The following is a 72,089-nucleotide window of genomic DNA, read 5'->3' as shown; positions in this document are numbered from 1 at the left end:
TTATAGAACCTATGGCCGAGGCATAGGGAATGACTTTCATTCTTTTTCTATCTTCTGCCGTGGTCGGGCTTTGAGTCTTACTCAATTTCACATCTTGTAACACAGGCAAGAAACTCTTTCTTTGACTGTTCCATTTTGAACTACTTCAAAATCTTGTCAAGGTATGTACTCATTGAAAAAACTTATCAAGCGTCTTGATCTATCTCTATAGATCTTGATGCTCAATATGTAAGCAGCTTCACCGAGGTCCTTCTTTGAAAAACTCCTTTATGCTTTGTAGAATAATTCTACATTATTTCCGATCAACAATATGTCATTCACATATACTTATCAGAAATGCTGTAGTGCTCTCACTCACTTTCTTGTAAATACAGGCTTCACCGCAAGTCTGTATAAAACTATATGCTTTGATCAACTTATCAAAGCGTATATTCCAACTCCGAGATGCTTGCACCAGTCCATAGATGGATCGCTGGAGCTTGCATATTTTGTTAGCACCTTTAGGATTGACAAAACCTTTTGGTTGCATCATATACAACTCTTCTTTAAGAAATCCATTAAGGAATGTAGTTTCGACATCCATTTGCCAGATTTCATAAAATGTGGCAATTTGTTAACATGATTCGGACAGACTTAAGCATCGCTACGAGTGAGAAAATCTCATCGTAGTCAACACCTTGAACTTTGTCAAAAACCTTTTTCCGACAAGTCTAGCTTTGTAGATAGTAACACTACTATCAGCGTCCGTCTTCCTCTTGAAGATCCATTTATTTTCAATGGCTTGCCGATCACCGGGCAAGTCAACCAAAGTCCACACTTTGTTCTCATACATGGATCCCATCTCAGATTTCATGGCCTCAAGCCATTTTGCGGAATCTGGGCTCATCATCGCTTCCTCATAGTTCGTAGGTTCGTCATGGTCAAGTAACATGACCTCCAGAACTGGATTACCATACCACTCTGGTGCGGATTTCATTCTGGTTGACCTACGAGGTTCGGTAGTAACTTGATCTGAAGTTACATGATCATCATCATTAACTTCCTCACTAATTGGTGTAGGAGTCACAGGAACAGATTTCTGTGATGAACTACTTTCCAATAAGGGAGCAGGTACAATTACCTCATCAAGTTCTACTTTCCTCCCACTCACTTCTTTCGAGAGAAACTCCTTCTCTAGAAAGGATCCATTCTTAGCAACAAAAGTCTTGCCTTTGGATCTATGATAGAAGGTGTACCCAACAGTCTCCTTTGGGTATCCTATGAAGACACATTTCTCCGATTTGGGTTTGAGCTTATCAGGATGAAACTTTTTCACATAAGCATCGCAACCCCAAACTTTCAGAAACGACAACTTTGGTTTCTTGCCAAACCACAGTTCATAAGATGTCGTCTCAACGGATTTAGATGGTACCCTACTTAACGTGAATGCAGCTGTCTCTAATGCATAACCCCAAAACGATAGTGGTAGATCGGTAAGAGACATCATATATCGCACCATATTTAATAAAGTACGGTTACGATGTTCGGACACACCATTACACTGTGGTGTTCCAGGTGGCATGAGTAGTGAAACTATTTCACATTGTTTTAACTGAAGGCCAAACTCATAACTCAAATATTTTACCTCTGCGATCATATCGTAGAAATTTTTATTTTCTTGTTACGATGATTCTCCACTTCACTCTGAAATTCTTTGAACTTTTCAAATGTTTCAGACTTGTGTTTCATCAAGTAGATATACCCATATCTGCTCAAATCATCTGTGAAGGTCAGCAAATAACGATACTTGCAGTGAGCCTTAACACTCATCGGACCGCATACATCAGTATGTATTATTTCCAATAAGTCAGTTGCTCGCTCCATTGTTCCGGAGAATGGAGTCTTAGTCATCTTGCCTATGAGGCATGGTTCGCAAGCATCAAGTGATTCCAAAAGTCCATCATTATGGAGTTTCTTCATGCGCTTTACACCGATATGACCTAAACGGCAGTGCCACAAATAAGTTGCACTATTATTATTAACTTTGCATCTTTTGGCTTCATTATTATGAATATGTGTATCACTATGATCGAGATCCAACAAACCATTTTCGTTGGTGTGTATGACCATAGAAGGTTTTTTTTATTCATGTAAACAGAACAACAATTGTTCTCTAACTTAAATGAATAACCGTATTGCAATAAACATGATCAAATCATATTCATGCTCAACGCAAACACCAAATAACACTTATTTAGTTTCAACACTAATCCCGAAAGTATAGGGAGTGTGCGATGATGATCATATCAATCTTGGAACTACTTCCAACACACATTGTCACCTCGCCTTTTACTAGTCTTTGTTTATTCTGCAACTCCCGTTTCGAGTTACTATTCTTAGCAACTGAACCAGTATCAAATACCGAGGGGTTGCTACGAACACTAGTATAATACACATCAATAATCTGTATATCAAATATACCTTTGTTCACTTTGCCATCCTTCTTATCCACCAAATACTTGGGGTAGTTCCGCTTCCAGTGACCAGTCCCTTTGCAGTAGAAGCACTTAGTCTCAGGCTTAGGACCAGACTTAGGCTTCTTCACTTGAGCAGCAACTTGCTTGCCATTCTTTTTGAAGTTCCCCTTCTTCCCTTTACCCTTTTCTTGAAACTAGTGGTCTTGTCAACCATCAACACTTGATGTTTTTCTTGATTTCTACCTTCGTCGATTTCAGCATCACGAAGAGCTCGGGAATTACTTTCGTCATCCCTTGCATACTGTAGTTCATCACGAAGTTCTACTAACTTGGTGATGGTGACTAGAGAATTCTGTCAATCACTATTTTATCTGGAAGATTAACTCCCACTTGATTCAAGCGATTGTAGTACCCAGACAATCTGAGCACATGCTCACTGCTTGAGCTATTCTCCTCCATCTTTTAGCTATAGAACTTGTTGGAGACTTCATATCTCTCAACTCGGGTATTTGCTTGAAATATTAACTTCAACTCCTGGAACATCTCATATGGTCCATGACGTTCAAAACGTCTTTGAAGTCCCAATTCTAAGCCATTAAGCATGGTGCACTAAACTATCAAGTAGTCATCATATTGAGCTAGCCAAACGTTCATAACGTCTGCATCTGCTCCTGCAATAGGTCTGTCACCTAGCGGTGCATCAAGAACATAATTCTTCTGTGCAGCAATGAGGATAATCCTCATATCACGGATCCAATCCGCATCATTGCTACTAACATCTTTCAACATAATTTTTCTCTAGGAACATATCAAAATAAACATAGGGAAGCAACAACGCGAGCTATTGATCTACAACATAATTTGCAAAATACTATCAGGACTAAGTTCATGATAAATTTAAGCTCAATTAATCATATTACTTAAGAACTCCCACTTAGATAGACATCCCTCTAATCATCTAAGTGATTACGTGATCCAAATCAACTAAACCATGTCCGATCATCACGTGAGATGGAGTAGTTTCAATGGTGAACATCACTATGTTGATCATATCTACTATATGATTCACGCTCGACCTTTCGGTCTCCGTGTTCCGAGGCCATATCTGCATATGCTAGGCTCGTCAAGTTTAACCTGAGTATTCCGCGTGTGCAACTGTTTTGCACCCGTTGTATTTGAATGTAGAGCCTATCACACCCGATCATCACGTGGTGTCTCAGCACGAAGAACTTTCGCAATGGTGCATACTCAGGGAGAACACTTTTATCTTGAAATTTTAGTGAGAGATCATCTTATAATGCTACCGTCAATCAAAGCAAGATAAGATGCATAAAAGATAAACATCACGTGCAATCAATATAAGTGATATGATATGGCCATCATCATCTTGTGCTTGTGATCTCCATCTCCGAAGCACCGTCATGATCATCATCGTCACCGGTGCGACACCTTGATCTCCATCGTAGCATCGTTGTCGTCTCGCCAACTATTGCTTTTACGACTATCTCTACCGCTTAGTGATAAAGTAAAACAATTACATGGCGATTGCATTGCATACAATAAAGCGACAACCATATGGCTCCTGCCAGTTGCCGATAACTCGGTTACAAAACATGATCATCTCATACAATAAAATATAGCATCATGTCTTGACCATATCACATCACAACATGCCCTGCAAAAACAAGTTAGACGTCCTCTACTTTGTTGTTGCAAGTTTTACGTGGCTGCTACGGGCTTAGCAAGAACCGTTCTTACCTACGCATCAAAACCACAACGATAGTTTGTCAAGTTGGTGTTGTTTTAACCTTCGCAAGGACCGGGCGTAGCCATACTCGGTTCAACTAAAGTGAGAGAGACAGACACCCGCCAGTCACCTTTAAGCAACGAGTGCTCGCAACGGTGAAACCAGTCTCGCGTAAGCGTACGCGTAATGTCGGTCCGGGCCGCTTCATCTCACAATATCGCCGAACCAAAGTATGACATGCTGGTAAGCAGTATGACTTATATCACCCACAACTCACTTGTCTACTCGTGCATAACATCAACGCATAAAACCTGGCTCGGATGCCACTGTTGGGGAACGTAGTAATTTCAAAAAAATTCCTACGAACACGCAAGATCATGGTGATGCATAGCAACGAGAGGGGAGAGTGTTGTCCACGTACCCTCGTAGACCGAAAAGCGGAAGCGTTAACACAACGCGGTTGATGTAGTCGTACGTCTTCACGATCCGACCGATCAAGTACCGAACGCACGGCACCTCCGAGTTCAGCACACGTTCAGCTCGATGACGTCCCTCGAACTCCGATCCAGCCGAGTGTTGAGGGAGAGTTTCGTCAACACGACGGCGTGGTGACGATGATGATGTTCTACCGACGCAGGGCTTCGCCTAAGCATCGCTACGATATTATCGAGGTGTAATATGGTGGAGGGGGCACCGCACACAGCTAAAAGATCGTTGATCAATTGTGTGTTCAGAGGTGCCCCCTTGCCCCCATATATAAAGGTGCAAGGGGGAGGCCGCCGGCCAAGGGAGGAGAGGCGCGCCAGGAGGAGTCCTACTCCTACCGGGAGTAGGACTCCCCCCTTTCCATGTTGGACTAGGAGAGGAAGGGGGAAAAGGTGGAGGGGAGGAAGGAAGGGGGGCGCCGCCCCCCTCTCCTTGTCCTATTCGGACTGGGGGGAAGGGGCGCGCGGCCCTACCCTAGCCTCCTCTCCTCTCTTCCACCTAGGCCCACTACGGCCCATTAAGTTACCGGGGAGGTTCCCGTAACTTCCCAGTACTCCGGAAAAGTCCCGATTTCACCCGGAACACTTCCGATGTCCAAACATAGGCTTCCAATATATCAATCTTTATGTCTCGATCATTTCGAGACTCCTCGTCATGTCCGTGATCACATCCGGGACTCCGAACAACCTTCGGTACATCAAAACATATAAACTCATAATATAACTGTCATCGTAACGTTAAGCGTGCGGACCCTACGGGTTCGAGAACTATGTAGACATGACCGAGACACCTCTCCGGTCAATAACCAATAGCGGAACCTGGATGCTCATATTGGTTCCCACATATTCTACGAAGATCTTTATCGGTCAGACCACATAACAACATACGTTGTTCCCTTTGTCATCGGTATGTTACTCGCCCGAGATTCGATCGTCGGTATCTCGATACCTAGTTCAATCTCGTTACCGGCAAGTCTCTTTACTCGTTCCGTAATACATCATCTCGCAACTAACTCATTAGTCACAATGCTTGCAAGGCTTATAGTGATGTGTATTACTGAGTGGGCCCAGAGATACCTCTCCGACAATCGGAGTGACAAATCCTAATCTCGAAATATGCCAACCCAACAAGTACCTTTGGAGACACCTGTAGAGCACCTTTATAATCACCCAATTACGTTGTGACGTTTGGTAGCACACAAAGTGTTCCTCCGGTAAACGGGAGTTCATAGTCATAGGAACATGTATAAGTCATGAAGAAAGCAATAGCAACATACTAAACGATCGAGTGCTAAGCTAACGGAATGGGTCAAGTCAATCACATCATTCTCCTAATGATGTGATCCCGTTAATCAAATGACAACTCATGTCTATGGCTAGGAAACATAACCATCTTTGATCAACGAGCTAGTCAAGTAGAGGCATACTAGTGACACTCTGTTTGTCTATGTATTCACACATGTATTATGTTTCCGGTTAATACAATTCTAGCATGAATAATAAACATTTATCATGATATAAGGAAATAAATAATAACTTTATTATTGCCTCTAGGGCATATTTCCTTCATCGCTGTCGTCCACCGCCCTGGTGCTCTCGGCGCGGCGTGGTCAACGTGGTCAAGGAATGGCTTCCATCGGATGTGGACTGTACGTGGAGAGGCTGACAGCTGGGTCCACGGCCGCAACAAGGAAGTGCCTCCTTATTACGTGCAAAATAAGTATTCCTCCACCTTACAGCGGGGACCCACCGGACGGGCCACCGTATTTCGTGAAAAAAACATTTGCCCCTGACTGCTGGGACCCACCAGCTACATCTTCGCACGCAAGGAAGTGCGTCCGGGCAAAAAATCGATTCGCCCCCTGACTGCTGGGCCCCACCAGCTACATCTTCGCAGGCAAGGAAGTGCCTGACAGTCGGGACCCACCTGGTCGAAGCGTACGTAGCGTTGTCATTCTGGTCGCGAACGTGTACGTACATATATACTGGTGGATGTAGAGGCGCGCACGTGTCGTAGTATAGGCGCGTACGTGTCGTAGTAGAGGCGCGCACGTAGCATGTACACGTACGTACAGCAGCCAGGGTGCAAGAGAGAAAATACGGCCATGTATGTGTACATACGGGCGGGGTCTCGAACGCCTACTCGCGCATACGTACGGCCAGGGCTCGTGTACATGGCTGGGTCGGAATGGAGAAACAGCGTCGTCGTCGTGTTCATGGGGAGGCAACGGAATGCGTCGTGTTCATGGGGAGGCAACAGAATGCGTCGTGTTCATGGAGAGGGGTGTGGCGTACCGCAAAACGGAGGAAACGGACCTCCTACGGTCGAAACGGGGGTCCTGTTGATCGGGAGGAGTGTGGCGTACCGCAAAACGGAGGAAACGGACCTCCTACAATCGAAACGGGGGTCCTGTTGATCGGGAGGGGTGTGGCGTACCGCAAAACGGAGGAAACGGACCTCCTACGGTCGAAACGGGGGTCCTGTTGATCAGGAGGGGTGTGGCGTACCGCAAAACGGACAAAACGGACCTCCTACGGTCGAAACGGGGGTCCTGTTGATCGGGAGGGGTGTGGCGTACCCGCAAAACGGACGAAACGGACCTCCTACGGTTGAAACGGGGGTCCTGTTCATCAGGAGGGGTGTGGCGTACCGCAAAACGGGACCACGGGATACTGTTCATCTCCACCGTCGACCTCCTCTAGCCTCCACGGGCTCCTGTTCATCCAGCCTCCACCGCGCGCTACTCCACCGGCTACTGTTCAACCACCCCTCCACGGGCACCCCTCCACCGTCTACTGTTCATCCAGCCCTCCACACCACGGGGTCCTGTTCAACCACCCCTCCACGGGCACCCCTCCACCGTCTACTATTCATCCAGCCGTCCACCACACCACGGGGTCCTGTTGATCCAGAGGCAACGCCACCGCTCACTGTTCATCCAAAGCCCCCCGCAACGCTCACTGTTCATCCCAGAGGCAGCATCGATCGGCTTCAGTTAGCAGCAGTAGCGAAGGAATCGCTCGATCGGGTTCAGTTAACAGCCATCGATCGATCGCTCGGGTTCAGTAACGCGTAGCCTGCAGTGCAATCGCTCGGGTTCAGTTAGAGCCCAACGCCTCGCTCGGGTTCAGTTAGAGCCAACGCCTCGCACACACGCGCGTACGTGTATGAGAGAAACGCGCATCGCTCGGCCCCCGACCTCCCACCGTAACCGGGAACTCCCCTAAATTTTCCTCGCCCTCGCTTCTACCACGGTTTTTTCCGTCATGGACGGCCCAAAGAATGTCATGCAGCTGCGTCTCCGGCCCGCCCAGGACAAAAAGCCCATTTTCTGTCATGATTTTTTGTCATAGAAGTAGGAGCCCACCACATCTATGATGATACCGGGTTTTGTCACAATTATCGTCATAGAAGTGTCATATGTATGACAGAAAAAAAATTCGTTCGGCCCAAAATGTCACGGATGTGTCTTTTTTTTGTAGTGAATCCAATCGGAGTTACGGATCTCCATATATATACGAAACGGTGAAAGGGCAGAATACGAGAACACAGAAACAGAGAGAAACAGAGAGACAGATCCAATCTCGGAGGGGCTCTCGCCCCTCCCATGCCATGGAGGCCAAGGACCAGAGGAGAAACCCTTCTCCCATCTAGGGAGGAGGTCAAGGAAGAAGAAGAAGAAGAAGGGGCCCCTCTCCCCTTCTCTTCCCGTGGCGCCGGAACGCTGCCGTGGCAACCATCATCATCACCGCAATCTTCACCAACAACTTCACCGCCACCATCACCAACTCTTCCCCCCTCTATGCAGCGGTGTAACCTCTCTCTTACCCGCTGTAATCTCTACTTAAACATGGTGCTCAACGCTATATATTATTTCCCAATGATGTATGGCTATCCTATGATGTTTGAGTAGATCTGTTTTGTCCTATGGGTTATTTGATGATCGTGATTGGTTTGAGTTGCATGTTTTATTATTGGTGCTGTCCTATGGTGCTCTCCGTGTCGCGCAAGCGTGAGTGATCCCCGCTGTAGGGTGTTGCAATACGTTCATGATTCGCTTACAGTGGGTTGCGTGAGTGACTAAAACACAAACCTGAGTAAGGGGGTTGTTGCGTATGGGATAAAGAGGACTTGATGCTTTAATGCTATGGTTGGGTTTTACCTTAATGATCTTTAGTAGTTGCAGATGCTTGCTAGAGTTCCAATCATAAGTGCATATGATCCAAGTAGAGAAAGTATGTTAGCTTATGCCTCTCCCTCAAATAAAATTGCAATAATGATTATCGGTCTAGTTATCGATTGCCTAGGGACAAATAACTTTCTCGTGACAAAAAGCTCTCTACTAAAACTAATTTAGTTGTGTCTTTATCTAATCAGCCCCTACTTTTTATTTACGTGCTCTTTGTTATCTTGCAAACCTATCCAAAAATACCTACAAAGTACTTCTAGTTTTATACTTGTTCTAGGTAAAGCGAACGTCAAGCGTGCGTAGAGTTGTATCGGTGGTCGATAGAACTTGAGGGAATATTTGTTCTACCTTTAGCTCCTAATTGGGTTCGACACTCTTACTTATCGGAAGAGGCTACAATTGATCCCCTATACTTGTGGGTTATCAAGACCTTTTTCTGGTGTCGTTGTCGGGGAGTCATAGCGTGGGGTGAATATTCTCGTGTGTGCTTGTTTGCTTTATCACTAAGTAATTTTTATTTGTTGTTCTTAGTTGTTTTCTATCTTTAGTTATGGGTAGGAAACGCAAAATACCAAAAAAAATTAGTTGTACCTACTGAACAAATGGTTGAAGAACCACTCAAAATCTATCACACTCCTGAAGCTTATTACCTGGATCATCTTCGATCCCTATGTGCTCGTGACGAAACCCCAACTAGCTTAGTTGAGGGCAGATCTTTAGATGAGCATGCTTGTTATGTGCGACACCGTACATCTGAAAAAGGGAAACGTTTACTGGATCATATTCATCGTTTGCAATGCTATGCTTGGAATTTATGTGAAATATATGATGTTACTTGTTGTTCTCAAAACCCTAAGAAACACCTTCCCTACCAATGTGAGTTTATTGATAATGGAATCGTATCTTCGTATGCTAAGGGTGTTTAGAATTACTATGATGTTCAAGAAGAATTTGTTGCTTTTAAGGGTGCTTATGAAATTGCTTCTTTGATTGAAAAGTATGATGCTACTCTTTACAAATCTGAAAATTTTGCCATACTTAAATCGTGCTATGATAATTATGCTTCTAATGCCTATGTTGAACCATATATTGAGGACTACTCCGCTGTCCAAGAAGAGACTAATATTTTGCAGGAGTCTATGGAAGAAGAAATTGATGAAACTGTGAGCTCATTGGATGAAAAAGATGATGAGGAGAGCGAAGAACAAAAGGAGGAAGAGCGGATTAGCTATCCGTGCCCACCTTCTAATGAGAGTAACTCTTCAACTCATACATTGTTTAATTTCCCTTCGTGCTTACCGAGGGATGATTGCTATGATGACTATTATGATCCCGTTGATTCTCTTGAAATATCCCTTTTTGATGATGCTTGCTATGCTTGTGGCCAACATGCCAATATAAATTATGCTTATGGAGATGAACTTGCTATAGTTCCTTATGTTAAACAGGAAATTGTTGCTATTGCACCCACGCATGATAGTCCCATTATCTTTTTGAATTCTCCCTACTACACTATATCGGAGAAGTTTGTGCTTATTAAGGATTATATCGATGGGTTGCCTCTTACTACTACACATGATGATTTTGATAGATATAATATGCATGTGCTTGCTGCTCCTACTTGCAATGATTATGAGAGAGGAACTATATCTCCACCTCTCTATGTTTCCAATATGATAAAATTGCAAGAAACTGCTTATACTATGCATTGGCCTTTACTAGGTGCGCATGAATTGTTCTTTTATGACATGCCGATGCATAGGAAGAGAGTTAGACTTCATTGTTGCATGATATATGTTACTTTGTGCTCAATACTAAATTACAAATCATTGTTAATTAAAATTGGCTTTGATATACCTTGGGATCCGGGTGGATCCATTATTTGAGCACTATATGCCTAGCTTAATGGCTTTAAAGAAAGCGCTGCCAGGGAGACAACCCGGAAGTTTTAGAGAGTCATTTATTTCTGTTGAGTGCTTTTATAAAGTTTAAAAAAAAGAGGGGAACCTAAAACTTTTTCTAAAAGAAAAGCGAAAGTGAGAAAGACGAGCATTGTTGAAGTGGGAGCTAGCCTTGAATTTTGTTCATGCTCACGGAAACTTTGTGAATATTGATTACAGAAACTTTTCAACAAAAATAATTATCCCCTTGTACAATTCCATTGTATTATAACAATAATGTGCCAAGGTTTGCCTTTAGGATGTTTACAATGCTTGTTGGTTTGTACGGTGCAGGACAGAAACTTTGGCTGTAGTGCGCGATTATACATTTTTTACTGGAACGTCAAATGGTTCTGATTCTTTTTGCACTGTCTTTATATACAAATTTTTTATTTTTTTATAATTTTTTCAGAATTTTTCAAGTATCATAAGTATGGTGAATGTTTAGATTATTACAGACTGTTCTGTTTTAGACAGATTCTGTTTTTGATGCATAGTTTGCTTGTTTTGATGAAACTATCGATTTATATCAGTGGATTAAGCCATGAAAAAGTTATATTATAGTAGCTACAATGCCAAAACAAAATATGAATTGGTTTGCAACAGTACTTAGAGTAGTGATTTGCTTTATTATACTAACGGATCTTACCGAGTTTTCTGTTGAAGTTTTGTGTGGATGAAGTGTTCGATGATCGAGAAGGTCTCGATATGAGGAAAAGGAGGAGAGGCAAGATCTCAAGCTTGGGGATGCCCAAGGCACCCCAAGTAAATATTCAAGGAGACTCAAGCGTCTAAGCTTGGGGATGCCCCGGAAGGCATCCCCTCTTTCTTCAACAAGTATCGGTATGTTTTCGGATTCGTTTCGTTCATGCGATATGTGCAATCTTGGAGCGTCTTTTGCATTTAGTTTTCACTTTTGTTTTATGCACCATTCTGGTATGAGATAGTCCTTGGTTGATTTATAGAATGCTCATTGCACTTCACTTATATTCTTTGAGTATGGCTTTATAGAATGCTTTATGTGCTTCACTTATATCATTTGAAGTTTGGATTGCCTGTTTCTCTTCACATAGAAAATCGCTATTTGTAGAATGCTCTTTTGCTTCACTTATATTTGTTAGAGCGTGGGCATATCTTTTGTAGAAAGAATTAAACTCTCTTGCTTCACTTATATCTATTTAGAGAGATGACAGGAACTGGTCATTCACATGGTTAGTCATAAAATCCTACATAAAACTTGTAGATCACTGAATATGATACGTTTGATTCCTTGCAATAGTTTTGCGATATAAAGATGGTGATATTAGAGTCATGCTAGTGGGTAGTTGTGGATTGTAGAAATACTTGTGTTGAAGTTTGTGATTCCCGTAGCATGCACGTATGGTGAACCGTTATGTAACGAAGTCAGAGCATGAGGTATTTATTGATTGTCTTCCTTATGAGTGGCGGTCGGGGACGAGCGATGGTCTTTTTCTGCCAATCTATCCCCCTAGGGGCATGCGTAGTAGTACTTTGCTTCGAGGGCTAATAAACTTTTGCAATAAGTATATGAGTTCTTTATGACTAATGTGAGTCCATGGATTATACGCACTCTCACCCTTCCATCATTGCTAGCCCCTCCGGTACCGTGCATTGCCCTTTCTCACCTCGAGAGTTGGTGCAAACTTCGCCGGTGCATCCAAACCCCGTGATACGATACGCTCTATCACACATAAACCTCCTTATATCTTCCTCAAAACAGCCACCATACCTACCTATCATGACATTTCCATAGCCATTCCGAGATATATTGCCATGCAACTTCCATCATCATCATATACATGACTTGAGCATTTATTGTCATATTGCTTTGCATGATCGTAAGATAGCTAGCATGATGTTTTCATGGCTTGTCCTTTTTGATGTCATTGCTACGCTAGATCATTGCACATCCCGGTACACCGCCGGAGGCATTCATATAGAGTCATATCTTTGTTCTAGTATCGAGTTGTAATATTGAGTTGTAAGTAAATAAAAGTGTGATGATCATCATTATTAGAATATTGCCCCAGTGAGGAAAGGATGATGGAGACTATGATTCCCCCAAAAGTCGGGATGAGATTCCGGACGAACAAAAAAGAGAAAGGCCAAAAAAAAGAAGGCCCAAAAAAAAGAAAAAGAAAAGAGAAAAAAAGAAAAAAATGAGAGAAAAAGAGAGAAGGGGCAATGTTACTATCCTTTTACCACACTTGTGCTTCAAAGTAGCACCATGTTCTTCATATAGAGAGTCTCTTGAGTTATCACTTTCATATACTAGTGGGAATTTTCATTATAGAACTTGGCTTGTATATTCCAACGATGGGCTTCCTCAAATGCCCTAGGTCTTCATGAGCAAGCAAGTTGGATGCACGCCCACTTAGTTTCAGTTTGAGCTTTCATACACTTATAGCTCTAGTGCATCCGTTGCATGGCAATCCCTACTCCTCACATTGACATCAATTGATGGGCATCTCCATAGCCCGTTGATTAGCCGTGTCGATGTGAGACTCTCTCCTTTTTTGTCTTCTCCACATAACCCCCATCATATTATTCTATTCCACCTATAGTGCTATATCCATGGCTTGCGCTCATGTATTGCGTGAGGGTTAAAAAAGCTGAAGCGCGTTAAAAAGTATGAACCAATTGCTCGGCTTGTCATCGGGGTTGTACATGATGTGAATATTTTGTGTGATGAAGATGGAGCATAGCCAGACTATATGATTTTGTAGGGATAACTTTCTTTGGCCTTGTTATTTTGAGAAGACATGATTGCTTTATTAGTAGGCTTGAAGTATTATTATTTTTATGTCAAATGATAGACTATTGCTTTGAATCACCCGTGTCTTAATATTCATGCCATGATCAGATACATGATCAAGATTATGCTAGGTAGCATTCCACATCAAAAATTATCTTTTTTATCATTTACCTACTCAAGGACGAGCAGGAATTAAGCTTGGGGATGCTGATACGTCTCCATCATATCTATAATTTTTTATTGTTCCATGCTAATATTCTTCAACTTTCATATACTTTTGGCAACTTTTTATACTATTTTTGGGACTAACATATTGATCCAGTGCCCAGTGCCAGTTCCTGTTTGTTGCATGTTTTATGTTTTGCAGAAACCCCATATCAAACGGAATCCAAACGGGATAAAAATGGACAGAAAATATTTTTGGAATATTTGGAAAATTCCGGAAGAAGAATCAACGCGAAACGGTGCCCGAGGGGGGCACAAGGCAGGGGCGCGCCTGCCCCCCCCCCCCCGTGGCCCCCCATAAGGCGGTTGCTGCTCTACTTTGGCCGCAAGAAAGCTAATTTTCGGAGAAAAATCTGGGCGAAGGTTTCAATCCAATCGGAGTTACGGATCTCCATATATATACGAAACGGTGAAAGGGCAGAATACGAGAACGCAGAAACAGAGAGAAACAGAGAGACAGATCCAATCTCGGAGGGGCTCTCGCCCCTCCCATGCCATGGAGGCCAAGGACCAGAGGGGAAACCCTTCTCCCATCTAGGGAGGAGGTCAAGGAAGAAGAAGAAGAAGAAGAAGGGGCCCCCTCTCCCCTTCTATTCCGGTGGCGCCGGAACGCTGCCGTGGCCACCATCATCATCACCGCAATCTTCACCAACTTCACCGCCATCATCACCAACTCTTCCCCCCTCTATGCAGCGGTGTAACCTCTCTCTTACCCGCTGTAATCTCTACTTAAACATGGTGCTCAACGCTATATATTATTTCCCAATGATGTATGGCTATCCTATGATGTTTGAGTAGATCCGTTTTGTCCTATGGGTTATTTGATGATCGTGATTGGTTTGAGTTGCATGTTTTATTATTGGTGCTGTCCTATGGTGCTCTCCGTGTCGCGCAAGCGTGAGGGATCCCCGCTGTAGGGTGTTGCAATACGTTCATGATTCGCTTATAGTGGGTTGCATGAGTGACTGAAACACAAACCCGAGTAAGGGGGTTGTTGCGTATGGGATAAAGAGGACTTGATGCTTTAATGCTATGGTTGGGTTTTACCTTAATGATCTTTAGTAGTTGCGGATGCTTGCTAGAGTTCCAATCATAAGTGCATATGATCCAAGTAGAGAAAGTATGTTAGCTTATGCCTCTCCCTCAAATAAAATTGCAATAATGATTACCGGTCTAGTTATCGATTGCCTAGGGACAAATAACTTTCTCGTGACAAAAAGCTCTCTACTAAAACTAATTTAGTTGTGTCTTTATCTAAACAGCCCCTACTTTTTATTTACGCGCTCTTTATTATCTTGCAAACCTATCCAAAAACACCTACAAAGTACTTCTAGTTTTATACTTGTTCTAGGTAAAGCAAACGTCAAGCGTGCGTAGAGTTGTATCGGTGGTCGATAGAACTTGAGGGAATATTTGTTCTACCTTTAGCTCCTCGTTGGGTTTGACACTCTTACTTATCGAAAGAGGCTACAATTGATCCCTTATACTTGTGGGTTATCAGGCGGCCCTTTTCCTCCTGCTTGGAGAAGGGATACTGGGTCCTTTTCCGCCTATGTCTTCGGGCGAGGAAAGGTCGATTTCTCCGGACTCAGTGTCCGACTTACCTCCAGAACCAAGGTCATCTTGGGTCTTCTCACCCTCCCCTGCTGGTGCCTGGTACGGTGCCGAGGCCAGCATCCTTGTTAGCACAGGAGTAGCTGAGTCTTCGAAAAGGGGAGCCGGACACCTAATCCGCTCCACCTTCTTTATCCAGCCCTGGAAAAGGAGGATACTGTCGGTATCTTGCCACTGGGTGTCTAATTATAAGGTATTCGGCAAACGGGTACTTATCGGGGTATCCGGATGGTTACAGTCTAGGCGGACATCTTCGATGGTGTCTGGCCATTGCCTTCGTTTCCCGAAGAATGATCTCCACATTCCTTCGTGTGTAGTGCCGAAGAAGTGTTGAAGCGTCTGCGGCCCTTCCGGATTAAACTCCCACAGGCGGAGAGGTCGTCGCTGGCACGGCAGGGTCCGACGAACTAACATTACTTGAACGACGTTGGCTATATCGATGTCCTTCTCAATGAGGCTTCGGATGCGACTTTGCAGAGTTCGCACCTCGTCCGTTGATCCCCAATCCAACCCCTTATTAATCTACGATGCAAGTTGAGTTGGGGGGCCGGATCGAAATATAGGCGCAGTTGCCCACTTAGAGCCATGGGGCTCGGTGATATAGAACCACCCCTGCTGCCACAGATCGGAAGATTTGGCGAAGGATCCTTTCAGCCAAACAGCGCTAGCAAGCTTGCTCATTGAAGCACCACCGCACTCGGCCTGCTCCCCCTCTATCACTTGCGGCTTCACATTGAAGGTCTTGAGCCACAAGCCGAAGTGCGGGGGAGTCCGGAGGAAGGCTTCGCACGTGACGATGAACGTCGAAATAAGAAGAATAGAGTCCGGGGCCAGATCATGGAAATCTAGCCCGTAATAGAACATGAGCACCCGGACGAAGGGGTTAAGTGCAAACCCTAACCCGCGAAGGAAGTGGGACACGAACACGACCCTCTCGCCGGATCTGGGGGTGGGAATAACCTGCCCCTCGGCGGGAAGCCGATGATGGATTTCCGCGGTCAAATACCTCGCCGCCCGAAGCTTTGCAATATCTCCCTCCGTGACGGAAGAAGCTACCCACCGGCCTTGACGGCTGGATCTGGACATAATTGGGGCTTGTAGCAATCGAGACCCGGGTGGTAGAACTCGGGATATCGGGGGTTGAGGGAGAAGCAAGCGTGGAAGAAAAAGACGGGTCTGTACCCCTGTATATAAAGGCTGCGAATATCAAATGTCTCCTTTCAGGCCTCGAAAACTTGCTTGTTTCCAAGGAGTTGTACCCAAGCGACGGTTGGGTTACCCATGTCCGGGTTGACAGGAATCCCTTAAAAAAGGGAGGCACAATCTCCGCTTGGATAAGACATGCCAATAAAACCGCATCTTGAGACGTGGGGCGATGGGCCAGCTAAAGCGGTTCGCAAATAATGGCCGAAGTAGGCGTGATGTCACATTACCCAAAAGTTGTCGAGGGATTAAACTCGTAAAAATATTATATCCTCTGCAGTTGTGTACACAAGTCCGGATACAATCAATACATCTGAAGACTATCTTGGAGTTCGGAAAAAGGGGAACCCGCCTTGCAATGCCGAAGACAATCTGCGCGCTAGACTCCTCGTCATTGAAGTCAGGTTCAGGGGCTACTGAGGGAGTCCTGGACTAAGGGGTCCTCTGGCGTCCAGCCTATTATCCATTGGGCCGGACTGATGGGCTGTGAAGACATGAAGGCCGAAGACTGTACCCGTGTCCGGATTGGACTCTACTTGGCGTGGAAGGCAAGCTTGGCGACCAATTATGAAGATTCCTTCTTATGTAACCGACTCTATGTAAACCCTAGATTCCCCCGGTGTCTATATAAACCGGAGGGGTTAGTCCGGAAAGGACACATTCATTACCATAGTCATATAAGCTAGACTTCTAGGGTTTAGCCATTACGATCTCATGGTAGATCAACTCTTGTAATACTCATATTCATCAAGATCAATCAAGCAGGAAGTAGGGTATTACCTCCATAGAGAGGGCCCAAACCTGGGTAAACATCGTGTCCCCCGTATCCTGTTACCATCGATCCTAGACGCATAGTTCGGGACCCCCTACCCGAGATCCACCGGTTTGGACACCGACAACGGGATCACATCATTAGGAGAATGATGTGATTGACTTGACCCATTCCGTTAGCTTACCACTTGATCGTTTTAGTTTACTGTTGTTGCTTTCTCCATGACTTATACATGTTCCTATAAATATAAGATTATGCAACTCCCAATTACCGGAGGAACACTTTGTGTGCTACCAAACGTCACAACGTAACTGGGTGATTATAAAGGTGCTCTACTGGTGTCTCTGATGGTACTTGTTGAGTTGGCATAGATCGAGACTAGGATTTGTCACTCCGATTGTCGGAGAGGTATCTCTGGGACCTCTCGGTAATGCACATCACTACAAGCCTTGCAAGCAATGTGACTAATGAGTTAGTTGCGGGATGATGCATTATGAACGAGTAAAGAGACTTGCCGGTAATGAGATTGAGCTAGGTATTGAGATACCGACGATCGAATCTCGGGCAAGTAACATACCGATGACAAAGGGAACAACGTATGTAGTTATGCGGTTTGACCGATAAAGATCTTCGTAGAATATGTAGGAACCAATATGAGCATCCAGGTTCCTCTATTGGTTATTGGCCGGAGGCATGTCTCGGTCATGTCTACATAGTTCTCGAACCCGTAGGGTCCGCACGCTTAACGTTCAATGACGATCGGTATTATGAGTTTATGTGTTTTGATGTACCGAAGATAGTTCGGAGTCCCGGATGTGATCACGGACATGACGAGGAGTCTCGAAATGGTCGAGACATAAAGATTGATATATTGGACGGCTATATTCGGACACCGGAAGTGTTCCGAGTGATTTCGGAGAAAACCGGAGTGCCGAAGGGGTTACCGGAACCCCCCCCCCCCCCGGTAAGTATTGGGCCTTAGTGGGCTTTAGGGGAGAAAGAAGGCAGCAGCCCAGGAGGTGGCGCGCCCCCTCCCATGGGGAGTCCGAATTGGACTAGGGGAGGGGGGCGCGGCCCCTCTTTCCCTCTCCCTCTCCCTCTCTTTCCTTCCCCCTTCCCCCTTCCTAGTAGGACTAGGAAAGGATGAGTCCTACTCCTACTAGGAGGAGGATTCCTCCTCTCCTTGGGGCGCACCAAGGCCGTCTGGCCTCCCCTTTGCTCCTTTATATACGGGGGCGGGGGGCACCCTATGACACACAAGTTGATTGTTCCAAGCCGTGTGCGGTGCCCCCCTCCACCATATTCCACCTCGGTCATATCGTAGCAGTGCTTAGGCGAAGCCCTGCGTCGGTAGCAACATCATCACCGTCACCACGCCATCGTACTGGCAAAACTCTCCCTCGAAGCTCTACTGGATCGTGAGTTCGTGGGACGTCATCGAGTTGAACATGTGCAGTCCGCGGAGGTGTCGTACCTTCGGTGCTAGGAGCGGTCGATCGTGAAGACGTACGACTACATCAACTGCGTTGTCATAACGCTTCCGCTTTCGGTCTACAAGGGTACATGGACAACACTCTCCCCTCTCGTTGCTATGCATCACCATGATCTTGTGTGTGCGTAGGAATTTTTTTGAAATTACTACGTTCCCAACAAATGCCCAAAGCGGTATCTGAAGGAAATATGCCCTAGAGGCAATAATAAAGTTATTATTTATTTCCTTATATCATGATAAATGTTTATTATTCATGCTAGAATTGTATTAACCGGAAACATGATACATGTGTGAATACATAGACAAACAGAGTGTCACTAGTATGCCTCTACTTGACTAGCTCGTTGATCAAAGATGGTTATGTTTCCTAGCCATAGACATGAGTTGTCATTTTTTTAACGGGATCACATCATTAGGAGAATGATGTGATTGACTTGACCCATTCCGTTAGCTTAGCAGTCGATCGTTTAGTATGTTGCTATTGCTTTCTTCATGACTTATACATGTTCCTATGACTATGAGATTATGCAACTCCCGTTTACCGGAGGAACACTTTGTGTGCTACCAAACGTCACAACGTAACTAGGTGATTATGAAGGTGCTCTACAGGTGTCTCCAAAGGTACTTATTGGGTTGGCGTATTTCGAGATTAGGATTTGTCACTCTGATTGTCGAAGAGGTATCTCTGGGCCCTCTCGGTAATGCACATCACTTAAGCCTTGCAAGCATTGCAACTAATGAGTTAGTTGTGGGATGATGTATTACGGAACGAGTAAAGAGACTTGCCGGTAACGAGATTGAACTAGGTATTGAGATACCGATGATCGAATCTCGGGCAAGTAACATACCGATGACAAAGGGAACAACGTATGTTGTTATGTGGTCTGACCGATAAAGATCTTCGTAGAATATGTGGGAGCCAATATGAGCATCCAGGTTCCGCTATTGGTTATTGACTGGAGATGTGTCTCGGTCATGTCTACATAGTTCTCGAACCCGTAGGGTCCGCACGCTTAACGTTTCGATGACAGTTATATTATGAGTTTATATGTTTTGATGTACCGAAGGTTGTTCGGAGTCCCGGATGTGATCACGGACATGACGAGGAGTCTCGAAATGGTCGAGACATGAAGATTGATATATTGGATGACTATATTCGGACACCGGAATGGTTCCGGGGGTTATCGGATATATACCGGAGTACCAGGGGGTTACCGGAACCCCCCGGAGGCTATTGGGCCTCATGGGCACAATTGGTGGAAGAGGAGAGGTGGCCAAGGGGCAGCCGCGCGCCCCTCCCCCCAAGTCTGAATTGGACAAGGAGGGGGCGGCGCCCCCCTTTCCTTTCCCCCTCTCTCCTTCCCTCTCCTCTCCTAGTCCAACAAGGAAGGGAGGGAGTCCTACTCCCGGTGGGAGTAGGACTCCTCCTGGCGCGCCTCCTCCTGGCCGGCCGCACCTCCCCCCTTGCTCCTTTATATACGGGGGCAGGGGCACCCTAGACACAACAATTGATCGTTTGATCTTTTAGCCGTGTGCGGTGCCCCCCTCCACCATAGTCTACCTCGGTAATACTGTAGCGGTGCTTAGGCGAAGCCCTGCGTCGGTAGAACATCATCATCGTCACCACGCCGTCGTGCTGACGAAACTCTCCATCAACACTCGGCTGGATCAGAGTTCGAGGGACGTCATCGGGCTGAACGTGTGCTGAACTCGGAGGTGCCGTGCGTTCGGTACTTGATCGGTCGGATCGTGAAGACGTATGACTACATCAACCGCGTTGTGCTAACGCTTCCGCTTTCGGTCTACGAGGGTACGTGGACAACATTCTCCCCTCTCGTTGCTATGCATCACCATGATCTTGCGTGTGCGTAGGAATTTTTTTGAAATTACTACGTTCCCCAACAGTATCAGTCTTGCCAAGGCTTGAGCCGGTGTTTGCCGAGGTACCAATCCCTGTTACAGGACCAACCGCATGGAGTTCTAGGCCGCCGTGGTCCCTACAGTGTTTTCATTGCCTGCCATATAGACAATCGCGTGGCGAGGCGGCTCGGGAAACTCTGGATCAATCTCGTCGTCGGAGTAGCCCTGAGCCTGTCATCGAAGAGCGGAAGGATTGACTCGATGTCCCCAACCGAGGATTCTCCGTCCGAATTGACAGCGTGTCTCCGCAGGACGCGGAACAGCCCGAAAGGTCGACCCCATGGATGAAGACGACGAAGGTGCTAGTCCGGCCGACTTGCGGCTGGCCGGGTCTAGCGCGATGAGCCGGCTCGACGATGTCGGAGCGGATGTCCGGCTCGGGACCAGAGTCACCGATTACGCCGATGAAGACATGGATCTTGCCGAAGGGGACCCGGCACATGTACTCGATTGAGTCGGCCTCGGGGCCCCAGCCCGAGTCGTCGATGTAGAGCTTGCCTCGGTGACTCTTTGTCATTCGACCGATCACATATCCCTCAATCCCTGGGAGAGCGCCCTTCAAGAGCTCAACACCACCATGCGCAGGCCCCACGGTGGGCGCCAACTGTCGTGGTTTTGTCACGACAGATGTCCTCGTGAAAGGACTAAGTCTGGAGGCCATCGCAACTAGGTGGTTGCTTGAACGGGGTTGGTCGGGAACGAAGGACACAAGTTTACCCAGGTTCGGCCCCTCATTGTGGAGGTAAAGACCTACTTCCTGCTTGATTGATATTGCTGGAGATCTCGATTACAAGGATGCGAATTCACTAACCTAGCTCTCGTGAGATTGCAACTTAGTCTTTTCGTTCCTAGGAACTCCCCTTTATATAATAGGCCGAGTCCCTAGATTTACATGACATTTCGCGTCGTACTCTCAACACGGATCCTAGTCTAACTCTATATTCATCTTTCCTCCCAAGTTGAGGAATCTTTCATCTGAGTCTTCTTCGTAAGCCGGCCCACCAGGCCTCTTCATGAGCCGGCCTCCTGGCGAATATCTTGTCAGTCCTTGGGCCTTCTTGTTTCCTCCATGACCCGACAAAGGCTCTGGCCCATGGAGCCTCTTGGCTCTCTGGCCGGGTTAAGACATTAGCCGGGTCTTGGTGCTAGGGAACATCCCCAACAACACCCTACATGGATATCTCTATAAACGATGGCTTCTTTGATTGGAGGATTCTTAAAATGCATATAAAATACAAGATTGAATTGCCATGTCTATTTGAGTCCTATGAGTTTTAATTTGCACGGTTGAATCACAAAGAAAGATTATTTTCAAGAGATTTGAGTGGATGCTATTTTTTTATGAAATACAGTACAGTCAAATAACCAATACATCAACAAATTCTTAAGGATCCACTTCTCCAAAGTTTTTTTGCGAGAGAAATTTCCAACCTATTCATCAATCATGGTAGTACAGAGAACGCAAGAGGTAATAAAAATTACAACCAGGTCTATGGACCACCTAGCAACGACTACAAGCACTGGAGCGAGCCAAAGGCGCGCCGCCGTCATCGCCCCTCCAGCATCGGAGCCGGGCAAACCTTGTTGTAGTAGACAGTCGGGAAGTCGTCGTGCTAAGGCCCCAAAGGACCAGCACACCAGAGTAGCAACCATCGCCGATGAAGAGAGTTGTAGATCGGAAAGATCAAACCTGGAATCACACAAACGAAGGCGAACAAAAACTGGATCCAAATAGATCCACCGAAGACCAGCACCGACCGAATCCCATGAAATCCGACGGAGACACACCTCCACACATCCTCCGACAACGCTATTCGCACCATCGGGACGGGGATAGAACGTCGGAGACATTATTGCTACCGAGGGACACCGCCGCCGCCACACAACCCCAACCAAGACGTTCAACCTAGCAAAAACGAGAACGGGTCCCCTCCCGCCGGCGGGGGGCCGAGATTCTCCGCACCTCCACAGGCCAAAGGCCATTGGAGGCGGGGCGGATCCGCGGCGGCGCCGACGGGAGGAGGAAGGGGACTTTTCTTGGGGAGGAGGAAAGCAGTAACGCCCACTTCTCCAAAGTTCATATGAAAAACCTTTGAATCCAAGATACCGTAAACATCTCAAGAAAAAGTAGCATCGAAAGTTGAACTAGATTAAGTTCACATGTCTATAGGTTTAACTAGCCCCAAGAGTTCAGAAGAAAAACATGGAATAGGATTTCTTTTCATGGAAGCTGGAAGTGTGCACTTTTCTCCAAGGGAAACTGCGGCTGACTTTATTGAATAAGAGATGGCATCATGACTTTCAAAAAAATGTTTGCGTTCTCATTTTTTTGTAATTTTGAAAATGTTCGCGTTCCTGTTTTAGAAAATGTCAGCTTTTAAAAATATCTATAATTTTTTTAAAAATTCATGTTTTCAAAAAATATTTCATTTTTTCAAAATATGTCCGAAACTGAAAAAAAAAACGACTAAAAAACCGCGTTACAATACCGAACGATGCAGCAGATCGAACCGCTACAGTGCCCGCTGCTACATGGGCTGGGTCAGCACGAAGCGCCCTGTGCGTCACTCTCCTATTGGACGCAGCGAGCGTCCCCTGCTTGAATCCCTTTCCCCACGATAATAAACAGAGCTGCACGAATCATAAAGCGCACACAAATCGCACACGCTGCTGATGATAAAGGCAAGAAAGACGGAAGATCTGCTCCTCCTCTTTCCTTCGTATCGGAGAGAGAGGGAGGAAAACACAATGGCCGCCTCTTCTGCTCTCAGAGTAAGCAAAGCACCCAGTGATTTTTTCCAGGCCCCCCAAAGACCCCCAATCTCGTTTCTCTAACCTGGATTGCGCTTGTGCGTTTGCTTTGGTTGGCGATGCAGCTGATTCTCGGCTCCTCGTCGGCGTCGCGCCGCCAGATTCTGGCCGAGATGGGGTACCAATTCAAATTACTTGTAGGTGACTCCCCCCCTCGTCTTATGGGGATGGTGAACTCTAGCAGTTTGCTTGTGATTTGTCCTCTTTCTTTTCTTATTTTTCTCCGCTTGGGTTTTAGAGCGCGGACATTGACGAGAAGGAGATCAGAAAGGAGAAGCCAGAGGAGCTGGTGGTCGCCTTGGCTCACGCGAAAGTAATTTCCTTTCCCTTTTATTTTATTCAAGAACTAGGTTCTGCTATCCTTGTAGATTTGTTCTAGCTGTTTGGTTTAGGTATTAGGGTAAGGGCCACATAAGTATTTTCTTAAGAGAGCAAAATCAATTTATTTCTCTGCTAGGAGTGGAGTTTGCTTTGCGGGAGTGAGTGAGTTTATTATTTATGGTTATAGAATGAATATTTAGCAAGCTGGCACATTATAGGTTTGTCTTTTCTTTGTATGTGTGTGTGTGTTTGTGTCAAGACAATGGTCTTTGGTAGTACTATATAAGTTACTACCTCTGCCCCCAAATAGATGGCATATAAATTCAGTCAAAAATTCAGTGATTTCTAAGTTTGACCAAGTATATATACAAATATATTAAGATAAACAATATCAAATCATTATAAATATATCCACCATTAGATATGTTTTCATAATCTATTTATTCAATATTGCAGTTGTCGATATTTTGTTCTATATATTTGGTCAAACTCAGAAAGAATTGACCTTTTCACTGGATTTATATGCCATGTATTTGGGGACAGAGGGAGTACTACCCTTTTAAAGGGATTAATGCTATTTTCTTGGAATAAAGGACCTCATTTGTATATTTCTTGTCAGCAGAAAAATAAGAGATGTTTTTTTTTTTTTACGGTGCTACGGCGGGCTTACGCCGGCCTGAACCATTTTCATTATAGATAAGAGTAGGATACAACACAACAGGTGCAACAGATTGCACACAACACACACCAGAGAGTTACAGGGAACAACAGAGACACAAGAGGAAGAACCAGAAGTGAGTGAGACACACAGCCAACATCAAGAACTGAGCACCTAGGCAGACCGAGAAGAGCAGGAGCTAGCTTTGTTGGATCAGTCGAAAGGAGATCCGCCACCGAGAAGACGTAGAGAAGAAGTCACCAGCTGCTTTGCGATCACTCAGCACCTTGAAGAGCTAGGAGAGTCGCAGCCACCATCGAAGGGCCTCCCACTGCCTAGGCACGTCACGACAAAGAGAGTCATAGACCGTGCCGAAGGGCACTGATCCGCCGAGACAGCCCTGCACCTCCTCTAGGCCACACCATGGCCACCATCACAAATAGAGGGATCCAAAGCACAACAAGGCAACAAAACCTCATGCGCCGTCGAAGGGCACCGAAACCCGAGACCTCACCGCCGCCACGAGCCCCAAGAGAAAGGTCCACCCTCAGAACGACCAAGGCGCCGGTCGCTACCATAGCTCACTTCCACCGCCACCACCAAACAACCCCATCACCCAACAACCGCTTCATCCCAGACATTAGGCAGCCAACCGCGGATCCGTGACTCCAAAACAACGCCCCCAAGGGGGAAAACGCCATCAAAGATGCCATCGTCGCCTGATCCAGAGAAGGATCATAGGCTTTCACCCGGAGCACAGAAAGAGTGAGAATAGGAGCTCCCCAATGACGCCTTCATGAAGGGAAGCGGCGCCAAAAGGCGTCGCCATCATTGTTGCCGACAAGGTCGACAATAGGCTTTCGCCTGGAGCATCCCATCCCGCTCTTCTCCGCGTGGCCAGCCGCCGAGTCCGGCAACGCAGTCCTGCTTTGGTTTTTAAGTTTGCTACTATATTTGTAGGCAGATGCAATATTGGATAAGATGCGGAACAATGGGATGATGAAAGAGATTGTTGACTCTCAAGAGACTACCTTGTTGATCACTGCTGACCAAGTATGTATCTTACAACATCCCCTCTAACAAGCTTTTTGTGGAGTGATTTTTGCTTATAATTACGATGTTAGTTTCATGTGGTGATCTGGATATAGCAGAATATTAGTCACTTTACACTGTGATTTTCTAGAATCTGGATGGAGTGATCCTGGAAACTGTTATTATCATTTGACAGTAGTTACATGATTATGTCACCGCTGTATTTCAAGATTTATTGCCTTACCAGTTTTGGTTCTAGTGTTTCTGGAAATATGGCCCAATCTCTGTAAAAGTAGATATTTTCTTGATCACCGTTTAGTTTAGGACCTAGACATATATGCAATATGTCTGTTGTATCCCAACATTGCATGTTGAATGTTGAGAGGGTGCTCAGACAATAATTCATATCAATAAGCATAAATTGGTGTCTGCATAAGTTACTCCCTAGATAATCCATATATCATACACACTAGGATAGCAGTTAGGCCAAAGGAGTCCGCATAATATCTGGGTCCAAGCCAAGAGGCATAAATTGGGTATTTGCTTGGTCCATATCCATATCTCAGTCATTTTTATATGTGTTTTAATCATGTTTGGGTCTTTGGGTATGAAAGATAGATAATTATAATTACAAGTATGTTTGGATCATTGACTAGAAGCTTTTTTTTGTGTGCTCATTACTACTGTACTTACTTTTGTTAAAATTGCTCAGATAAACTAGTGTTTGTAGGGCACATTATGACATCCAAAAAATGGACTCTCGATAATATTCATAGTGGAATGTTTACTTAGTTTCTTGAAAAATAGTGAATGTTTATACTCTGTGTCGCATGCTTGTGCATGTACCATGTGTGTGCACACATTTTAGTGCTTATTTGACTCTCCCCCTTGTTCTGGTATTTTGTTTTCGTTTGCAGGTTGTGATTCATGATGGAGTTATTCGAGAAAAACCTACCACTCCAGAGGAGGCACGTAAATTCATCCAAGGTTTGTCTTATCGACTGTTGTGTGTCGGCGCATGAGGTCAAATTATTTTAGATCACTTGGTAGACTTGTCCGTTTAACCACATACTGGTTACAGGATATTCCCAAAGCCATGCTGCGACAATTGGATCTGTGCTTGTTACAAATGTGAAGACCGGTACTAGAAGGGAAGGATGGGATAAATCTGAAGTAATAACCAATTATTTCTGATGTTCCATTGAGAAAAGAGTACCAAAGTCGTTCGTTCACATAGACATCAGTATTGATTTTAAATTATCGACATTTTGTGAAGGACCAACCTAATCATTGAATTTTGGTCTTTGATTCAGATCAGTTATAAAGTAACATGATCTGGTGTAATGCTAGCTTTGTGTTAAAAATCTGGTTCAGCTTTCAGTCCCAGTAAACTGATAAATAACAGTGCCCTAACTTGAGCACGGCCTTCTGAAAAACGGAACCTCTGCGCGCACGACACTATTGTGTCCGATTCCTGTACGACAACCAATCCAGTGGTTTGCCATGATTTTTTTCAAAGTGTGAATGGTTTGGTGTGCACCATCGTACAGGAATCGGACGAAGAAGATCGTATGCATATCAGCGTTCTCTGAAAAATTGATGGGCTAACATTAATTCAGCCTTAGTGTTCAGATGCTCTTGTGCTCTTTCATAAAGCAGAAACCCATCTTAAAGTTTTGAGACTAATTTGGCACTTTAATTTATCATAACATGGTTTAGTTCAGAATCCTTATGTGATTTTAGGTGCATGCATCAGATAATTAACTCTTGGTGAGTCTGATGTTTAACGTTTCATTGGCACAAAATATCAAATGAATCCTAACGAATAATTGTCCCTGTGCAGGTTTATTTCCACAAGATACCCAATGAAGTTGTTGAGAGCTTGGTAAGTCCGAAAAACAAGCATTTTAATTTTGGCATGTCCTGTGGTGCTCCTGCCTGGTTTATGAAGAAATGAAGTGCTAATTTCGAACCATATCCTTCCATTATCGAGTTACACCCACTGAAACTTTTCACTTGTGTGTATTTCAGATTGAGGAGGGCAATGTCTTCTACGTTGCTGGAGGCCTTCTAGTAGAGCATCCACTGACTTCACCTCTCGTGGAAGCCATTGTGAGTCACATCCTGACATGTTCTCGTTCTAGGCTGGACTATATATTTCCATGTCTGAGACAAATGAAACAGTGAAACAGCATCTCAACATAGCAATCTGTGCAGGTCGGTACAATTGATAGCGTAATGGGTCTTCCTAAAGCTCTCACGGAGCAGCTCATCAAGGATTCCCTTCAAGAGCCGTAGCTGCAAATTTCCGAACTAAGCTGGCTGGTGACGGGAGATCTCTTGTTGGAAAATCACTATTCTTGTGCCGAACAAAACTAAGCACTCATCCTTTTTGGCAAATGGAGTGGACTCTAATCAGCGTCGCCAGCCTCGCTATACCAACTTTATTAGGCTGAATTTTAGCAGGCACTGAATTCCTCTTGGTGGCTAAGTGAACTGGGTAGTAGCCAGTAACATTTTTGGAGACCTTTTCTGTGACTAACACCGCATCAATGGGCTTCATTCTTCCATGTGATGTTAAGGGTCTGACGGACCAAACATATGTGCGTCATCTGTTCTACCGCATGCTATCAGGAGACCAGCGGGTTGCGAATTGTTTTGGGCTATGAATTTATATTCTGAAAAGGAGGATAGGCCCAACTTTTCTGGGGGAGAATTTATTTCTCCCGGTCTTCGCACCAAGCAACTAGGTTTAAATCTTGGTTGATGGAGCAGTGCACACCTTCTTTCACTGCGTTCCAAGCTTGGGCTCCATGAAATAAATGTGGAAAGAGCCCTGTGTAGCAGGGGTCAATCCTGGCTTCTGGGGTTCTGTTTGCTTGATCTATGAATACTCCATGCTAATCTTCAAACCTGCGTGTGTTTGGTCTGGTCTTAACATGCTACAGCGTGTGCATCTGGTAGAAAGGTTGCTGAGTCTGTTTGACAGACAGGTTGTTGAGTCTGACGAAATTACCGATAATACTCCATCCGTCCCAAGTGGAACGAAATTACAAAGTTGAGACACTTATTCAGTGACGGAGGGAGTATTTAGTATCGTAGTAATACCCTGAATGTATATTTTTATTTCTGGTGTTCTTTGTACTACCTTGACAGTTGATGAATAGATCGGAAATTTTCATGCAAAAATAATAATAATATTCCCTCCGATCCAAAATAAGTGTGTGGAGTACTATTATGGTGTCAAAAACTTACTCCCTCCGTCCCATAATATAAGAGCGTTTTTGACACGTAAAAAACGCTCTTATATCATGGGACAGAGGGGGTATTATATTTGGACTGGTCGTTAGCGACAGATTTGCACGACTAGTTCCTTCGATCCACTTCTCTCGCTTCGTTTCCCTCCCCTTCTTTCGTTATTTCTTTCTGGCGCTCCGCACGATCGACTCTTCCGTTATTTTTTTTGGCGATCCGCACGATCGAGTCAATCTCCTTCGATCCACTTCTCCCGCTTCGTTCCCCCCCCCTTCTCCCGTTTTTTCCTGGCGTGGTAAAAAAAGTAAAAAAAAAGACGTACGAGGTGGGACTCAAACCCACTACCTATGGTTCACCATAGTTGTTCGTAACCAGCTGACCTAGCTTAAATTCCAGCTATAATGAGGTTGGATAATATTTATACATGTACGTGACGCGACCATGAGAAACCATTTTCTTTCTTTTCCTTTTTACAGATTTTTTCTTCCTTTTTTGTACTGTCTTTTGTTTTGTTTTTCTAGATAGTCAGCTGCTTTGTTAGTATATACAACATAGTGGTAACTTTTTTTTTCTAAAGTACATTATGGCAACTTTAACCTAAAAAAAGTTGTTGACATACCTCGGTAATTTATGCATAATAACATGATAATTTTTGCACCATAGACCTGGTAATTATGTGCAACACATACCTGACAACTCAAGCACAAACACCGAGGTAAAATTTAACCCCAGGGAAAAAATTGTTGTAACACACTTCCATAACTTTCTCCGTAAAGAGCATGGTAATTTATAAGCTCCGAACCTGATAACTCATACACAAACATCACGGTAACTTTTCACATAGAGAAAAAAATTGTTGCAACACACTTCAATAACTTTTTCGTAAAAAGCATGGTAATTTATACGCCACGAACCTGATAACTCGTGGACAAAAGACCACATAAGTTATCGAGGGTATGTTTTCAAACAACTTCCTCCGCACGGTCAAAGTTATCACGGTGTTTGTACATGAGTTATCAAGTCCACGGTGCGTACAGAGTTATTGGGGGGGGGGGGTATGTTTTCGAACAACTTCCTCCACTCCCACCACCCCCGGACCAACGTTGCCATGGTATTTACGCGTAAGTTATCACGTATACGTTGCATACAATACCACACTATTTACACGGTAGTTATCAGTGATGTTTTTAAACAGCTCCTCCGCGGGTCAAAGTTATCACGGTGTCTGCGCATCAGTTATCAGGGTTGTGGTGTGTTAAAAATCATGCTATTTACACAGAAGGTGTAGGGGGATGTCTTCAACTTTTTATCCTGGGTCAAAGTTATCACCGTGTTTGTGCATGAGTTATCAGGTTTATGGTGTGTAAAATTATCATGCTATTTATGCATAAATTATTGAAGGGTGTATTATCCCACATGTAGCCCGATAACTACAAAAATTAACCATGTTGATAACTATATTACATCTAGCCCGATAACTGCATAGTAACCAGGTTGGTAACTATAATACATCTAGTCCCATAACTACAAAATAACCTTATTGGTTACTATTGCACATAGTAACTATGTTGTGAGATGGTGCATCTTGGCAATCTTCAAAATTTGGTCCAGGAGAGGACGGCCGATGGACACTCCCAATCTACTCAACTCCTCCCAAATCAAGTACAAGCTGAAGCATTGTTTTCAGAATTGATTGAACATTGTTTTGCTTGATCTAAGATTATTTCTTACGAATCCTCATCATTGCATGATTACATAAAATAAAAAAATAAAAAATCTCCCGAGTCAAAGTAACCGTGGTATTTGTACGTAGTTTCTTATGACTACGTCAATTAAATTACCATGCGATTTACATCTAAATTACCGGGGGTATGTTTCAACAATTTTGCCCCCTCGCCAAAGTTATGAGGATCGAGGCACATAAGTTATTAGATCCGCGGTGTGTGAGTTATCATGCTAATCACACAACAGTTACTGGGGAATACTTCATCACCCCCGCCCCCACATCGCCAAAGTTATCAGGATCGAGGCACATAAGTTATTAGATCCGCGGTGTGTGAGTTATCATGCTAATCACACAACAGTTACTGGGGAATACTTCATCACCTCCCCACATCGGCAAAGTTATCAGGGCCGAGGCACATAAGTTATTAGATCTGTGGTGTGTGAGTTATCATGCTATTCACACAATAGTTACCGGGGGATACTTCATCACCCCCCCCCCCCCCCCGCCGCGCCGCCAAAATTATCAACACCGAGGTACATAAGTGTTCTCAGGGTGTCTCAAACTATAACATACAAAAAAGACTGAAATCAATTTATAAGTATACACTAATAGAAAACAAGGCATTAATCCCGGTTCCTAAGGACTAAACAATCGGGACTAAGGGCCCCACTTTTAGTCCCGGTTGTGTTACGAACCGGGACTAAAGGAGCTTCACGTGGCCGCTGTGGGGCGCCCAGGTAGGAGGACCTTTAGTCTCGGTTGGTAACACCGACCGGGACTAAAAGGCAGCCACGCGTCAGCAGCTGCCAGCCACTGGGTTTTTTTTTTGTTTTTTTAAGGAGGGGTTTAGGGGTTTCATACCGAACGTTTGGAAATTAGTTGATGTTATCGTGTTGTTTGTATGTAAGTTATTAGCTCTCTTGTGTATGTATTATCATGCTACTTACACACAAGCTATCATGGTATGTTGTCCAACAAGTTTTTTTTCATTAAAAATTATCAAGGTGTTTGTATGTGAGTTATCAGCTCTGTTATTTATATATTACCATGCATGCTACATACACACAAGTTATCACCATATATTTTTAACAACTTTTTTTCCTTTTCAAAAGGTTATCATGATATTTGTATGTGAGTTATCAGCTCTATTATGCGTTTATAGAAATTGTCAGGGTATGTTTTTAAATAATTTTCATCCTAGGGTGAAAAGTTACCGGGTGTGTTTCAAAAACTTTTCCCTGGGTAAAAATTACCATTGATTTTTTTGTGGGTGTAAAATTACCTCATAGAAATCTCCACCATGAGTGAAAAAAATACCTCATAAAAATCCCCACTTGTAAATGGCATGGCTCGGAGAAAGTAGAAATTTTCTTTGATCATTACATAAGTACAAAAATAACCTAGCCCATACCTAATCAAAACATGGAGTCGGTCCAGATGGTTACTAGTGGAATCTTAAAACATGCATCCTCCTAGGTCAAAGGAACGAATCCTACCAGCAGCTGTCTTTTTGGTGACAATGTTGCGATTTTAATCTCTATCTCTACTACTTATAAAAAAGCAAACATGATCTTCTTTAATTCCACATACAAAATGTACACGGAGCAATTACCACCGCATGATCAGATCCACTAAACTCGATCCAACAGCTAACCTAAACACATAATCTGTTTTCTGTGTGCACTTAATTTATGTTGACTGATCGTACTCCACCGCGGAGGAAAACTTCACGCCCTACAATCACGCAAGGCCAAAAAATACTGATTGCAATCGGATCCTAATCTAACTACCCGTGCGATCCTAATCCTAATCTAATTACCCGAGCACACGACGCACCACGCTGCCCGTTTACAGACGCGAGAAGCCGCCGCACGGACGAGACGGGAGTGACGAGCCGCCGCCGCTCCTCCTCTGACGCACGCGACAGCAGGCTGCCGCCCCCGCCACTCCTCCTCTGATCGACACGAGAGCGGGCCGCCAACGCCGCCGCCTCCGGTCGATGTGCCACAACGCCAAGGTCTCACCTGCATCTGCGCGGCCACCGTGGCCTGCCGCTCGGCGGCCTTCTACTCCATGCCCTCCGTCGGCCGCTCCACCGCCCGCCACGCCCCGTACATCTCCACGTAAACAAATGGTGATGCAGTTGATAGCCTTATCCATGTAGGTGCCTGATCTGTGAAATGTTTGTGGTGTCCAGGGCGCCGCTGGAGCTGGGGTGCTGCGCGGGAATGTCATTGTTGCTGCTGCAGAACACGGTGACCGCGGCGAGGCTGACTTCGTTTCTTAGCACGGTGTCCCGGAGCTCCTGCCCTCTCTCTCAGGGTATCTGTCTTTTCGGTTTGGGCGAGAACTGCGCCCGTGCATACCTTCCTTTTTTTTTCTCGCGTCAATGGTTTAGTTGCCTGCTTTAGCATGTTGAAGACTCTGATGATGCTTGTTTGATCCATATCATCCTCTGGTACTTATCTGTCGATCGTCATGTGTAGTGTTTATCCAAATATGTGTGATGTCACCGAAATGCCAGTGTTCTAAGAATTTTCATTTGGTGTTTATTTTCTATTATTTCTGTTCCAAAGGGAAATGTCCAGCTCTCTGTAGACGGATTGATCAATGAAAATGGAGATTTAGATATCCATGTGCATAAACTTTAAATTCTTCTAATGTTTACCAGAATAATGTCGTATATAACAACATTTGGCTGGGTTCCAATGAGAGAACGGACATGATCAACCCACCTCCTTGATCAATCCATTTGTTAACAAAACAGCAGTGTTCAGGAGACGCTAGCAAATCATTGTATAGTCTGAGTTATACTTCTCTTCATATATAATGCTACTATCTTTGGGAAAGGCAGAATATTCATTTCTCTTCAGTTGACATGAATGCCTAATTTCGATATAAGTCTTTAGGTTTGCAAGGTTTGTAATCTGCGGCATTATGAATATTGCATAGATTTCCAAAGAAATGGTTGGAATATAATTTTTTATCATTTGCCATATCAGTGTTAAATAATTACATATCTACAATGTGTCCATCATCATTTCAAATTTAATTTGCAGCATGGACTACAATGTAAGTATGATAACTGGATTCCTGATTATGTACATTACTTCAATTTAAGCCATCTAGAGAATTGGGAATGATTTCTTAAATTTGTCATAGATGTACATTCTATTGAATACACTTTCAGTCATCCACTCTTATGTGGCAGTAGTGTTGTAAGCATGTATATTATAATGGTTCTACAGAACTTTTTTTACAGCCCAATAAATTGCCCTGGCCTTTTGGTGTTTGGTTGTTGATGTCTTGGTGAGATGCCGCATCGTAGGGAATTTAGGTGGGATCAAATCTTGCATTATGTGAGCGATGACACTCCTGGAGAAAATAGCAGATCTAGAGATTAATGGTTTTGTGTTTGCTTCTCGCCGTCGATAATAATCAAAGGATCCAGCTTGCTATTCTTAGGGATCAATCCATTTAGAAAGATTGTAGTTTAAAGATGATTGCAAGCAAAGTTGATGGTTGTATATTTTTTTCGTTGCCCTTGAATTGAACATAATGTTCCTTCTAATGAAATACTTTCGTCCTCACACATGGTTTAAAACATATTTTTGCAGCTGAGAATAGGTCGTTGTCTTGAGTGTCACTATTACTTATGAAATAATTTCTCAAAGAAAGCAAAGTTTGACTTTTGAAATAAAAAGTAGTACACCTGTAAAAATTAATGGAGGGAGAGTATCAAATTATTTTCCTATTCATTTGAATTCTTGCATCCTGTATTAATTTTGTCAAATGTGCATTGCACATGCACGTTTACTAGTGCAACTAAATTAGTGCCGGCAGATCGTAATCAATCATGATTTAATGCGAGCGAAATTGAAGCCTGCGATTTTAATGCCAGGAAATTAGCGCCGCGAGGTCCGGATCTGACCGAAATTGAAGCCGCGGGATTCAATCAGTTGTGATTTTAATGCCAGCGAAATTAGGGCCGCAAGATCGGGATCGGACGAAGATCAGATCGTTCGGATCTGTTGTAAAATTACAGTCTGCAGGAGAATAGCTTTCTCGATTATATTTTGATACAGAGGGAGTACTATATAAGTTCTCACTCACAAACTCAAAACATAGCTCTTTCTTTTTTTAGGTAAAACTCAAAACAGAGCTGGGGAAGTAATAAAAAACAGTTCTCTCTTCTCTGTGTAAACAGTTGACTGGGCTGCGAACCCGGCCCTGGAGCAACCAGCGCCACTCCGTCCGCCGTCGAAGGCCACGGGTTGAATTTCCCTTTTACCCCGAGTCTGCACTGCGCCGTCCCGTTGGTGGTTCGGTTCAACGCAGTAGAAGAATTTAGAGCACAGCGACACGAGCGCGCAGATGGGCGAGGAGCAGAGTCTGGCCCTGAGCGGGGGTTGCGGTTGCCGGCGAAGCCGAGAAGCTCCAGTCGCGGCGTCCTTATCCGCAGCGCGGGTGGCCGCTGGCCGGCGGAGGTCCAGTAGTCCAGTACCCCAAGTTGCTGCACTCGCTAGGTATGATATAGCTCCTCCAGGTAAGGGAGCAAAACTGCAATCAACGAGGGCTAGGAACTGAAATTCTGGTCAATTAGCAGTGGAATTGGGTGGTCTAGGTTAATACTCCTTAGGTTGGATTTCTTCCCAGTCGGGTCGGGTCATCTATAGTCATCCATCACTCGTTATTGTGGAGGATTACAACGGTTACTGAATCTTTTGTATGGCCGCGGTCAAACTACGAGCAAATGGAAGAGTTTGGGTTTGATTTGGGGATCAAAATTGATAACACTTATCTGCATTTTGAATGATTGGTTTTTACACAATCTGATTAGGTGAACTTCAAGCCCTTTTAGCAGGTTACTTACAATTGTGAGACCACTGGCTATGGATCTGTACCAATGTACGTCCGTGTGCACTACTATGCTGTTTGTGTATTCTGACCAAATGAACACCAATCGTCCGACATGTCTGTGCATCCATAACCATAAGCACTACACAAATGTCAATACTGTATCCATTACACTCATGGTCTCTTCCCTGTGGCAACTATGGCAGCCACCACCTTCCAATGGCCAACTGACCACATGAGGAATTAATGTGTTAGGCTTTTAGCAGTGCTTGTCCCATGGGAAAATTGGAAGCTGATGCGTCAGGAAAATGGATAATGTCTAGGGTGAAACCATAAAAGCGTGCTGAGGTTACTTGTGTCAACATACTTCATACTCCAGCCACATGATAATAAACTATGCTGGCAGGGTCCAGATTTGCACTTTCGGATATAAGTATATTTGATCCAGAGTTTACAATCTATTCACATTAGTATCATCTAGTTCCTTCGTGTTGCCTTGTTGGACTAATGTTGTATCATTTCTAGGCATAGATTTCAAATTACAGTATAAGCATACTTTTGCCTCGATTTCAGTTTATATTGGCCTGTCAAAACCGAATTCCAGTTGCTTCTTTATTCCCCTCTAATCTCAGTCCGTTCTTTGTACCTAATTTTGTTTCATAATTATATATGAAAAGTATGCTGCAGAAAATACTTACTAATCTTGATGCTTATACCTATCTACCCCACTCGTAGTAAATCTTCTTGAGAAGTTGAGGTCACATTCTTGTATGAAGTTTTGGTGGCAGGTGGATATCCACAATTATCCCTGTTTGGTTCTCTTGTTGTCATGCCTTCTTGTTCTTACAAATTTCCGCTGTCTAATTTTGGTCTTAGGAGTCACTGAAAGATGAAATGGAATCCGTTTCACGAGCTCCAGCCTTGATACAATAATCAATACTCATTGATGTTATCTACTTTGTCTTGTTGTCTATGTATCTAAAAATTAACGGGACGTGATTATGAGGTGCAAAGTGTGAACTAACTGTGTATTCGATGCAATAGGGGTCTTTGAGTCAGATTAGGATGGGGAACTTGTAGTTGAATCAGTAAAGAACAATGTTACAATTTTGTTATTTCTCTTTATCTTGGTCCATTGTACATGCCTATAAAAGCTTAAAATACCTAGGGATAACAAGCTTGGTTCTATGGATCTTGTACCATGTTAACCAAGCGATTTTCCTCGCAAAGAAACGAACTACTCCCTCCGATCCATATTACTTGCCGCAGCTTTAGTACAACTTTATACTAAAATTGTACTAAAGCTGCGACTAATAATATGGATCGGAGGGAGTAATTGATTCCAAAAATGAAATGTTGTTGAAATGTTCATTACATTGTTTTGACGGAAATAAAGTGTTACATCTTCTGCAGCGAAGAATCTATTACCTATTTCAGTGGTATGATTCGAGGCAACATAATGTAATATTAAATGTGCCCACTAGTGCACAAAGTACATGGGTTGAAGAATTAACGCATTAGATTCATTTGTTGAAAGGATCTCACCGTTGTTGTTTATCGTATTTTTGTAGTGTGGCTAACTGGCTGTTATTCTACCACCAAAGACCACTGTCTGCTTGGCCTAACTTTGAGCTTTGTCCCTGATGAGCTTAAGCTGAAGTCAGATCACATGTTTTCTGTTAGGGGTTTAGCCGCTTACATGGATAACCTGCAGCTATCCAGATTCTACTCTTTCTAGTGTCTAGGACATTGTTGCGATGTTAAGACTTTTTGACTTTATAACTCTTTTAGGGCCTGAGCTATGTGGAGTGCAATTTAGAATTAATCTAAACTGGATAAATGTTCCAGCTAGCAATCATGCCATCTGTGTACCTCTTTTGGTGCAAGTGAACTCTACTATTTGCAATAGTTGTGACTGAGACAACCAGTGACATCACTGGTAAAACTTAGCCGAGCTAAGGTGTTACGCTTTAGTTGGGCATTAGATATAAGCAAGGAACTCACTATGTATCAGTTTCTGCTGGTTGCCTGGTTGTAAGCACTCTGAAGCTGATTCAAAATGCTGTAAACTTTTATTTTCTTTTTTGTGATTGCCTTTAGCCTGTGCATTGCTAGACCAGAAACATGTTTCGCCCTTTCATGTCCAGAGAGGTCGGGGTAGCCCGAACTTGACATGGGACGGAGTCCATAAAGAGAGATCTAAAAGATTGGAGTATCACCAAAGAATTAGCCATGGACAGGGGTGCGTGGAAGCTAGCTATCCATGTGCTATAACCATGAGTAGGTTGCGAGATCTTATGGGTTTCAGCTCTAGTGTACCCCAACTTGTTTGGGACTAAAGGCTTTGTTGTCAACATGTTTGACCCTTTCGCTAATTTGCTTAGGTTTTTCTCAGCAGAATGGTTTTAGTTGTTTCAAATCAAATCAACCTGGATTCCAAATCAAGAATGATCTATACTTGGTTTCATCTTTCTAGTTCGTATTACTCAGTCGCTGCACAAATTGTCCTTCATAATCTGTCATATGGTTTGTATGGAAACATTGGTGGCACCAAATTTACTCAAGTGCTAATGTATTCTTGTGATAGTTTAATGGCCATCATTTTCTTTCTTATCTTAGGAGAAAGGAGACTGAGCTCGAACTACTTTTATATCATTTTGAAAGCACTCGTTCCTTGTCTTTGATGAATACATTTTCAATGTTTTAGAATAAATAGGTAAAACTCTATTCAGACAGTTTATTGGGGGATGTGGGGTGGATGTGAACGTAAGACAATCCAAGCAAGTTTGTCGTATCATAATTAATTAACTTCTTACTGCGTTGTTACTGCAGTCTGACGTATGACTCGTACTTGACCAGGTGTTCTGCTTCCAAGTGAGGTACTGTGATCAATTATATGAATGTGCCAATATTGCCAGCCTTTTTTTTGCAGCAGCAGATTTGCAGCTTTTTTGGTGTGTTTGGTGGCAATTATCAGGGTCACTAACTCCTATGGTGCTAGGATGGGGCCAAAGGACATATTGCTAAGCTGCTAGTTCGTGAAAGTTTTTGAAATATCCAGTAAGTAGGTGGCTGCTGATTCCCCTGTGGTCGTCCATATCTGGCTCTATGCTGCATCTCCTTAGCTATATTCTAGTTGGCTAGAGGTCATCCTGTATACTTTGTAGATGCATCGCAAAAAGAGTTCCATGTTATTGATTTCTATGCTATCATGGAGGAAACTTGCTGAGTTAGGTCTTCTTTGTAACTGTTTGCTGAAACCCTGTAACTGATTATTTATTTTCCAGCTTTCTATACTCTGAATCTTTTCATGCATGTGCCTCCAATGTTGCCATGAATAACTTTAGAAGGAACCACTCTAGGAAGTAGAAAGGGGGGCTGTTTCTGGGAAAGCATCTCTCTCATAAGTTTGTTCTTCAACTTAGGCACTTGAGCACAAACTCTGTGTGTCTGGACTTGTAATGCTGAGTTGTGTGATATATACCACAAGATGAGCATCTAAAACTACAATGTATGCAGTATTAAAAATCACCACCATCTCAACTGTTCTTCAGGATTCTGTTCGATGTGATATGCTAATTCTTGGTGATTATGCCTGCTATTGATGTACAAACCAATTACCCAAGTGGCTGAGAACCGAGATGAGGATATGGTGATATGCTGGCTGTCATGGCTGACGGAGACAGGTGGTGCTTCTGTTTCTGTGGACTTTAAATTTTGGCCTTTTCCTTTTAAATGTTGGTCCATCATTATCCAGAATAAATTCCTGCATTACAGCATTAGGAGTCAGAATAAGGTTCTGAAGACACCTGATTGCTTTCAATTCCATACCACAGTGAATTAAATGTTCTGAATATGGTTGCAAGCCAAGACCCTTGTGCTGTTGCTATTAGAGTAGATCTTCATTCCATGTGCAATAACTTCTGCTATTATGCCAACTAGTAGAATCACAATATATTTCTGGACAACTACTCCCTCTGTAAACCAATGTAAGAGCGTTCAGATCACTAAAGTAGTGATCTAAACGCTCTTATATTAGTTTACGGAGGGAGTGCTTTTATTTTTACCATAGTGCAATATTTTACTTATTTTTTCTTCCTCTGTTGATTGATTAGGCTGAGATAGGTTTCTGAAACATTTTAGAGAGAGTGAAGAGGAAAAATAGGAAATGCACAGCAACTTGAAGTGATGGTGCTCACCCAACAATTTCTCGATCACGGATTCTCTACAAATAATTCATCAAAATTATGCAGCCTTGACTGAAACTGAAAGAGTGGAAATGAGGCGAGCCCCCGTGTGCCCATGGCACAAAGTGCCAGCTATAGGATCAAATGATAGAGGCAATTGTGGTCACCCATAGCAGGTTTTAGGAGCACCGAATCCAGCTGGCGGTGGGGGGAGATGGCGGGACAAGCATTGCACACATATAGCCACACCAGGCAGAATTGCCATATAAGTCCCAGCAGATGCATTTGCTGTTAGAACATATTCTGTTCACGCCTTGTCTTGTTTCAAAAGTTCTTATTGATTCTGCCAGATATTTGCAACTTGATTTGATTTTAGTGCGCCCACACCAACCCGTTTCTGATATTCAGGTACACTGCACATTTCCCCCATGATCATGAACTGATCATGTGTTATTTTTCTTGTGTATAAATACACACCTACTAAATGCGATATGTGATCTAATCGGTACACCGTTGCATCAGGAATAGCCAGATGGACCAGTGATCAGGTTTCAGATCACCGATTACAAATGTTGAGTCTTTTTTTTCTCTCTTCAGATGACTGGTTACAACGGTGCGTCACTAGTGCGTTTTAGCAGGAAAGGGAGAGAAATTCTTCACTGGAAATGGGGTTAAAGCAGGCTTATCCTAAGGTGCATCCGATACCTTTCTCATTCTGCAATGTTCCCATTCTGTCACTTTATCTGCCCAATAAGAATAACCAAGCTTGGCTGTAGAAAAATCTGCAGCATGGAGGGGCTCCCAGGGGGTCTGGTAAATAAGTTGGCCCGGCTTCGGCCTGTTTGGGGCTAGACATACCTATGTCACAGTCGATATGTCACACGAAGACTGCAGCTGTTTCGATCTGAACCAATCAAGTTACTAGTTCAGATTGTGGCCCTGGGAAACGCTTGACGTCTTTTTTTTAATCTGACAAGCGCATGAATCCTGTCGGTAAAAATATATCCTTGTCGCTACTTGTTAGTTTCGCCATGTTTGATGCAAAAAGATAAATAGATGGAAAGGTGATTACTGATTACACATACGTAGTACTCCCTCCGTCCCAAAATTCTTGTCTTAGATTAGTCTAGATACGGATGTATCTATTTAGACAAATATAAGGCACGAATTTTGGGACGAAGGGAGTACATGATTGTCCGGGAGGATGGAGACCATGTTTGTGTCTGCAGAAATGGGCCAATGCGCAGTGTTGGTGGGCCATGCGCGTGCGTGAGATGGTCCTGCGATTTGGTTTAGGCCGCGTTAATTGCGATGGCCCAGTTGCACGCCGGTGATCAATTGCAACCTAACAAATTTGTGGAGTTTACCTAAAAAAACAAATTTATGGAGTTGGGCACATGAAGACAGACCCGCATTTTTGTACTAGCTGTTGCACAGGGCTAGCTTAGCCGCCGCGCAGGACCGATCGACACCTCACCAATCGATCAGGATTACCCACTAGCTAGGGCTACGTACTAGCTTGATAATTGGCAGGCGACGTACAAGTGGGTATGTGAAATTGCATCCCATGTCCCTTTTCCCCGAGAACTTTCATGACTGCCTGGTGATCTTTCGGAGGATGTACTACGAGCCAAGTACATTTTACTGTCACTGCGCCACCAATGCATGGCGAGCACTGTGTACGTGCCGCACCGTGCATGCACGTACGTCCTCCTTCCGATCGAGGAGCAGTGGGGGCTGGAGAGTCGACTCCCATCAGATTACTGTCGCGCGTGCCCGTCGCGTCCCGTCTCGTCTCCGTGTCGCCCGACGAGCCATGTTTTTTTTAGTAACATATAAGTTTTTCCCGCGTGTCGGCATGGAGCCAACACGGCTACCCCCCTCCCGTCTCCGTCGTGTCAGAGTGAGTCAGACAGGGTCAGGCCAACTCCACCGCGCGACACCATCCAGTCCGGTCCCGTCCGTTTGGCGTAAAAGGCACAAACGAGACGGCCCAGCGCGCGACGGCCCGGACCCATTTTGTCCGTTTTGTGTCCGGGCCGACCCATTTCGAGCGCAAACTTGCGCCGGGTTTGGGTCGCGGCGGATACCAAACGGACGCGCGTCTCGTCCGCGTCGGGGCTGCGTGGCAGGCGGCCACCTACCTTCCACCCGCCCACATCAATGCGCACGAGCGGGCGGCCCCACCTGTCATCCGCACATCGGAAGGTCGCCGTCCTTCTTTAAGTGGGAAGCGTGGACCGGTCGTCGTCCACACTGCCCCACGCCACCCCGCGGCCTCCTCGAAACCCGACAGCGCCGAACCCTAGCCGAAACCCTCCATTGTCCTCGAGCTCGCCGGCCGGCCACCTCGAAGCCATGGGCTTCTGGAACCGCAAGGGGAAGCACGACCGTGGGGTCGGCTCCTCCTCGGGGTGCCGCCGCGGCTCCGTGAAGAAGGAGGAGCCCGCGTCTCCGCCGCGCTCCTCCCGTTGAGCCCCCTCGCCGGCCCCCTTCACCATCAACCCTAGGCCCGCCGGCGAGCGCGACCGGCAGTACCTCGCAGCGGACGTGTGCTGGCGGTACTGGGATACGAAGACGCCGGTCCCGTGGAGCGATGTCCACCTCCCGAACGGCTGGCACCTCAGCGCCGACCGGGTCCCGATCCCGCCTGTGCCGGCGAGCGGCCGCGCGCGCCGCGATGAGATCAAGCGCCGCCGCCGCCTCCTCCCCGACGACCTGTTCTATGACGACAGGTACGCCCCAGATTCCGACCTCTGGGACACGTGGCTCCGAGACGAGCACGACACGCGCCGCGCGTCATACTTCGCCGGCATGGTGTCGGGGCCGCGGCGGCCACGTCGAGAGGTGCGCGGGCGTACGCGCGTGCGCGGCCTCACGCCCACGCCGTCGCCTTCCCCGTCTCCGTCACCACCTCCACCTCCTCGCATGACAGCGGAGGAGGAGGCCCGGCTCGTGCAGCGTGTCATGGACGACTCCATGTACACCCACGACGAGCGCCAATGGGACGGCTTGGAGGAGGCGATGGCACTCTCTGCCGCCGGCGACGTCGCCTTCCCCGAGCTGCAAATGGTGGCCGTCAAGGAGGATGAGAGGAGGGAGGAGGCGATGGAGGAGGAGCCGGTGGCCGCGTTCCACCCGGGCCTGGTGGGCCAGGGGTGGGGCTGGTCCTGCACTGCTCCGGAGATGGCCGCCGCCGTGGGCGTGAACTGGTGCGCCACTCCGCCGCGGTCACCGTTGCGGGAGGCGTCGCCACGGGAGGAGGTCGTGCAGGCACCTCCCGCCGTCCAGCCCGCCCCCGTCTACCACGCACCGCCGGCCCACCTCTGGACGCCGCCGGCCTACGTGGACCTCGTCAGCGATGACGACGACGCCGACGGCCACTGAAGACGGCAACGGCATCGACGGGCACGGGCAGAAGCGCGCTGGTGGCGGCCGCTTTTTTTATGTTTAATTATGTCAAGTTGGACGTGAAACTGGGCCGTTTTGTGGCCATGGACCCTAACTTAAGTTTTAAGTTTTTTAAACTGCGTTTATTTACTGTTTTAAGTCATTTTGTTTATGTTTTTATTTTTTTTAAACACGTCCAACACAGATAAGATTTGGGGTGCGGCCGCGCGGTGGGCGCACGCACGACCCAACGGACAGAGACGAACATGGGCGAACCCATCGGCGCCCCAAAGGGACAAAATCCGGACGTCCGTTTGGGGTCACGCGCGGTGGAGATGCCTCATCCGCCGATAAGCCAATATGCGTGGCGACACATGCATGTCGCTTCCACCACAGTGTCATCTCCCCACATCACGTCTCCTCGTAGCTGGAATAATAATCGGGGCAGGAGGAGGCCTGGAGCTGCAGGGGTAACATGCAATGCAATGCAATGCATCCATCTAACTAGAACTCACTCCACTCCACTCCACCGCCTGATCACCAATCAAGGCAGGCCAGGCGGCACCGTCGAGTGCATGGCATTCCGTGCAGCGCCAACCAACCAACCGCCGTCCGCTCCGGCGAGGCGACGGATCGACCGGGCGGCCGGTGGACGGCGACGTGACACGGGGCGGGCTTGGCTGCCTGCCGCGCGAGAGACAGGGCCCGATAATGCTTGTGCTGGCGGTGGTACGCGACGCGCTGCTACTGGGTAACGAGCGACATGATCCCCCGAGACCTGCCTGCCCAGCCACCACATGCATGGGCGCGATCGCCCCCACCCCTTTCGCGGTGCCAGCCACTGTGCCGGCGTATATCCGTCCATGCCGGCCACTGTGCACGTACTAGCAGATACTCCTACCACGGCCGATTCGCCCCCGTTCCCGTGCACGCCGAGGCCGAGGGACCACCCTGGCAGCGGCGTCGCTGGCTGGCTGGCTCGTGTCGTGCGCTAAGAGGCAAAGCCGGCCTTCGAGTACCAGGCCATTGTACCGGTAGCTAGCTAGCTCGATCGCGGACTGGATCGCATCGCAGCCACTGTAGCGGGGCACGATCCGATTCGACTCGAGTCATGTCGAGCGGTTCAATCAGCACGGACGGGCGGTGCGCGCGTATATGTATCGACATCTTACTGGATTGGAGGCCACATGCGTGTCCGTGTATGTGCCTGCTGCACGCAAAAGGAGGAGGGAGTGAAACGGCCGGTACGACCGACGGGCGACGCTTTCTGATGCAGCCGCGCGCGTGGTACGTATGGGCCGTATACCGTACTGATACGTGCGTATACGCGCCCCACGCCGAACGTGCCTGTCTCCTGAGTATTGTGAACGCGCGTGCAGGTCCTGCTACCACGCACGCCGCGCGTAACCACCACCAGACGGACGACATGCAACCGTACGTACGTAGTAGTACGTGTCAAACTGTGGTGTGTGTGTGTGATTATATGATGGGTTTATATCCCTCGTCCTGATGTGATTTAATTAGCTGCCTTGTGTCTTGATGATGGTCGCTCGGCATCGCAGCTGGGGGAGTAAATTGCATAGAAGTACCACAATTGGGGCATTGGAAGCAGATTGGTACCAAAATTGGTAATTTTTACGTGTCAGTACCAACTTTGGGGCGAGGCGTTGCAAAAGAGGCTAAAACAGCTGTTTATACGTATTGACACGGAAACTGACCGGTTGGGCCCGCCTGTCGGGTGCTGACATGGCATGTTTTTTGCAAAAAACTCCCTGGAATCTCCTCTCTCTCCCCCGAACGCTCTCCCCCTCCTCTGTCTCGATCTCTCACACACACCCGACGCCACGTCAGCAGTTGACGCCGGCGAGCCCGAGCGGCGCGGAGGGCGTCGTCATCTTCGGGGCCTCGGGCTTCACCGGCAAGTACGTCATCCGCGAGGCGCTCAAGTTCCTCCCCCCAACGCCTCCCCGCTGCGCTCCCTCGCGCTCGCCGACCGCAGCTGGGACCGCGTCGCCGCCGCGCCGGGGCCCGCCCCCGACGTCCCCATCCTCGTTGCCGACGCCTCCGACCCGGCCTCCCTCGCCGCGGTCGCCGCCCGGGCGCGCGTCCTGCTCTCCTGCGCGGGGCCCTTCCGCCTCCATGGCCGCCAGGTGGCCGCGGCCTGCGCCGAGGCGGGGGCCGACTGCCTCGACATCTCCGGCGAGCCCGAGTTCATGGAGCGCGTCGAGGCCGACCTCCACGAGGTCGCCGCCAAGAACGGGTCGCTGATTGTCTCCGCCTGCGGGTTTGACTCCATCCCCGCGGAGCTCGGGTTCTTGTTCAACTCCAGGCAGTGGACGCCGCCCTCCGCGCCGCTCGGGCTCGCCGGCGTCAACTGCTGACGTGGCGTCGCGTGTGTGTGAGAGATCGAGACAGAGGAGGGGGAGAGCGTTCGGGGGAGAGAGAGGAGATTCCAGGGAGTTTTTTGCAAAAAACATGCCATGTCAGCACCCGACAGGCGGGCCCAACCGGTCAGTTTCCGTGTCAATACGTATAAACAGCTGTTTTAGCCTCTTTTGCAACGCCTCGCCCCAAAGTTGGTACTGACACGTAAAAATTACCAATCTTGGTACCAATCTGTTTCCAATGCCCCAATTGTGGTACTTCTATGCAATTTACTCCAGCTGGGGCAAAGGGGACGTGTGTGTACACGTACCGTGGTTTGTTAGCGTGCATGGAAGAGGTGTTCCCCTACAGCCATCTGCTCCCTCACTGCTAACCAGCGACCACCAACCATTTAATCACCAACCTACCTACGTCTCTCTCTACGTCTCTGTATGTTCGTCTCTCTACGGCTAGTTGGTAGTAGGCTGGTACTAATCTCGTAGTGGCCCAAGATCGTAATGTGGTACCGCCAAGGGCAGCCAGTTTAAATGGGCAAGTACTCGGTCCCGCGCTCCAGTCGTTGCACATGCACTTTGTGTCCACTCGATCCAACTCTTACCGTCACTTCCATGCATCCCTCGTGTCCACGAGATGCGTGCCAACAACAGTATACAGCAACGTTTCTCTAATCTGATTCGCCCATATTATAGTTCCATATATACCATTCTGTGTGTATGTTTTTTTAGGGGTATATATCAATTATCATTTTGTGTATATAACACGGAGTGTGAAGCAAATCGGATAACGGGCCAACCTCTTGCTCAGTGGGCCTGGACCATCTATTTTCTTTTGAGTTAAGCCTAGGCCATCTATTGTTTTGGTAAAGCCCAATGTCAACCCACCGCTTTGTTGAGAGCTTCATCACCGAGTTGGATGGCCTCAACATTGCCAGGACTTCCACTTCGGCAGGGTGTGCACTTGTAATACCAACGCGAAGCTGTTGGAAACCATCTCTGAATGGACACGTTAAGAAGTATCTAGACGGGGGTTTGTCCTATGATGGGCGTGTTGGAGCTGCGGCGGTTGTATGCAGGGATGAGCATGGTCAGTACCTTGGGACCTCAGCAATTGTTCTACCCGGTGTTCTTAATTCGACAGTTTTAGAGAGCATTGCTTGCCGTGAGGCTTTAGCACTTGCGGCTGATCTATCTTTGGATCACTTGGTAATTGCTAGTGACTGCAAACCGATTGTGGGTAACATCATAAAAGGGGTAGGAGGCCCTCATATCACAGTCGTCAAGGAGATAAATAATAGAAAAACACCTTTTGCTAGCTGTGATTTTATGTTCGAAGGTCGTGCTTCGAATCAGGAGGCTCACAATCTTGTAAAATTTTCTGCCTCGCTTCGGCAGGGTCGCCACTTGTGGCTTATCTCTCCTCATGACCCTCTTTGTATCCCTTTGATTATTGTTCCAAATGAAAAAGTATGGGATCCCTAATAAAATCTATTGCTTTGGTTTGCCTCACAAAAATCTATTGTTTTGGTTTGTCACAAAAAATCTATTGTTTTGGTTAAATTTGTACCAGCGAAGAGGAAATCGGGAGACATGAACGGGCCATGGCCCGATTCGGTCTCCACTACGCTTTGCCACTGTGTGTATACAGGGAAAGGGGGTGATAAAATGAGTTTATGGTTTTTTATATGAGTCGAAAGTGTTGACTGGTCTAGATACCCTATTGGGTTCGGTCCATCACAAGGTGACCGAGGATATGAATGATCACCTGCTTTCTTTCTTTTTCGATCAAAGGAGCTCAAGCTCCTAATTTCATTTTCATGAAACTGATAAAACAACCACCAATTCAACAAGTTCCACCAGAAACGCACACCACGACTGTAGCTACAACTCAGGTGAAGGTGGCTCCACGGGCGCGATGGGTCCGTTCATTGCAACCATAGCCACTGGGCCCGCAAAGCCACCCCGTTTGACGGGGCATTGCCCTCCACATGCATCCTTGAGGCGCGACCATAAGAAGTCGCGGATGATCCGGTTAATCTATGCGAGGATGGATTTGTTTAGGGCAATCGCCATGAGAAAAGTGTAGGGGCATGGTGCAGAGAACATGCCTGACTAGCTCCAGCCGGTCCCTAAGGGATAGCATGGAGCCGAGCTAGGTAGAGAGCTTCTTCTCAAACTTCTCGACCAGCGGTAGGAGGTCCAACGTGGTCGCCTTCCTGACGAAGAGAGGTAGACCAAGGTATTTTACCGGGATGGGCGATCTGGCAAGTTAGCTCGGTGTTGATGATGGTGAGGTGCTCATCGAGCAGCGGGTAGGCGTTGCCGATCACTTGGATAGGTTGGTGTGAAGCCTAGTCGCCGTACCAAAGATGTGGAGAAAACCTCGGATCGTAGAGATGTCGTGGGCGTCCGTGTGGCAGAAGATGACGGCATCATCGGCATATAGGGAAACGCTAGATGTCGTGTGGCGGCGGGTAAGGCGGTGGAGGAGGCCTCACTCAGAAACTAGCTAATTTCTCCAACAAAAGATGCTTCCACCTATCAATACGAACTATGTTTCGAAAATAAATTTGAGTTTTCTTAACTATCTCGCCATTAATTAGTCATAGAAACCCAGTATAGACCTAAGACTGACTATACCCCTCGCACGACGAGGATCGACTGGAACTGGTTTGGCCTTGATTTTATGGTCACATGTGGTACCAACCCACAATTGTCTCTTTTTGTTCTCAGATTTGATGAACCGTTCGGGATAAGCAATCTTGGACGAGGATGTCCGTAGTGCCGTCTTTCGACCTTTTTTTTTTGGTTGTAGATATGGAATACTACGGAGCGACACCTATTTAGCAACAGAAACAAAGCGGCTAAAAGCAGCTGCACACAGATAAGCTGATGGGGGCTAAAGCGTAGACAGGCACCGGAACGAACGTTACACGCTAGACATCAAGATCCAGCATCAATTAGAGCATGCTTCTTGAACGTCCGCAATGGAGGCCACCTGGCTGACAGGGATGGTGCGTCAAGTTGCGGAAGGCACAAATTCAGTAGCACTGCCAGTGTTGGGCAACCGTGCAGCCAAGGAAGCGAATGCAAAGTCCACGCCCAGAGTGTGTGAGGATGCTCTGGGCTGCAGTGGAATGAAAGGAACGTATTGCAAGACACGAGCCATACATACAGCCTTTGGTAGAATGTAGAATGAACGGTCACTGCTTCGTACGTACTATTGCCATGTTCAGATTCAAATGGCAGTGATTTTATCAGTAACCAACGGAGGATGGCGGAGGAGCCAAAGTGGGTACAGAGGAAGAGAGCGAATAAAATCAAGTACAATAAAGCTGAGTCAGCGGACTATAAGGAATAAACAATATATTTCTGCTTAGTTGGAGGAAAGAGAAAAGGAGAGAGAAGGTAAGCGGGCTCTTCGTGAGCACGTGTTCCTAGGCACTTTGTAAGAATGAAAGATGGGTCACATAATAAAATAAATAGTACACTCTTTTGATCTACTAATATACATGTTGGCTATGGCACCGGCTTATAGCCAGCCGCTGCTATACAGGGTTTTTGCTGCACAGATACCGGCTTAATTCTGACGAATCGTCTCGCTAGATTGCAAAATCCTGCACTGCATGCCCCAGGGCCAGGGGCGAGGATAAAATGCTAGCTGCCACTCTGAAAAGGGAACAATTATTCTTTTCATTTCATTCACTCGCAGGGACCACCGCCATGCCACCAGCGCCAGTGGCCGATCGATCGCTGTGCGCAAGTAGCAGTGAACAATGCAGAGAGACAGGCAGACAGGGCAAGTGCAGGCAGATATATGCATGCATGGCATGGCACGAGCCTCTGCTCTTCTGCTTCTGGTTGATTTCAACGTGTAGCGCCATTAAGCGCGCACGGACAGGCGCGCAGAGCGACCCGATTGATCGGTTCTTATCGCCCTAGCTCCCTCAGCTAATGGTGTCATTCTCACATTCTGGTGCGGTGAGGAACTCAACGCAGTAAACTTGGTTGGTTCAGAGCGCGGAGACGCGCTGCTGCCCGGTACTTTGTGGGTGAAAATGAATGGTGCCTACCTAGCTAGCTCCTGGACACGATCGATCCAAACTTCGACAGCATGCATGGCTGATGGCTCTGTACATACGACGTCTTGGGTAGCTAGCAAAAGTAAAAAAGTTGAGGTGAGAACCGAAAAGAAGTAACCCGTCGAGAATAACCGCGCGGCGCAAGCTAGCACTGTAGGTCAAGCGGAGAGGCCAATCCCAAGCCTTACTCTACGTGCAGTTCGGCGGTGAGCCACTGATTATTCACCCGTCACGGGGCCACTTGCGTGATACAGTAGATAATTACCGGGGGAGGGCAAAAGCAACGGGGTAATTAATCTGCGTCGACGACTTCGCTGTCAGGGGCGGGGAGGGAGGCGAAGTTGTTGGGTCCGATTTTCCGACAGATGAGGCGTGCGAGATTATGCCATTCCACGTCCGAAGGGATAGGGGAATTCTGAGACAGGCGCATATATGCGGAGCCAACTTCACTCAATTCTTCCAGCCCGGAAGAAATAGTACTAGTACATATTCCATTCATTCATTCCATGATGAAAAACGCTCCGGCCGGCCCGGCCCCGCGCGCGAATTCGGACACGTACGTGCCTTCCGCTCCCTTCCCCCGCCACCGCGCGCGCGTGTATATATACGGGCCAGCCCAGCCCCCCCTCCCACATTGCGACCCGAAGCAAGCAGCAAAGAGCTCCTCCTCATCACTCGCCACTCACCAGCCAGCCTCACCTCTGTCCAGGAGACCAAAAGGCCGAACCAACAAGCACCAATCCCACGGAGAGAGAGAGAAAGCTGGGCTTTGTAAGCTAACGAGTCAAATGTACTTGTAGCTTGTACCGCCCACCAATCACCACTGGACAGCAGCCAGCGGCTAATATCTCCTCCAACAGTGGAAAGATCGATACAGATAGAGGAGGGATCGAGGGAGACGCGCGCCGCGCGCCGCCGGCCGGGGAGCACTTTCCAGCCGGCCTTGAGCCATCATGTGCAACACCGGCGCCAGCCCTCCCCCCTCGCCGCCGCACCTTCCGCCGCCCCTCGCCTGCTTCAAGAATTCCTCCCACCTGCTCCACCCCGTGGGTGACCACCACGACGACGACGACAGCCACCACCGCGCCCGCGCACTGGCGCTCTCCAAGGTACACGCGCGTGCGTGCTCTGCATGTAGATGCGCACATTCTCTAGTCTCTAGCTACCTCTACCTGCATCTGCATGTGCCTGCTGCCCGTCCGGCCGGTAAAAATTTCATTCTAGCATGCACACGTACAAGCAGGGTAGACATTCAGCTGCTAGCTACAGTACGTGAAAGGTCACTGCCTAGCTAGCTGCTTAATGTTTATTTACTGCCTGGCCAGTAACAGCAACCGGCCGGGAGGAAAAGGAAAGCTCCTCGAGCTAGTTTGCTTTTCTGAGCCGATCGACTTAATAATAATCTTACGTGCGCTCGTGTGTACGGATGGCACCAGGTGGCCGGCGAGGCGCGGGCGATCGGGCGGCTGTCGGTGCCCATGGCAGTGACGGGGCTCGTCATGTACTCGCGCAGCTTCATCTCCATGCTCTTCCTCGGCCAGCTGGGGGAGCTGGCGCTCGCCGGCGGCTCACTCGCGCTCGGCTTCGCCAACATCACGGGCTACTCCGTGCTCTCCGGGCTGGCGCTCGGCATGGAGCCCATCTGCGGCCAGGCCTTCGGCGCGCGCCGAGGCAAGCTGCTGGCGCTCGCGCTCCACCGGACCGTGCTGCTGCTCCTCGCGGTGGCGCTGCCCATCTCCCTCCTGTGGATCACCTCCACGGGCCACATACTCAAGTTGCTCGGCCAGGACGAGGGCGTGGCCAGCGCCGCGCAGACGTTCGCGGCCTACGCGTCGGCCGACCTGGCGGTGCTGGCCGTCCTGCACCCGCTGCGGGTGTACCTCCGGTCGCAGAACCTCACGCTGCCCATCACCGCGTGCTCCCTCTTCTCCGTGCTGCTCCACGGGCCAATCAACTACCTCCTCGTGGTGCGCCTCCGCATGGGCGTCGCCGGCGTCGCGCTCGCCGTTGCGCTCACCGACCTCAACCTGCTCCTGGCGCTTCTATGCTTCCTCGCCATCTCGGGGGCCCACAAGGACTCGTGGGTGGATCCGACCTCCGACTGCCTCCGCGGCTGGGGGGCGATGCTCCGTCTCGCCGTTCCCACTGCCACCGCGGTCTGCCTCGAGTGGTGGTGGTACGAGCTCATGATCGTGCTGTCTGGGCTTCTACCCAACCCGCGCGCCACCGTGGCCTCCATGGGAATCCTCATCCAGGCCACGTCGCTCGTCTACGTGTTCCCGTCTTCGCTCGGCCAGGGCGCGTCCACGCGCGTCAGCCACCAGCTCGGCGCGGGTCGCCCGGCGGGCGCCCGCCGCGCCGCTGGCGCCGCGCTCTTCATCGGCCTCGTCATTGGCGCCGTAGCTTCCACCTTCATGGTATCCGTCCGAAACCACTGGGGCCGCATGTTCACGTCGGACTCGGAAATCCTGCGGCTCACCGCGGTGGCGCTCCCAATCGCGGGGCTGTGCGAGCTCGGCAATTTCCCGCAGACCGCCGGGTGCGGGGTGCTCCGGGGGAGCGCGCGGCCCGCCAGCGGCGCTCGCATTAACCTGGCCTCCTTCTACCTCGTGGGCATGCCGGTGGGGTTGGCGCTGGCCTTCGGCGCGCGCCTTGGCTTCGCTGGCCTGTGGCTGGGCCTCCTGGCGGCGCAGGCCGCCTGCGCGGTGTGGATGGCGCGCGCCGTGGCCGCCACTGACTGGGACGTCGAGGTGGCGCGCGCCAAGGAGCTGACGAAACCCACTACCAGCTCCAACAACTCCGAATGCAACACCAACACATCAAGCGACAGTGCTGCCGCTAGCACCAAAGCAGCGGTAACTACTGGCAATGCCGGTGGAAACAAGAACAAAAACGGCTACGTGCCGATCAGCGAGAGCGGCAACGACGACGCGCTACAGAAGCTGGAGGAAGGGCTCATGTCCATGACCAGCTCTAGCAGCATCGGCAGCAGCAATGGCGACACGAATGCGGTGGATGGAGACAGCGAGAGCAGCAGCAGCAGCTTCAGCGGCAGCGGTGCTGTTTGTACGGCGGAGGAAGGAAAGGAGCAGTGCGTCTCGGAGAGGGCCCCGCTCATCAGAGTGGGGGACGTGGAGGAGGAGGCGCACGAGCACGATGGCGACGGCGATGGCCGTGGGGGCGGCCAGGTCTAGTGTGGTCGCTCCATGGATTGGTTCTGGGTTTTGATAACTCTAGGCTGTTGCTATTGACTTGTTTGATCCATCTCCACGCCATCTTCTTTTTCGGTGGCGAGGTTTTGATAAAGGGCGAGCGAGCGAGCGCGCGAGAGAGAGAGTATTGAGGAGGGAATGATTATGTATATTGGCCTTCTTATTTTTCACTTTTCTTGCTTATCATTACCCCAGATTGGTACTAAGCACAACTCCTGGAAGCCTTGTGTAAATACTAGCCACACCATAAGAGGTCCAATATATATTTATATTTATATATTCATTCACCAGAGTGCATATATTATCAATCGATGATGAGAGTTGAAAAGTGCTTCCCACGTGTGTGCGCACGCAGCCATCCACCATGGGTACGTATGGCACTGTTGGTGGCCTGATGATTTGAGACGAGTTGAGGGGGGTGCCCACTGTAGCGCTGTTCCCCGAGTGGATGCAAGCGTGCGGGGCCAATGGTGGTGCCCCGTTGCTGCCATTTCCACGCACACCGCTCCCATCTCGAACTCATTTGCCGCTCCTTTTTGTGCGTTTCCTTTTGATAAAGCGGCCGGGCCGGAGCGTACGATCCTCCGATATCTACAAAGCACTCGGTGAAAAAGCTGCCCTTGGTGTCTTGCGATTTTGCGAAGAATACACTTTATGGCGCAGCGCAAAGGAACGATGCTGCTGCATGCATGCCTCTGTTTCCCCTCTCAGATTACCCTTTTTCCTAAAAGGACCTTACGGCAAATATTTGGCACTGCTCACCGTACAAACGTCGAATAAAGCATGTGGTTTTATGGCAGCACCCAGTGTGATACTACTACTCGGATATGGAAAAGGGCCTTTTGCGCATCAGTGGATTGCTCACGACCACTTCCTCTTTCTCTATTTTGGGTTTGCCATTTGTAATCGTGTGGTTTTTGTGAACTCTTTTTACGTTGGGTTTGTCAACTTTGAGTAGTACGAAGAGATTTTTCTGTGGTACTACAAAGAATCGGCGGAAAATGCATGCCTTGTGAAGGCCAATCCTCATCACCCGCAGCAACAAAAAAAGAAAAAAAGAAGGAAAAAAAAGGCCAATCCTCATCACCAAGTTCCCACATTCCATTCCCATTTGTACAATTGCGCTTTTTCTTAAGCAGCTAAGCCAGTCACCATGACCCCGGACCAGAAAATCTTTCCCAAAAGGAGAACGAAAAGCGGGGAAAATACAATGGGTCACTGCCAGTGCCACCACTCATCAAGTGCATGGTGTACCATAGATTTCAGCGCCCGCTGTCCTGGCCACGGACACGGCAAAGGCAGGCAGGGAGGCAGGCAGAGCAGAAGCAGCAGAAGATAAAGATAGATTCCTTGACGGTTGACGGGGCTCAATCAGCCTCGCCAATTACCGGGGTCCGGCTGCTATCCGCCGTGCCCGATCGACGAGACGTTTTCCATGAGCGCGCGCATGGCGTAAGTCAAGTCTATCCATGATGTCTCTCGCGTGTATCCCTCTCGCTGCTGCATGCCTGCTTATCGGCCGGTCTCCATAGGAGAGTTAACTCGGCCGTGCAAACTTTCTACTCAGCCGTAAAAGAGTAAAATGTACTAGTGGTCATCGAACTTGTCTTGATAGCTCAGTTTGATCACTGTACTTAAGAATACGGTCAATACGATTACTATGTACGACTTATGATGATTGTATGGTCACTGGATCAACGTATAGCTTTGTATTTTATTTATTGACCGGTCAAAGAGTCCACATGCGTCACGTGAGCCCGAGGCTCTCTCCATGCAATAAAAAAAACCGAGGTTCTCTCTTTGTACCCGTTGAGGATATAGCTTCGAGGTGTGACCCGCCCAGGAGGGGCCGGGTTGCATCATTGGCGGCTTAACATGAAAAAGGTCCAGGGAGGCCGAAGGAGAGGTATGAAGTCGGCGACTCTTGGAGGCAGGCCTGCTAAAGGCCCAAGACTGGAGCTGTGAACCGCCGTAGTAGGACTTGCATTTGTATTTTATTAGTTAAATCGTACTTATAAATCAGGACGGGGTATAGTAGGTAATTAAATCGCAAACTTTTTTTGTATTAACCGTATGTGTACGTGTCCTTTCGTCCTCCTCTCGCACGTCTTGTCACCCCGCTGCCACAGACGGCTTACAACGCAAGCTTGCGCAGCGCGCGGGGGCGTTCTTTTGGCCAAACGGTGGCTCGAAGTGGCGCCAATGAATCGTCGGTGAGCCCGTTCCCGCGCAACCTCGCAGGTTCCCGCGCAAGCTTCCTGCCCAACTCGGTGAAATCCCCCAAATCCCAATGCTTACCGGCATGCTATAAATACCCTCACGGCCGGCGAGTCCTGCGTCGCATTTCCCCTCCCTCCCTATAGCTTATCTCGTGTGCTTCTCCCACAATCGCCAATGGCACTGGTCCGTTGTCGTCGCTCAGCCACTCCGCCGTCATCAGAGGACAGCTCCAGCTAGGAGGCTACACCACGGTGGCGGCGCAGTCCCCGCCGTAGTGTAGTGCGCGTGGCATCCCTGTTGGGTGTGCGCGGAACACCCACCACACGCTCCGCCACCGCTGCCTGTCGGCAGCTGTTGCCGGTCGCCGTTGCCGCCACATCATCATCGAAAGCCAGGGCCATCTCCCGCTCCGCCGCCGCGGCCCGAAGGCGGGAGGTGGCCGTCGTCGCCGCCACCCCACTGACGGCCACCGTGGTCATCACCCGCTCCGCCACCGCGGCCCGAAGGCGGGAGGTGGTGGTCGTGGCCGCCACCCCATCGTCGGCCGCCGTGGCCGCCAGCCCACCGTCGACCGCTGGGATCATCACCCGCTCCGCCACCGCCGCCCGAAGGAGGGAGACGAAGGTGGAGGCCCGCACGTGTGTCAGCGACCTTGCGCGCTACATCGAGTTCCTGCGGGAGGAGGAGCGCCTCGTCGAGCACGCAAAGAGCCTTACCGCAGCAGTGGCCGTAGCACACACCGATGCAGAGGCGAGGAATCAGGAGATCTACGAGCAGTCCGGCCGCTTCGAGAGGGATCGTTTGGAGCGGCAGTGGGCGTTCGAGCTGGCGAGCGTCACTGAACGTGCAGCAGCGGCAGGCACCGTATTGCATTTCTCCAGCTCGTCGGTAGGCTCCTCCTCCTCCTCCTCCTCTGCCTCTTACTGAGCGTGCTCGGCAGAGGAGAGGCTGCCGTAAGTAGCACAAAGCCCCTCCGTGGTAGTAGTAGTATTTAGGGGCTATTTTGTTCAGTTCATCTGACTATAGATATGTGGTCGAACTGTACAACGTACTAAAAATTAGCTAGTATATATAGTTAAACTAGCTATTTCAGTACGTGGTTGGCAACAATTGGGGAAAAGTTTGGTCGGTTCAGCTGTCGAGTTGAACTGTTTGTATAAATTAAGAACGACTGCTTAATCTATGAATGAAATCTATGCTTAATTACTGAATTTTAGTTGCAAAAATTAGATAGTGCTACTGACTTCTAGCTGCATATTTTGACAAATCGCAGTGTTACAAGGATTGACAAATGGCAACGTTACTAGATCAACGAATGTAAATCTTTCCAGTTTGACAAATGGCAACATACCCAATATGATAGATGCAAATTTTTACCAAATTGTTTGTACGTGGTTGCAGATGGGTCATCCAAAACAATAGTTTGCGTTGAAGGGATGCACAAATCCTGTGCTGCGGATTTTCCCTTGAGTTAAGGGGGAAGACCATAGCTCTCACTTTGCATACGGGTGTTCTATCTAAAACGTTTGCGATCAAGAGCTGCAGAAATCCTGCTCGGCACATTTTCTCTTCGCTTCCAGGGGAAGCTGTCGTTTGCGATGAATGTTTTATATTTAAAAACCGTATTAAACTGCGGCTTGGGCGCCATTAATGTAGAGGATGCAAGCAAGGCGGGCGGCCATGGAAGTCAAAGGGCTCGCTTCCCGGTGAGCCTGTGCGGCGTACAACTCACACGCTTCCCGGTGAGCCTCCGTATTGGAGTACAGCTCGCACGCCTTCTGTTTAGTCAAGCACTCAAGCACATGTCCGCACGGCACCTCCTAGCCATTAAAAGAGTGAGGCGTGGCGTCTTGTGAATGGTTAATAGAACGCGCACAATTTAAATTATACAAAACATTTGAGATGTTACAGTGACAGCTATTTGTTTCAAAATGCCTTTGTTGGCTGTTATTCGAGTGCGCCTTCTCTCAAAATGGACACGAAAAAAATGGTCACGAAAAATACCACAACATGTCGGGTGCCATTCCATTATAGCATTGCCAAGTTTCATGAATTTCAGACGAGTTTTGGATTTACTAGAATTTAAAAACAAAGTATCTCCACGTTTTGCCGGCAATCAACAGTGCCCTGGTGTTTGAAATTCATTCCTATTTCTTGCATGGGACCTAAGCATGCCCCGAAGGACACATATTTGATTTTTCAACCAATTTATATGCACTCGAGCTTGTGCATGTAGTTCAAATTTGAATTATGCACATGAAATGCCTAGAAACCCCAGTTAATATATAAAAATGTCCAAACGAACCCCGAAAAATTCCAAAAGTAAACACAACACTCTTGTTGTTCTATGTTGACACTAGAATTTTTTTGAAAGCAATAAGAGGCAACGGATATCGTTTCATCCCCAAAGGTGGCACATTCCCTACCGAAACCATCATGCTTGTTGTAAGAAGCTAAGATTTGTGAGAAGCTTATACCCAAACCTGCCCCAAATGGGACAAATTTTTTACCACGGCATGTTGATGCTGCTCCATGATAGCATACCAAGTTTCATGAATTTCAGACAAGTTTTGGATTTATTAGGATTTAAAAGCCAGGTATCTCAATGTTTGCGGCCGAGTGACGGTGGCAGGGTGTTTGAAATTCATTCCCATTTCTTGCATGGGACCTAAGCATGCAACCAATGACACATATTTGATTTTTCAACCAGTTTATATGCACTGGAGAATGTGCATGTAGTTCAAATTTGAATTATGCACATAAAATGCCTGGAAAACCCAGTTAATGTATAAAAATGTCCAAACGAACCCCGAAAAATTTCAAAATTGAACACAACACTCCTGTTGTTCTATGTTGATACTCAAAAAAAATTGAAAGCAATAAGAGGCAACGGATATCGTTTCGTCCCCAAAGGTGGCACGTTCCCTACCGAAACCATCACGCTTGTTTGTGAGAAGCTCTGGTTTGTGAGAAGCTTATACCCAAACCTGCCCCAAATGGCACAAATTTTTTACCATGGCATGTTGATGCTGCTCCATGATAGCATGCCAAGTTTCATGAATGTCAGACGAGTTTTGGATTTACTAGAATTTAAAAACGAGATATCTCAATGTTTGCGGCGGAGTGACGGTGGCAAGGTGTTTGAAATTCATTCTCATTTCTTGCATGGGACCAAAGCATGCAACCAAGGACACATATTTGATTTTTCAACCAGTTTATATGCACTAGAGAATGTGCATGTAGTTCAAATTTGAATTATGCGGATAAAATGTCTGGGAAACCTAGTTAATGTATAAAAATGTCCAAACAAACCGCGAAAAATTCCAAAATTGAACACAACACTCCTGTTGTTCTATGTTGACACTTGATTTTTTTTGAAAGCAATAAGAGGCAACAGATATCGTTTCGTCCCCAAAGGTGGCACGTTCCCTACCGAAACCATCACGCTTGTTGTGAGAAGCTCTGGTTTGTGAGAAGCTTATACCCAAACCTGCTCCAAATGGGACAAATTTTTTACCATGGCATTTTGATGCCGCTCCATGATAGCATGCCAAGTTTCATGAATTTCAGATGAGTTTTGGATTTACTAGAATTTAAAAACCAGGTATCTCAATGTTTGCTGCCGAGTGAGGGTGGCAGGGTGTTTGAAATTCATTCCCATTTCTTGCATGGGACCTAAGCATACAACCAAGGACACAAATTTGATTTTTCAACCAGTTTATATGCACTGGAGAATGTGCATGTAGTTCAAATTTGAATTATGCATATAAAATGCCTGGGAAACCCAGTTAATGTATAAAAATGTCCAAACGAACCCCGAAAAATTCCAAAATTAAACACAACACTCCTGTTGTTCTATGTTGACACTCAAAATATTTTGAAAGCAATAAGAGGCAATGGATATTGTTTCGTCCCCAAAGGTGGCACGTTCCCTACCGAAACCATCACGCTTGTTGTGAGAAGCTTATACCCAAACCTGCCCCAAATGGGACAAAATTTTTACCATGGCATGTTGATGCCGCTCCATGATAGCATGCCAAGTTTCATGATTTTTTTTGGATTTACTAGAATTTAAAAACCAGGTATCTCAATTTTTGTGGCCGAGTGACGGTGGCAGGGTGTGTGACATTCATTCCCATTTCTTGCATGGGACCTAAGCATGCAACCAAGGACACATATTTGATTTTTCAACCCGTTTATATGCACTAGAGCATGTGCATGTAGTTCAAATTTGAATTATGCACCTGAAATGCCTACAAAACCAAGTTAATGTATGAAAACGTCCAAACGAACCCTGAATAATTCCAATTTTTTTGACGACACACCTATAGTTGCATGTTCACTGCAGATAAAAGTTCTAGCAATTCAAACACCATCCTTTGTAGCTGTGACCCCATTACGTAATTCAAATCGAGACGATAAATCAAGTAGATCGCACACAGTTTATTATCACCAACCTTGTGAGATGCAGCACAAAATATCTTGGAGCACCGTCGGTGTATAGTACGCCTATGGCTTGGGCGAGAAGGTGCGTCGGCTACAGTCCACAGCCGACGTGTCAAGCACACTAGCTCACTCCCCAAATATCATTTTACTGTTCATTCATCGTCGGTGAAAGATGGGGACGTGGACCCACGTCGTGAGGGCAACTTCGGCGGCCCACTCCGGCGAGAGCGTGGCCGCAGCCGCCAGGCGCGTGCTAACAATCTTCGTGAGGGCGACCGCGGTCTACATCCGGACGGCCAAGGTAGCCCAAATGGCCGCTGTTTCTTCTCAGGCGGCGGCAGCAGCATCTGCCTTAGGGATAACAACTGGCGAGAGCAGCACATCAGCTGTCCGTTCCGCAGCGGCGACCTTAGCCCTGATGGAGGCCGCCCACTACCATGTCGAGGCCGTCCACGCCCAGCTCGTGGCGGTCACCGCACAAATCGAACGAAGCTTCTCCGACAACGGTCGGCAACCCACGACCAAAGAGTTGGCAATCGCCGAGAGAGTTCGAGCAGCCGTCCGTGCCTGCGCGGCATACCTTGCCACGACGGAGCCTGCACGAGCCCAGATCGCGGCCGCCCACGCCCAGCTCGTGGCGGCCTATTCCAAAGATATGGCCGTCCGTGCCGAGTATGGTTGATGGAGTCCATGTTCAGGGGGTCCTCGGGCGTCCGGGCTATGTGACATCGGCCGGACTCATGTGCCGTGAAGATACAAGATGGAAGGCGTTCCCCCGTGTCTGGATAGGACTCCCCTTGGCGTGGAAGGCAAGCTTGGCGTTCGGATATGAAGATTCCTTTCTCTGTAAACCGACTCTGTACAAACCCTAGCCCCCTCCGGTGTCTATATAAACTGGAGGGTTTAGTCCATAGGGGTAATCATAATCATACAGGCTAGACATCTAGGGTTTAGCCATTACGATCTCGAGGTAGATCAACTCTTGTAACCCCTATACTCATCAAAGTCAATCAAGCATGAAGTAGGGTATTACCTCCTTTAAGAGGGCCCGAACCTGGGTAAACATCATGTCCCCTGCCTGCTGTTACCTTCGATCCTCAGACGCACAGTTCGGGACCCCCTACCCGAGATTTGCCGGTTTTGACACCGGCATTCGTGCTTTCATTGAGAGTTCCACTGTGCCGTTGTCGAAAGGCTCAATGGCTCCATCGATCATCTACAACAATGCTGCTGTGAATAAGATTTTTCTCCCCAGCCAGATCTTTGTATTCGGCGGCTTCGCATTGCGTGCCAACTCGGTTGGCCACCTAGAGCAGATCGACAGCTACGCCCCTGGTCACCAGATCAGTTTTGGAAATCTGAACTATGTCGCTGATATCCGAGGAGACTTGATCTTCCAAGGGTTCGCGGCCCCAACCACCGCTCCAGCCTTAGATCCAGAGCGCGTCATCAGGTCCGAAGACGGGAGTCTAGAGCCCGCCGGACTCTCTGCGGCCATAGAGCCCAACACTGGAGAACCAGAGAGAACAGTGTCACCGACAGTCGTCAAAAAGCCGGACACTTCTCCGGACGCTAGCTCCGAACCCTCGAAGTCTGCGTCATGCGAGCTCGGCCAGGGAACTTCTATCCTCATCCAAACCTCACTCTTAAACGAGGCTTTGGACTTAATGAGATCCCTCGCCATCACAGAGGAACCGCTTCCGAATTATGCCCAGCCCGGACTAGGGGCTGAGAGCAGGGAATTTTACGTCCCACCCACCACCCACTTCATAGCCACTGTCGAGGATTTAACCGACGTGCTTGATTATGCCTTCGAAGACATCGACGGTATGGACGACGATGCCGGAGAGAAACAAGGCCAAGACCCTTCGTTTACCGGACGATGGACAGCCACTTCCACATACGACGTATACATGGTGGGCACACCAAGGGAGGACGACGACGGCAAGAAGGATCCGGATGAGGACAAGCCTGCGAAGCCCCTCCAAAGTGTCGACGTCAGCGGCGCTGCTCAAAATCGCGCCGTGACAAAGACAGCATTACTGGCACCAGAGACGATAATACCCTAGAAAACGCCGAACACCCCGAAGACCCCGTCAAGCAAACATCCGAACATGATGATTGGGAGGAGGGGCAAGTTGACCCTGACGATCCCGTCGAGAACGAGGACTCAGAGGATAGTAATTACCTACTGATCTCCGAAGAGGACGTGAGCCTCGGCGATGAAGATTTCATCGTGCCGGAGGAACCCCTCGACCAAGAGCGCTTCAAGCGCTAGCTAATTGACACTGCAAGAAGCCTGAAAAAGAAGCAGAAGCAGCTTCAAGCTGACCAAGATCTGCTCAACGACAGATGGACTAATGTCCTGGCAGCCGAAGAATACGGCCTCGAACGCCCTACAAAGAGTTACCCGAAGCATAAGCTACTACCCCAATTCGACGATGAGGCGCTGGAGCCCATACCACCCGCGCGTAACGCGGCTGATGGACCTGACCGACCACCACGTGGTCGGGACAGAACGCCAAGTCAAGCCGAACACCGGCCCGCACCACCTCGCCGTAAAAGCAGAGAAACAACTGAAGGAAATATGCCCTAGAGGCAATAATAAAGTTATTATTTATTTCCTTATTTCATGATAAATGTTTATTATTCATGCTACATTGTATTAACCGGAAACATAATACATGTGTGAATACATAGACAAACAGAGTGTCACTAGTATGCCTCTACTTGACTAGCTCGTTGATCAAAGATGGTTAATTTTCCTAACCATAGACATGAGTTGTCATTTGATTAACGGGATCACATCATTAGAGAATGATGTGATTGACTTGACCCATTCCGTTAGCTTAGCATTTGGTCGTTTAGTATATTGCTATTGCTTTCTTCATGACTTATACATGTTCCTATGACTATGAGATTATGCAACTCCCGAATACTGGAGGAACACTTTGTGTGCTACCAAACGCCACAACGTAACTGGGTGATTATAAAGGTGCTCTACAGGTGTCTCCGATGGTACTTGTTGAGTTGGCATAGATCAAGATTAGGATTTGTCACTCCAATTGTCGGAGAGGTATCTCTGGGCCCTCTCGGTAATGCACATCACTATAAGCTTTGCAAGCAATGCAACTAATGAGTTGGTTGCAGGATGATGTATTACGGAACGAGTAAAGAGACTTGCCGGTAACGAGATTGAGCTAGGTATGAGGATACCGACGATCGAAACTCGGGCAAGTAACATACCGATGACAAAGGGAACAACGTATGTTGTTATGCAGTTTGATCGATAAAGATCTTCGTAGAATATGTAGGAGCCAATATGAGCATCCAGGTTCCGCTATTGGTTATTGACCGGAGAGGTGTCTCGGTCATGTCTACATAGTTCTCGAACCCGTAGGGTCCGCACGCTTAAAGTTCGGTGACGATCGGTATTATGAGTTTATGTGTTTTGATGTACCGAAGGTAGTTCGGAGTCCCGAATGAGATCGGGGACATGACGAGGAGTCTCGAAATGGTTGAGACGTAAAGATCGATATATTGGACGGCTATATTCGGACATCGGAAAGGTTCCGAGTGATTTGGGTATTTTTCGGAGTACCGGAGAGTTACGGGAATTCGCCGGGGAATATATGGGCCTTATTGGGCTTTAGGGGAAAGAGAGAGGAGAGGCTGCGCGCCCCCAAGGCCTAGTCCGAATTGGACTAGGGTGAGGGGCTGCGCCCCCTCCTTCCTTCTCTTCTCTCTTCCCTTTCCTTGACTTCTACTCCTACTACTTGGAAGGGGGGAATCCTACTCCCGGTGGGAGTAGGACTCCTCCAGGGCGCGCCATAGGGGCCGGCCCTCTCCCCCCTCCACTCCTTTATATACATGGTCAGGGGGCACCCCATAGACACAACAATTGATCATTGATCTCTTAGCCGTGTGCGGTGCCCCCTCCACCATATTCCACCTCGGTAATATTGTTGCGGTGCTTAGGCGAAGCCCTGCGTCGGTAGCATCATCATCACCGTCACCACGCCGTCGTGCTGACGAAACTCTCCGGTGAAGCTTTGCTGGATCGGAGCACGTGGGACGTCATCGAGCTGAACGTGTGCTGAACTCGGAGGTGTCGTGCGTTCGGCACTTGGATCGGTCGGATCGTGAAGACGTACGACTACATCAACCGCGTTGTGCTAACGCTTCCGCTTTCGGTCTACGAGGGTACGTGGACATACTCTCCCCTCTTGTTGCTATGCATCACCATGATCTTGCGTGTGCATAGGATTTTGTTTTGAAATTACTACGTTCCCCAACAACAACAGCTCGGGAATACACATATGACCTACGACAGGACCTGGAAAATAGAGCAGGTCAGACAAGATCAATCTACGGATTGCGGGGGCGTGCTCCGGTGCGAGAAGACGGCTATCAAGCCTGGCGCGACAAGCATAACCACGCCCGGGCCGAAAACTGCATACGGACTTCATCCGAACTGCGTCATGACATGGTCCGATACAGAGGCGCCGCACACCCCCTATGCTTCACCGATGAGGTAATGGAGCACCAGTTCCGAGAAGGGTTTAAACCCGTGAACATCAAATCATACAATGGCACAACAGATCCCGCAGTATGGATTGAAGATTTTCTTCTCCACATTCACATGGCGCGCGATGATGATTGACATGCCATCAAGTACCTCCCTCTAAAACTCAAGGGACCAGCTCGGCACTAGTTAAACAGCCTCCCAGAAAACTCTATTAGAAGCTGGGAAGACTTGGAAGATGCCTTTAGAGACAACTTCCAAGGCACTTATATCCGGCCTCCGGATGCCGGACCTCAGTCATATAGTCCAGCGGCCCGGAGAGCCGGCCAGGAAATTCTGGACTAGGTTCCTAATTAAAAAGAACCAGATTGTTGACTGTCCGGATGCCGAAGCCCTAGCGGCCTTTAAGCACAACATCCGCGACGAATGGCTCGCTCGACACCTCGGCCAAGAAAAGCCGAAGTCCATGGCAGCCCTTACAGCACTAATGACCCACTTTTGCGCGGGCGAAGATAGCTGGCTAGCCCGTAGCAGCAACAGTACTAGCGACCCTGGCACTTTCGAAGCTAGAAACGGCAACGGAAGGCCCCGACGCAACAAACATAAGCGTCGAAGCAAAAATGATAATATAGAGGATACGGCGGTCAACGCCGGATTCAGCGGCTCCAAGTCCGGTCAGCGGAAGAAGCCGTTCAAAAGAAATAGAGAGGGCACATACAGCTTGGACCGAATACCTGATCGACCCTGCCAGATTCACAACACCCCCGACAAGCCTGCCAATCATACAAACAGAAGTTGTTGGGTCTTTAAACAGGACGGTATGTTAAGTACCGAACATAAGGAGAAAGGGTCGCCCAGCGAGGACGACGACGAGGAGCCTCGTCCACCGAACACAGGGGGACAGAAGAAATCCCCCCCGGAAGTCAAAACGGTGAATATGATATACGCTACTCATATCCCCAAGAGGGAGCACAAGCGCGTGCTAAGGGACGTCTATGCGATAGAGCCAGTCGCCCCAAAATTCAACCCATGGTCGGTATGTCCACTCACCTTTGATCGCAAGGGCCATCCGACCAGTATCCATCACTGAGGTTCGGCCGCACTGGTCCTCGATCCAATCATTGACGGATTCCACCTTACGTGAGTCCTCATGGACGGCGGCAGCAGCCTTAACCTGCTCTATCAGGACACAGTCCGGAAGATGGGTATTGATCCGTCAAGAATCAAGCCCACCAAAACTACCTTTAAAGGAGTAATACCTGGTGTAGAGGCCCGCTGCACGGGCTCAATCACATTGGAGGTCGGCTTCGGTTCGCCGAACAACTTCCGAAGCGAAGACTTGATCTTCGACATCGTCCCCTTCCGCAGTGGCTACCACACACTGCTCGGACGAACCGCGTTCGCTCGCTTCAATGCAGTCCCACACTATGCCTATCTCAAAGAATGGAAACATGGAACGCTCCCTCCGTACTGAGGAGCACACCGCGGCCCTGGCAGCGGAAGTACAGGGCGGCCTTATCAAGCCAACTATTACATCGGCGGCCAAGTCCCCGGACACTGTCAAACGAGTCCGGACTACCCCATAGTACGACAGCCCAACTCGTCAGGAGCTCGATTAGCAATTCGGCCTCCATCTCAGCCCCTACCAAATTGTGGCATATGTACCACGCGTACATAATTATGCACTAAAGATACCATGGGAAAGGATGGAGGCATAATAAAGATAAAGTCCACAATACGGCTAGACCCTATCCGGATACTCATATTTCCTTTTATTTTTTCCAGGTTCCTTACAAGCCACATCACCTTTTTCAATGGTACCAAGGCCTCTTTTCAAGGCCTATCATGAAAACACCGATCGATGATCCTCTTGAAGGACAATACACCAAGGAGAAAAGCAGCGTAGACGCGTGGCAGAGTACCTCAGGGGTCTTTAAAGATCACCTCGTCCGTTTTCAGGACACATACACAACTTTCCCTTGTGCTCGGCATGTAAAATAGCCTTGTTTCTTACCGCACTATTCGTACCAATACGTTTTCACGTATCAATCAGACTATAATGGAAACAGTTTCTAGCCCAACCTATGCGGTACTGGCCTACCTCTTAATCTGTATTTCCCTGTTTTTGTCTGATTGTCATGTACACCTCGGTACGACTTAAATCGCCAGGGGCTCTTTTGAGCCACGTACATTTCTTAAATACTAAATAAAGTCCGAACACTTTCATAGTATAATTCGGCGTCCCGAACATAGCATTATATGCATCGGCTCCGAATCATGTCTTTGGTCAATAGTTGGGTTGCCCGGCTCCTGTGGTTGCTGCCTTACGTTCCGCTTGTTCGGCTAAGGTAGTAAAGGGAGAACTACTGCGATTGTGTTTCCGGTTCACCCGGACAAACACCTCGGTAGAGAAAGCCGAAAACTGACTGTCATGATGCGGCGAGAGCTGGTCAGCTATTCGGTGACTAAGTATAAATCTCTTGCGATTTTTTCCGCATTACGCGACAGGCCGGCCTTCACCCGGCCGGGCATCCACAACACCCAAGTTTGGATAATCGAACAATACTAGGGGCTGCGCCCACACTCCCATTGTAAAACTCCTATGGCTAAGTGAGAGCGATAAAGCCACATAGTCCAATTGCCTGGTTCGCCGCACTACACCACCTTCATGGACCAAGCCGTTGGGTCAAGTGTGTTTATGTGCTATCCCGAACACCCCCGTACTACCTATGTGGGGGCTGAAGCCGACGACTGGCCAACTCTCAGATATCCTAAACGGCCACACAAGAGGAAACATTTTAAAATAAAGCAAGCAACATATCATATATAAGTCTTGTTGCATAATACATGATTGGACAACATAGATACATTCATTCAAAAATGATGTCCTTCGAACATTGGCCCTCTACAATGCGGGATCCTTCTAGGACATCATCGAAATACCGCTCCGGCGTGTGGTGCTCTTTACCTACGGGCGGTCCCTCGGTCGCGAGCTTGACGACGTTCATCTTCGCCCACTGCACCTTGACACGGGCAAAGGCCATCCATGCACCTTCGATGCAGACCGACCGCTTTACAGCATCAAGTCGGGGGGCAGGCATTGACCAGCCGCTTCACGAGCCTGAAGTAATTGCTGGGTATGGGTTCGGCAGGCCACAAACGGATTATAAAATCCTTCATGGCCAATCCGGCCATCCTATGCAGTTTGGTCAGCTGTTTCAGCCGATCGTTGAGGGACACTGGATGCTCTAGCGCAAGGTATTGCGACCAGAACAACTTCTCTGTTGTGCTCCCCTCTTCGGCTCGGAAGAACTCCGCAGCTTCAGCAACACTCCGGGGCAGATCCGCAAACGCTCCTGGAGAACTCCAAACTCGGGTCAGTAAGATGTATTTCCTTCTCACAAATTTGCTCTGCATATTAAAGGCCTTACCAGCCGCAATCTGCTTTGCCTCTTGGATCTCCCGGAAGGCGTTTTGGGGCTTCGGCCAGGGCCTCCTATGCACTTTGAAGGGCCTTAGCAAGTTCGGATTTTTGATCCAAAATTTTCCGCTCTAAGGACTCACATTTGCTTATAGCATCCTTGAGTTCTTGCCAGACTTCCTCCACCCTTGACTCATGTTTTAGGCGGGCGGCTCGTTCCTCCTCCGCCTCTTTCTTGGCCTCGGTTAGCGTGCTCTTGAGGGTCTCGACCTCAGACGCGTCAGCTATGAGCAAAGTTATAACATTCATTCAGATGAGAAATTATTGCTGATGTTATTTCAGACGCATTTTCGGTATCACATACCTTGCTATTCCGCTAACTTCTGCCTCAGCTCAGACGCTTCGGCGGCATGGGAAGCTGACGCCTGCATCGCAGCCTATTTGATTCAAATATATATATGTATGTTAATCTCCTGTACGAGTCATTAGATCCCCTGTTCGGCCTTTCTTTATGAACATCGAACAGAGTCTCAGGGGCTACTATCTATACACAGATATCTTTCTTATATAGCTAAAAGGCAATATATTACATACCTCAAAGCCTCTTAGAAGGCTAGTGTAGGCCTCGTTCAATCTGCTTTTAGTGGACCGAACCCTTTCAACCACCGTACCCATAAGGGTACGATGTTCTTCCACAATGGTGGCATTCTGATGCGCTTCCACCAAAGTATCCGGCGCCTCCGGATTGGCAGATGTTTCCGGCAGCAAAGGTATCACCCTCTGGCGCCACCTTGGCGGCTTCTCGCACCTCTCCCTGACCCGGAAGGGTCCTTTGGGACAACACTTCGGCATTGTCCGTAGCTTTGGGGGAGGAGGCCGGCAGAGGCGACCCGCTATCCATCACGTTCGGATCCAGCGAATTCCCCGAAGATGAGGATTGCTGGGGAAGGACGTGAGCCGGACTACAACATGTAATTCAGTATATTAAAATCACAAAGCGGAAAACCGGATGGATATATAAGTACAAGTGCCTTTGGGGTACTTACGGTCCGTCCAGGGGCTTCGGCCTGGGGCGTGATACGTCTCCAATGTATCTATAATTTTTGATTGTTCCATGTTGTTTTATTATCAAACTTGGATGCTTTATAATCATTTTCTAGTCATTTTATATCATTTTTTGGTACTAACCTATTGACATAGTGCCAAGAGCCAGTTGTTGTTTTTTACATCGCAGGAAATCAATATCAAACGGAGTCCAAATGCCACGAAACTCCATGATGATTTTTTATGGGCCAGAAGGAAGGCAATGGGCCCTGGTTGCACTTGGGGGGTGCCCCGAGGGGGGCACAGCCCACCAGGGCGCGCTAGGAGGCCCAGGCGCGCCCTGGTGGGTTGTGCCCACCTCAGGGGCCCCCTGGACCACCTCTTTGCTCTATAAATACCACAATATTCCAGAAACCCTAGAAGAAGCGTCAAAATATTCATCTAGCCGCCGCAGAGTCCAGAACCACCAGATCCAATCTAGACACCATCACGGAGGGGTTCACCACTTCCATTGGTGCCTCTCCGATGATGCGTGAGTAGTTCGTTGTAGACCTTCGGGTCCGTAGTTAGTAGCTAGATGGCTCTCTCTCTCTCTCTCTCTCTCTCTCTCTCTCGCTGAATTCTCAATACAATGGTCTCTTGGAGATCCATATGATGTAACTCTTTTGCGATGTGTTTGTTGGGATCTGATGAACTTTGAGTTTATGATCAGTCATATCTTTTTATATCCATGAAAGTTATTTGAGTTTCTTTGATCTCTTATATGCATGAACTCTTATAGCCTCGTATTTCTTATCCGATATTTGGGTTTTTTTGGCCAACTTGATCTATTTGTTGCAATGGGAAGAGGTGCCCGGTAGTGGGTTCGATCTTACGGTGCTCGATCCCAGTGACAGAAGGGGAAACGACACGTATGTATCGTTGCTACTAAGGATAAAAAGACGGGATCTATATCTACTGCCATATAGATAAACGGATCTTGTCTACATCGCGTCATCGTTCTTATTGCATTACTCCATTTCTCCATGAACTTAATACACTAGATGCATGCTGGATAGCGGTCGATGTGTGGAGTAATAGTAGTAGATGCAGGCAGGAGTCGGTCTACTAATCTTGGACGTGATGCCTATAATGATCATTGCCTGGATATCATCACAATTATTTGAAGTTCTATCAATTGCCCAACAGTAATTTGTTTGCCCACCGTTGCTATTTTTTCTCGAGAGAAGCCACTAGTGAAACCTACGGCCCCCGGGTCTTTCTTCTCATATATTTGCCTTGCGATCTATTTCCCTTTGCATTTTTATTCAGGTCTATTAAACCAAAAATACAAAAATACGTTGCTTCGTTTTATCTTTATTTATTTTATTTGGCGTTCGATCTATCAATCTACTACAATTTACCTCACGCCCGCTTGCCAATTTCTGGCGCCGTTACCCGAAAGGGATTGACAACCCTTTAACACGTCAGGTTGCGAGGTGTTGTTATTTGTGTGCAGGTGTTGTTTACGTTGTGTTGCTTGGTTCTCCTACTGGTTCGATACCTTGGTTTCATAACTGAGGGAAATACTCTACCGTCGCTGTGCTACATCATCCCTCCCTCTCCGGGGAAATACCGACGTAGTTCCAGCTACCATCAGGAAGAATTTCTGGCGCCGTTGCCGGGGAGGATCTTCAACATATACCAGGTTCCTAATCACAAATCTCATCTCCTTGCGATTTGCATTATTCTCCATTTGCCTCTCGTTTTGCTCTCCCCCACTTCACAAAAATTTGCCGTTTTATTCGCCTTCTTTTTCGTTCGCTGTTTTCTCGTCAGATCTCATGTTTGCTTGTGTTGCCATGTACCTTCTATATGCTTGCATCTTCACTTGCTAAAAATCTACTGATATGGATCCCCATCCACTTGCTAATCTTTTTAAAAGATCCAATCATGATGAACCAATTGCTAGTGAGTTGTGTGCACTAGATTATCTTTATGAAGTTTTGCTTGAGACTCGTGAATCTGAAAATTGTGATGAAGAAATTTATGAAGTGATTCATGATAGCTCCTTGAATGAAAATCATGATTACAATAATTTTACTATAAATTCTATTAATGTCAGTTGTGCTAATAATATGCAAAACCCCAAGCTGGGGCATGCTTGTTTTGTCATGTCTGCTACTTATTGCAATGATCATGATTGGGGTGATAATGTTTCTTATGATCTTGAAAATTTACTTAAGCCTCATGATGAATATGTTTGTGATAATATTGAAAGTGGGTTTGTAAGAGTGTCAACTTTAGCTAAAAATAATCCCACATATTTGGAGAGTGTTCAATCTTATGAAATTGTTGATGAAAGTGGGTTTGGAGAGGTCATGACTTTATTTGATGATAATCCCACTATTTTGGAAGAGTGTCAACTTTGCATGCATGTGGATCATAAAGAGAAAATTTTATATGATAGTTATATTATTGAATTTGATTATGATCCTTCATATAATTATTATGAGAGAGGAAAATATGGTTGTAGAAATTTTCATGTTATTAAATTTCCTCTCATTGTTTTGAGATTGTCAATGTTTTATTCCTCTCCTTTGCATATGCTAGATATTTCTTGTCTTGATAATTTGTTTTCCTATAAAATTCCTATGCATAGGAAGTATGTTAGACTTAAATGTGTTTGTCACATGTTTGATGGTGCCCTCTTCGTGTTTCAACTACTATCTTTCATGTGAGCATCATTGAAATCTTATGCCTAGCTAGGGGCGTAAAACTATAGCGCTTGTTGGGAGGCAACCCATTGAATAAATTTTATTTTTACTTTTTTTCTTTCTGTTCTTGTGTGTTAGCACAATTGTGCTACTGTGATGATTGTGTTTTAGTTAGTGTTTGTGCCAAGTAAAGCCTTTAGGATCTTCTTGGGTGATAGTTGTTTGATCTTGCTGAAAAAGACAGAAACTTTACGCTCACGAAAATAATTTTCATAAATCACAGAAAAGAGATTTTGCTCTGATTATTTTCGCATAAGATTAATATACAAATTACCCTGGTCGTCCTAATTTGGTAGAATTTTTGGAGTTCCAGAAGTATTCACAAAAGTCAGATTGCTACAGACTGTTCTGTTTTGACAGATTCTGTTTTTTTGTGTTGCGTGCTTATTTTGATGGCTCTATGGTTTTCTTTGATGTGTTTTTGCCATAGAAAAGTTGGAATACAGTAGATATAATACAAAAACAAAATATGAATTGGTTTTATACAGAACTTATAGTAGTGATTTATTTTTCTTACACTAACGGATCTCACGAAGGTTTTGTTGAGTTTTGTGTGATTGAAGTTTTCAAGTTTTGGGTTATCTTACGATGGATGAAGGAATGATGTAAGAGCCTAAGCTTGGGGATGCCCCGGCATCCCAAGCTATTATCCAAGAATGAGCAAACAACTAAGCTTGGGGATGCCCCCGAGTGGCATCCCCACTTTCTTCCAACAACTATCGGTATTTTACTCGAGGCTATATTTTTATTCGTCACATGATATGTGTTTTGCTTGGAGCGTATTGTATGATATGTGTCTTTGCTTGTTTTATTTTGTGTTTTAAGTCATCAATCCTTGCTGGACACACCTATTTGAGAGAGCTAAAATTATATCATGAATTGTTAGAATTGCTCTCTATGCTTCACTTAAATCTTTTATGAGCTAGGACTTGCTCTAGTGCTTCA

At 47.2% G+C, this 72,089-nt stretch overlaps 2 protein-coding genes, 2 long non-coding RNA genes and 1 pseudogene across 6 annotated transcripts; all 5 read left to right on the top strand.

Moving 5' to 3' along the window:
• Nucleotides 1-23,447: 23,447 nt before the first annotated feature.
• On the top strand, nt 23,448-28,297 carry LOC123098163 (7-methyl-GTP pyrophosphatase). Its single transcript, XM_044520062.1, has 9 exons — nt 23,448-23,592; nt 23,697-23,768; nt 23,870-23,944; nt 25,571-25,663; nt 26,560-26,629; nt 26,724-26,815; nt 27,486-27,527; nt 27,674-27,754; nt 27,860-28,297. Exons 1-9 carry the CDS (start codon nt 23,494-23,496, stop codon nt 27,938-27,940), a joined length of 705 nt encoding a protein of 234 aa, XP_044375997.1. The 5' UTR covers nt 23,448-23,493; the 3' UTR covers nt 27,941-28,297.
• A 4,116-nt stretch (nt 28,298-32,413) lies between these two features.
• LOC123100117 (uncharacterized) lies at nt 32,414-33,094 on the top strand. Its single transcript, XR_006448357.1, has 2 exons — nt 32,414-32,746; nt 32,821-33,094. It is a non-coding gene; the product is annotated as an uncharacterized lncRNA (long non-coding RNA).
• A 1,267-nt stretch (nt 33,095-34,361) lies between these two features.
• Nucleotides 34,362-40,730, top strand: LOC123098162 (uncharacterized). 3 transcript variants are annotated; one of them, XR_006447664.1, is made up of 4 exons: nt 34,363-38,540; nt 39,035-40,075; nt 40,265-40,359; nt 40,444-40,730. It is a non-coding gene; the product is annotated as an uncharacterized lncRNA (long non-coding RNA). The 3 variants fall into 3 exon arrangements; XR_006447663.1 differs by having other exon boundaries at nt 34,365-38,540; nt 39,035-39,166; XR_006447662.1 differs by having other exon boundaries at nt 34,362-38,540; nt 39,035-40,359.
• Nucleotides 40,731-42,595: 1,865 nt separating this feature from the next.
• LOC123096997 (probable mitochondrial saccharopine dehydrogenase-like oxidoreductase At5g39410) lies at nt 42,596-45,438 on the top strand (annotated as a pseudogene).
• Nucleotides 45,439-50,142: 4,704 nt separating this feature from the next.
• Nucleotides 50,143-53,036, top strand: LOC123098161 (protein DETOXIFICATION 48). Its single transcript, XM_044520061.1, has 2 exons — nt 50,143-50,629; nt 50,957-53,036. Exons 1-2 carry the CDS (start codon nt 50,474-50,476, stop codon nt 52,712-52,714), a joined length of 1,914 nt encoding a protein of 637 aa, XP_044375996.1. The 5' UTR covers nt 50,143-50,473; the 3' UTR covers nt 52,715-53,036.
• The last annotated feature ends 19,053 nt before the right edge of the window (nt 53,037-72,089 follow it).

The sequence above is a fragment of the Triticum aestivum genome, chromosome 4D (assembly GCF_018294505.1).
Source record: "Triticum aestivum cultivar Chinese Spring chromosome 4D, IWGSC CS RefSeq v2.1, whole genome shotgun sequence".
In the NCBI taxonomy this organism is placed as follows: domain Eukaryota; kingdom Viridiplantae; phylum Streptophyta; class Magnoliopsida; order Poales; family Poaceae; genus Triticum; species Triticum aestivum.
Note: the sequence above shows the minus strand (reverse complement) of the source record. Positions and strands in the feature narration are given on the sequence as shown.

Coding starts and splice junctions, on each gene's coding strand:
- LOC123098163 (XM_044520062.1), top strand. CDS start 23,494: ATGATAAAGGCAAGAAAGACGGAAGATCTGCTCCTCCTCTTTCCTTCG. Junction 23,593..23,696: donor CCGCCTCTTCTGCTCTCAGA/GTAAGCAAAGCA, acceptor TTGGCGATGCAG/CTGATTCTCGGCTCCTCGTC. Junction 26,816..27,485: donor AAGGATGGGATAAATCTGAA/GTAATAACCAAT, acceptor GTCCCTGTGCAG/GTTTATTTCCACAAGATACC.
- LOC123098161 (XM_044520061.1), top strand. CDS start 50,474: ATGTGCAACACCGGCGCCAGCCCTCCCCCCTCGCCGCCGCACCTTCCG. Junction 50,630..50,956: donor GCGCACTGGCGCTCTCCAAG/GTACACGCGCGT, acceptor GGATGGCACCAG/GTGGCCGGCGAGGCGCGGGC.